This window comes from Eptesicus fuscus, chromosome 24 (genome assembly GCF_027574615.1).
Source record: "Eptesicus fuscus isolate TK198812 chromosome 24, DD_ASM_mEF_20220401, whole genome shotgun sequence".
NCBI lineage: Eukaryota > Metazoa > Chordata > Mammalia > Chiroptera > Vespertilionidae > Eptesicus > Eptesicus fuscus.
The window spans coordinates 12260993-12322883 of record NC_072496.1 but is presented as its reverse complement, the minus strand read 5'-3'; the positions used below and the strand labels follow the sequence as shown (position 1 = coordinate 12322883).

The window sequence follows — 61891 nt, the reverse complement described above, 5'->3', positions numbered from 1 at the left end:
CAACAACAAGCAGTTGTGGAGGCAGCCACAGTTCCAGGATCTGTCCTTGACCCCTTGATTAGAGTTAAGTGTCCACCTCCATCTGCCCATTGGGTGAGGAGCAGCTGAAGCAGCTGATTAATGATTCTCTCTCATCATTGATGTTTCTCTCTCTCCCTCGCCCTTCCTCTCTGAAACCAATACAAACATTTAAGAAAAAAAAAAAAAGGCATTGCTAAAACCCGTAAAATTGTTCCTGCTATGGCATCACACTCCCTCTACGCAGGCATTATACCATAAGAGGCAACGTGCAAATGAGCATAGGAGTGGAAACTCCACACGGCTTGTAGGAAGGTAGGCATTTCAACTAAGAGGTGTAACAAATGCGTCAGGACAAACCCTTTAACTTCCCACCCCTTCCACCCACCCAGGCTGCAACCCCTGAGCCCTTTCTATACAGAAACCGCGGAACCGCCCCGGTTCCTTCCAGAAACAGCCACCCTCCCAGCTCCCCACGATGATTGGAGGCAGCTATGGGCACTGAGCAGGTGCCTGGCATTTCATAACGTGAACCTCTCCCAGCAAACACCGCGTTCGGGAGGAAGGGAGGACAGCGGGCACAGGCCCGGAAGGCAGCCTTACCCTGCAGACCCTGTACTGAAGCTCTGATGCGCTAGTCCAGCCAGCCCCCAAATTCCAGCAGCTCCCAGATGCTCAGTTGTAATCAGGGCAGGTCATCTGGGTGCTGGTGGTCCTCAAGCCAACAGTTCCAGAGTCACCATGAATCTTCCTCTCCGATGAGGTCCTCACAAAGAGCTTCCTTGCAGCCGGAGGGAAGCTGGCACCGTAGACATTTCGTGAACCGTAGCTTCTTCTAAACTAAGTGAATACCCTCGAATGCAGATTTCCTCCTGAGCCCGGGGGCAGGGCCTGCGCGCCATAGGCCACCAGTCACCTCACGGGGACCCCCTGGGGCGCCCGGGGTAACAGCAGCACCAGCGCCTCTTGGCTCCTAGGTCGCCCAGAGGTGCTCGCCCATTCCAGAAGACACGTTTTCCTTGGCCTGAGAAAAGGAAAAAATGTACTTGTCAACATTTAACCAATGGACACAGACACCAGGGGGGTGAGGGCAAGAGTGGGGGGGTTCAGGGGGGCAATGGAGGAATAAGGACACATGTAATACCTTATCAATGGGAGATCTCATGCGAAAACGGGTCTGCGAGCTTTTGCAGAAAGACTGGGGGGACTGGGGTCCGACCACCGGTGCCGGGCCGCCAAGGGAATGGCCTGCAGGCCACGCGGACGGCCCCTCGGCTCACGAACTGCAGCCCCCGCCAAGCCAAGCACGTTCCCCCGGGACCCAACACCCTCTCGGGCCACGAACCGCATCAGACAGCGACCCCCCGCGCTCCCCGGGGCCTGGCTGCAGGGTCGGGGAACCACGCAGACCCCGAACCCCGAGCCCGGAACGTGGGGACGCGCAGCCCACCCCGCCGCGGGGACCAGCGGGAACCCACCCAAAGCCTCTGCACAAACCGCTCCGTTCACTTCTCGGGCGGCCGGGTAGGGGCCCCGGAAACCCGGCCCCGGCGCCGCTGACTCCCGTGGGTCCCGGCACTAGAGGGGGGGCGCCGCGGCACACACAGCGCCGGGACGCCGCCTCGCTGCACGGCCAAACCTTTCAATTTGCGCGGGATGGCCCGCGGCCCGCCCAGCGGAAGTGACGTCCCGCATCTCCGCGACGCCGGAAAGAGCGTCCTTCCCGGAAGCGACCTTGGTCCGCAGCCCCGCGACTCCGGGGGCCGCTGCCCGCCGGAAGCCCGTGAAGCCAGTTGAAGGGCGGGAAGAGCTGAGCTGATTGGCCAACATGGAATGGCGCCAGGGAGTTGAGAATTTTTTCTCTCTCTCTCTCTCGCGGGGGCTGCTGGGAGTTGTAGTTCTCTCCCGACTGCAGCCTAGTTCGGAGCTGCTGAAGTTCAAAGCGCCTCCGCGTGCGTGTCTTTGTGGTTTTTAAAACCTAAAAAAGGGCTCCAGGGAAACAGGAGGTGCAGCTTGAGTTCTAATAGACTTTAGGAACAATTGAACTAAGAAGGGACAAAGGTTCTCTCCTTACTAGCCAGGCTCCTCTGAGCCCTCTTCATTCTCAACTAGGCTGCAACCTTGGACTACATAGATCTGAAAACCCACAAACATAGTTTTGTTTCTTTAAATATATTTTTTTGTTGATTGCAGAAAGGAAGGGAAAGGGGGAAACATCAATGAGGAGAATCATTGATCAGCTGCCTCCTGCACGCTCCACAATGGGGATGGAGCTTTGGATACGAAGAAGTGAACAATTTCTTGTATGTTTTTGCCTTGTTTGCATTTATTTTGTACAGTCACTATGTCTTTTGCTCATTTTTTTCTCCTAAGTTGTAAAGTTTCCCTTCCTCTGTGTTTTTTTTTTTTTATGTTGGACATTAGCTGTAGAGCATTGAGTTAATGATACTCCTCATGGACGTGATCAGCATTGCTCCCTTTTATCCTGATTCGTAATCTCACTTTTTCTGACTCTCCCCCCCCCCCCACACACACACACACACACACGTAGGCAAGCTTCCTAGTGTGTTCTGTGAGTATCCTTTCATCTTTGTGAGTTGTTGTAAAACGAATATTATTGTAAGCATGTATTTTAAATTTACATAAATCAAATGGTATTACATATTACATTTAATGCTGCCTCTGAACATAACTTAAAAAATCTACCTCGCCCTAGCTGGTCTGTTCAGTGGATAGAGCGTCAGCCTGCGGATTGAAAGGTCCTGGGTTCGATTCTGATCAAGGGCACATGCCCAGGTTGCAGGCTTGATCCCCAGTAGGGGACCTGCAGGAGGCAGCCAATCAATGATTCTCTCTCATCATTGATGTTTCTAACTCTCTCTCCTTCTCCATTCCTCTCTGACATAAATAAAAATATATTTTTAAAAATCCACTTCTGTTGTTCTCTATGTACCTAGGACTTTACTTCTAACTGCTGCACCGTACTCCCTGAAGGGTGCTCCCACCACGTTTTCCCCAGGTGCTTCTCCAGTGAGGGTCCCCCTGATGCCTCCAGAGTTCCTCTCCCCTGTGCCACTGTAAACAACGCTACCCCATTCAAGCTGTGAAAAATTTTTTGGAACACACACACACACACACACACACACACACACGAGTGGAATTGCTGGGTCATACCTTAATTAAAAAAAAAACATTTTTTATTAATTTCAGAGATGAAGGGAGAGGGAGACATCAATGATGAGAGAGAATCACTGATTGGCTGCCTCCTGCACGCCCCCTACTGGGGATTGAGCCCGCAACCCTGAACCCTGACTGGGAATCTAACCGTGACCTCCTGGTTCATAGGTCAAAGATCAACCACTGAGCCACGCCAACCGGGCTGGGTCCTACCTAATTTGACTAACCTGCCAATTGCTCTTCAGATAGGAATTCCGGTATAAACTCCTACCGGCAGTGGAGAAGAGTTCCTACATTCCTACATGTTTTCCTACACGTCCCGGTCACTCTAACGTGTAACAGTGGTAAGTTAGTATTGTTTCCATTTGCTTTTCTCTGATTGCTAATGATTGCGAGTATTCTTTGTAAGTTTCCTCTTGTATATATAACTAATCATAACTTCCACCCATTTTTTGTTTCCTGTTTTTTTTTCTTGTAGCTTTTCAAATCTCTTGTACACTTTGCTCTATTTTTATGCCCTGTTTGTGAGAAGTGTTTTCTCTAGTTTATTTACTTTTACTTTTGCTTATGATGTTTTATACATTTTTAAGTTTTACATTTATTAGGTAGTCAATTATCCTAATATTATCTGATTTCATTGAAAACAATTATGATATTTGGCAAATAGTAATCTCTCTGCTTTCCCCAAATAGATTATTCCCAGAATGTCAGCCAGTTGTTCAAAAACTGTGTTGTCTCTTTTGAATCACTAGAGGGCAACACTTGCTTGAAAGAAACCCATGTCCCTTTCTATAACTCATGCCCTTTTCTCTCTGAAAGAGGAAACTGGCTGAAATGAGCCTTAACAAATTAAATAACTGGAAATTACATAGAGGAGTTTGGACAGAATGAAAAGCTACTTTGTAAATATAACAAGTTATATAATAAGGACTGGAGGTGTGTGTTGTTGTTTTTTAAGTGAAAAAAATGAAAGAAAAAGACAAACCAGGTAAATTTATTTTATTTGACTTAGTTTTAGTTTTACAATAAAAACCGTGATGGTCCCCCCAATCAATCGGTGGAGACCACAGCCCTGAAAGGACACACCTGGAAAGCTGCAGAATGTTCTATTGAGACCTCTCCCTGGGGCCCCCCTAAACTCTCCCCTTTAAAGCCCTTAGGAGGGAGGACCCAGTGCCTCTCCCTCCCAGGAGCCAGTTCCCTTCCCTTTCCCGTCCCCTCCCTGCCCTGGTCACTTTACCATTAGCTGCCTCTCTCCCAAGCTCCAAGGATCCTTCCTTTACCTCTATGACCTGTTTCCTAAGCCCATTTCTTCTAGGAATCTCGCTCTGTAATTTACCCAATAAATGTTCTCTTACAAAAAAAAATAGCTAGAAGGTTGACTGGAACATTTTTCCTTTTAATAACAATTATTTTGTATGCCACAGCATGACACAAAAGTAACTTATCTCTTTTTAGTTTTTATTTCTATTGTTGAGAGTATTACAGATGTCCCCCCCACTGCCCTCCTCCACCCGGATCCCACCCCGCCCTAGGCCTTCCCCGCCCCATTGTCTGCAATGCTGAGATGCAAATAAATTCTTCGTTAATCTTTCCAGCTTCCTCCTACCCCCTCCTCCTTGAGAGTCCTCAGTCTATTCTACGTTTCCATGCCCCTTGTTCTATGTTATTCATCAGTTTATTTTGTTCATTCCATTTGTTGTTCATTTATGTTGATGTTTAGATTTGATTGTTGATAGATATGTATTTATTGCCATTTTATTGTTTGTATTTCTGATCTTTTTTGTCTCTTAACGTGTACCGTTGGATAATGATTCTGGCTACGAGTTAGGTTGAACAATGGGGAAGGTGGAAAGCTAATAACTAGGGCCATATTATTTAACTTATGCTATTGATTTTGTTTCCTTTGTCATTTTGCCGACAGCACACAAGAAACACTGTCCGTTTCTTAAGGGCATTTCAATGGGTGAAAGAAGCTGGCCGCCTGGCTGCTGGCGGCTTGCTTGGCGTTCAGAGCTGAGGCCGCCTGCGCTCCACGAGTGAGCGAGTGAGCGAGCTTCACCAGGAGTCAGCTGGTCTGAGGACACCGAGAGGGTGAGAGTGTCTGCTGGGCCCTCGCTTCCATCCTGAAATAAAGCCCTGCCTCTCGCTCGGTTAGACCTCACCATTTCCGTGCAGCTCGGCCAGGGCAGCCAGCTCTCGTTCTTCTCTTATTTGGGGATGACTGGGAAGAAGAAAGGCGACAGGTTGATCTGTGGGACTAAATTCCTCTTCAGACTTCTCCTCCGCTGTGTCTGTGAGATAAAGGACAGGACAGTTAATAACTAGCCTTGCAAGACAAACATAATTTTCTAGAGTCAAGTTGCACCACTAATTTTTTTTTAAATCTATTTTTATTGATTTCAGAGGGGAAAGGAGAGTGAGAGAGAGAAACATCAATAATGAGAATCATTGATCGAATGCCTCCTGCACGCCCCCTACTGAGGGCAGCCATGTGCCCTGACCGGTAATTGAACTGTGACCTCCTGGTTCATAGGTCATTGCTCAACTATCGAGCTACGTGGCCTGGCTGCACCACTAATTTTTGCAGAAATTTTCATCCTAGAAAGAAAGTCTATTTATTTACTTAACTATCCTGGGTGCCTCCAGGTAAAATGTTTAAAAACAGAAGGGGTGCTATGGAAGGGTGAAGGGCATGGGTAGAAGAGCAGATGCTTTAGAAAGACTTGATTGAGCAATTATTCCTTCTGTCACTCAACTGCCCAAACTGTAAAGGATTGGTTCCAACGGAACAGAGCAAAGAAGCTTGCTAAGGTTGAGATACAGCATAGAGACACTGTTTAATAATCCAGTAACTTACAGGAAAATAAAATCAAGTGATGATCCCACAAATGAGAAAGGAAAGTTCGTTTTGGTTGGAATTGGATATGTTTGGAAGTTATACATACATATAAAATGTTGAACTCATTTGGTTTAAAAAAATCACATCAAGAAGTGTCTGATATTATCAATTATGTTCAGCCAATATTTAAAGCAAACATCAACTTGATTGTATGGTCTATGATGGGGAGGAAGAGAGAGAGAAGATAGAGGGAAGAGAAGATGTAGAGAGTTCCAAGGTAAAGAAAAAGACAGAGTCCCAAGGTCAAAATTTAACTACCTGCAGCCTGGGCTTGGATACTCATGGGTCACATGACTGCTCCTCCTTACCCCTAAGACTTTGTTCCCCAGATCAATCTGCTAAACATCTGAGGCAATTTCCTACACTTCACTGATCTTTCTTTCTTTAGTTTTCTACGTATTTAATACCAGGTGAGGCAAAGCAATGCAAATATGGGGCATAAAATATACCAATTATAAAACTCTAAACATTTTTGATTTATCTGTTAGTTTGGGGTTATTTATACCACTGTGTTTTATCCATTACTTAACAAATTAAAAGGAACTGATATAGCCCTAGCCAGTTTGGCTCAGTGGATAGAGCGTGGGCCTGCAGACAGAAGAGTCCCAGGTTGTATTCTGGTCAAGTGCACATGCCCAGGTTGCATGCTCGATCCCCAGTAGGGGGCATGAGGAAGGCAGCCAATCAATGATTCTCTCTCATCATTGATGCTTCTGTCTCTCTCTCCCTCTCCCTTCCTCTCTGAAATCAATAAAAATATATTTTAAAAATATATGTATTTTTTAACCTCTGTTAAAAAAAATAAAAGTAAATAATTTTTATAACAAAAACTCACCTATTGCCAAAAATTCTAACTCAAATAATTGGTAGAATTGTTGATAACAAGAATCATTCATATTTTCTTCATTAAGGGCACAAGCTAACAAAATTATGGTCAAGTTTTCTATGTTAAACTAGAGGCCCAGTGCACGGATTTGTGCACTGGTGGGGTCCCTCAGCCTGGCCTGCGACCTCTCACAATCTGGGACCCCTCGAGGGAGGATGTTGGACTGTCAGTTTCGGCCTGATCCCTGTAGTCCAGGCCAAGGGATCCCACCAGTGCATGAATCCATGCACAGGGCTTCTAATATGCATGTAAGATCTTTGGTTAATTTCTTCCCTCTGAGATTCATCAGTCTGTTCCATGTTTCCCTCCCTGTGGTTTCCACTCCTGCATTGAGTGTCTGCCCCCTGGTGGTCAGTGCTCATCATAGCTACCAGCCGGTTGGCCAGTAGCTTAGGCTTTTATATATATAGATAAAGCAGCTTTTTGTTGTTTAGTTGTGTTTGTTACCTGTTATTCATTTAGGTGCAGACGATACCAATCCAAGCAGAAATGGGATGAACCATGGAATTCCAAGTGCTAACTTACTTTTTCATGTTGAACATGACCTGCCTTCTTCTTTCCTGGAAAGCCGTCAGAAGACTCCTTTATGACCTCTGAGCCAATGAGTGGAAGGAATTTCAGACTAGTGGGGCTTGGTACCTGTGAGGCACAAATAAAGAGTAAGACATACTCAAGTGATTACTTCCGTAATGTGAATTCAGGGGTGGGGGATAGGGAGTGAGAAGTTCCAACTGCTTTAAAATATACTCCCTGGCACAGTTGCCCACTATTAATTCTTTTTTTTTTTTAATTAATCCTCACCCGAGGGTATTTTCCCATTAATTTTTAGAGAGTGGAAGGGAAGTGGGAGAGACAGAGAGAGAGACAGAGAGAGAGAGAGAGAGAGAGAGAGAGAGAGAGAGGCAGGAAGAGAGAGAGAAACATTGATATGAGAGAGACACATTGATTGGTTGCCTTCCACACGTCTCCTGACCAGGGTCAGGCATCAAGCCTGCAATGGAGGTACATGCTCTTGACTGAAATAAAACCCAGGACCCTTCAGTCCGAGGGCTGATGCTCTATCCACTGAGACAAACCGGCGAGGGCCCCACTATTAATTCTTAATAGTTCACCCTCAGCATCAACCTGCAGCTTAAGAGTTTGATACTCATCACCATGAAGGCGTTTTGGGCAAGGAGGGGTAACATTTTAAGAAATAATAAGTTAGAATTAAGTTGAAATATTTTATCTTCACGTTATTACTCTTGGCTAATCAGTTGGTTCTTTAATTTGACAGAGGTGATCTGGAATGGAGACCTGAAGGATGAGGGGGGATTTGGAGGGAAACAAGGGGCGGGTGAATTCTGGGCAGGGGGGCAGCTCAGGCAAAGTCACCGAGGAGGAAGGAATGCTGATGCCTAAGGAGCAGCAAGCAGTCTGGCTCAGCTGGAGGATAGGGGTCATGGGAGAAGGTGGTGGAAATGAGGGCACACACGTCAGGCAGGGGCCAGAGCGTGAAAGGTGGGTATGCCAGGCTGAAAGGTAATGAAGAGCTAGGATCAAGTTCAAAGCAGTTCCCTGTGGTGTTGTTCCACGGGGAAGGCAGAGGCAAGTGATCAAGGCCGCTGACGCACAGAGCGAAGGCCTCTCGGGGTCGGACCCAGCCTGGCTCGGGAGCCCAGGGTCGGGAATGAGATGTGAGATTCCCTATCGTCCCGTCACCACTCCAGTCCTGGGAACAGTCAACTCACCCTGTATATGGGCAGAGACCCAAAAACAATCCCCGCCTCCCTGTTTTCAGTAAAGAAGCCTTCCAAGGCATGTTTTCGAATCTGCAAAACAGAGGAGTGGATGTTTAATGAAAAGGGCACGTTCCGTAAGCGGCAACATTCCCGGGTTCAAGTTCTGACTCCGCCACTTCTTAGCTGCAGGACCTTAGGCAAGTTTTTGCCGTTTTCCTAAAAACTTACTTTTTATTGATTTCAGAGAGGAAGGGAGAGGGAGAGAGAGAGAGAAAACATCAGTGATGAGAGAATCATTGATTGGCTGCCTCCTGCACGCCCCCTACTGGGGATCAAGCCCGCAACTTGGGCATGTGCCCTAACGAATCACACCACGACCTCCTGGTTCACAGATTGATGCTCAACCACTGAGTCACACTGGCCGGGCGGGCCCAGGTCTGACTTCTGACTTACAGAACAGTCAAGTGATGAATGTGTGTTGTTTATTTATTTATTATCTATTTATTTATTATTATTTTAAAAATATATATTTTATTGATTTTTTTATAGAGAGGAAGGGAGAGGGGTAGAGAGTCAGAAACACTGATGAGAAAGAAACATCGATCAGCTGCCTCCTGCACACTCCCCACCGGGGATGTGTCCGCAACCAAGGTACATGCCCTTGACCGGAATCGAACCTGGGACCCACTGAGCCAAACCGGTCAGGGCAATGTGTATTGTTTAAACCAGGGGTCCTCAAACTTTTTAAACAGGGGGCCAGTTCACTGTCCCTCAGACCGTTGGAGGGCCGGACCATAGTTTAAAAAAAAACACTATGAACAAATTCCTATGCACACTGCTAAGTCGGCTGCTAAGCAGGACAGGCAGCGGCGGCAAAAACACCCGGCGGGCCGGATAAATGTCCTCGGCGGGCCGCCTGTGGCCCGAGGGCCGTAGTTTGAGGACCCCTGGTCACTTGAAACCATTTAGTTTGTAGTAATCTGTCATAGCAGCAATAGCAAATTGATACACTGTACCTATGTCAATTCAGGAAAACTACAGTATTCTTGTTGGATGTTTAAGAATTACCTTGGGAGAAGAAAGAGACTTGAAAAACTTAAAATCATGCTCCACTTTAAAGGGCTTGGAAGGTGTCCGTTTGAAAAGCAAAGCCATGGAGCTCAGTTTCTGCCATCTGCACATGAGGAAATAGGAAGAGCTGTTACCCACCTGCCCACACCTTTTCCCTCGGGGTCCCACACCTTCCGGCTCCCTGGCACCAGCTCCAACGATGCCACCTCTGTACTGAAGTCTCATTCCCTTTGGCTTCCCAGATTTCTCTCCAGGCAAACGGAAGAGATTTCTACTAGACCTGAGCATCCGTGCTGTTAAATTCATTACATAGCCATTGGGGAAAATACTGCATAGTAGGGATGAGGAAACCTTGGGTACCAAACCAATGCTTGATATCTGGGTGACTCAGGGAAGCTTCTATTTAGTTAAAACTTACTTTTGCATATGTTTAAAAAGCCATGACTAAGCATTGAAAACATCCTATATAATAAAAGGCTAATAGGCAAACAGACCGAACGGTGGAATGACTGGTCGCTATGATGCGCACTGACCACCAGGGGACAGACACTCAACACAGGAGCTGCCCCCTGGTGGTCAGTGAGCTCCCACAAGGGGAGCACTGCTCAGTCAGAAGCCGGGCTCATGGCTGGTGAGCGCAGTGGCGGTGGTGGGAGCCTCTCCAGCCTCTGCGGCAGCGCTGAGGACTCCTCAGCGGACATCCCCTGAGGGGTCCTGGACTGTGAGAGGGTCCTGGACTGTGGGAGGGCACAGGCTGGGCTGAGGGACCCTCCGCCAGTGCATGAATGTCGTGCACCGGGCCTCTAGTTTAAAAAATAACATCCCACAGGCATCTTAGACTTCTACCTGTCCAAAACCAAGCTCAGTATCTTTTTCCCCAGTTTTATTTTGTGTTGGTTTCAGACGTACAGCTTAGTGGTTAGACAATCATATATACTATCTTTTTCTCCAGACCTGCTTTTCCTCTTGTACATTCTGTCAAAGTGATGTCAGTAAAGTTGGAAATCTTTATGTTGGCCCATAACAAAAGCTCTTTTTGCTTTAGTCTTTATATATTCCATGTGGTTGAGCTTCGACCTATGAATCAGAAGGTCCTACGATTCCTGGTCAGGCCACATGCCTGGGTTGCGGGCTCGGTCCCCAGTGTGGGGCCTGCAGGAGGTGGCCGATCAACCCCCATCTTTGATGATTCTATCTCTCTCTCTCACTCTCCCTTCCTCTCTGAAATCTATAGACTTTTCTTGCTTTATCTTCTACCATGTCTTCTCTACTTGCTCCCTGCACTTGAATGACTAGATATAATAATGTGTCATCATTTTGTGCCTTTGCTTAGGCCATTGCCTCTTTGGTCTTTTTTATTTGGATAAATCCTCTTTGTCCCTCTGTGATTATCTTAGGAACTGATATTCTTAGCAGTTCTATTATACTGAATTATAAATCTTTGTGCACCCTCCCACTGGATTGCGAAATTATTGAAAAGTTTTGAGTTTTTCACCTTTGAATTTTTCATGTCCAGCACAGTGTTACGGTATCATAATAGTTTAATAATTATAATAATAATAGTAACTATTATTATTTTTAAATTATCAATAATCACGCCTTGGATAAACCTCATTGGCTATGATACTGCCACTGCACAAAGCTGATAACAGCTTAATTCCTGTCTGCTCTCTAAAGAAAACACATGGCCTTACCTTTGCCGGTCAAATACCAGAGGATAGTCATATTTTTGTTTATTTTCTGTGAACTTGCTCTCTTCCTTTATTTCTATGGGGTACTCACTAACATCACAAGGCAAAATGAAATCGGTTGTCTGTGCTAGGTCAAAGGGCCTTCGCTGTCCAAAATACCCACAGTAATGGCCATTGAGGGCATGCCAGAGCCTAAGGAAAGGCAAAAGATAGGGAGAAAAAAAGTCACTGGAATTCAGTGGAAGTTATTTTGTTAATGACAAGGTTTTCATTATGGATCTTATACTTGAGTCCAGAACCCTTCTCATTAAATATATGGATCTGATCATAACATAAACATTTTTGTTAGCTAGAGTTCTAATCTACAACAACTTCAGAAAATGTCAATTTGATTTTGTACTTATGATAACCATTCATGGAAGCCAGAAAATAAGGAACAGGTTTTTCTCCAAGTAACACTGCTCAATTAAGCTAATCAGAGCTCACACTGACTCTGTTCTTCTTTCTCAGGATTGTTTTGGCTAATTGGGGTCTTTTATGGTATCATACTACAAACTTAGGATGTTTTGTCCTATTTTGTTCTAAAAATGCCTTTGTATTTTGATAGGGATTGCCTCGAATCTGTAGATTGCTTTAGGCAATACGAACATTTTAATAATGTGAATTGTTCCAATCCATGAACACAAATGTCTTTCCATTTCTGTGTGTCTTCAATTTCAACAATGTCTTATAGTTTTCAGTGTATAGGCCTTTCCTCTCCTTTGTAAGTTTATTTCTAGGCATTTTATTCTTTTCATTGTGATCGTAAGTGGGATTGCCTTTAATTTTTTCTTTCAGACAGTGCATTGCTAGTATTTAGAAACACAACAATTTCTGTGTATTGATTTTGTATCCTATAACTTCATTATATTCATTTATCATTTATTATTTCTAACAGTTTTGTGATTTTTTCCCCCCGGAGTTTTAAGGTTCTTCTCTATATAACTAATATGTGATATGCAAACACTGATAGTGTTACTTCATTTAGTTAATGTGGGGTTTCACATGGATTAATTTCCTCATGTTGAACCATCCTTGCATCCCTGGGATGGGCCCTACTTGACTGTGGTGTAAGATCCTTACAATGTATTGCTGTATTTGATTTGCTCATTATTTTTTTGAGGATTTTTACATCTATGTTCATCAGCGATATCCGCCTGTCATTTTATTTGCTGATGTTATCCTTACCTGGTTTTGGTGCCAGGGTCATATTGGCCTTGCACAATGAGTTAAGAAGCCTACACCTTCTGGAAGAGTTTTAAAGGGGGTAGGTATTAAATCTACTTGGAATGTCTGGTAGAATTTACCAGGAAAGCCATCTGGTCCTAGTGTTTTGTTTTTTGGGAGGTTTTGATTACTGTTTTAATTTCTTCACTAACAGTCTATTCAGGTTTCCTAATTCTTCATGACTTAATCCAAGAAAGTTTTATTATTCTAAAATTTTGTCCACTTCTAGGTTGTCTGATTTGGTAGCATGTAGCCATTCGTAATGCTCTTTTATAATCCTTTGTATTTCTGTGGTAACGGTTGTAAATTCTTTTATTTATTTTAAACTCGCTAATATACTTTGGAGACTCTCTACCTCTTGATCTTACCTAAATTTATTCTCTTAATGGAGGACAATTCATCACCATAATTTTAAGACACTTTAATATGTGACAATTTGTCTCAATAAATGTCATGACATTGCTATTGATATATATATATATATTTGTGTTTTTAGCATTTTATGTATGCATATATAGCATTACCTAGGCAATTAAAAACAAGTAGGCCTTGTAATCATGGTGACTATAGTTAATAATACTATATTGTATATTTGAAAGTTGCTAAGAGAATAGATCTTCAAAATCTTCATCACAAGAAAAACATTTTAATAACTATTTGTGGTAATGAATGTTAGGGAGACTTGATGTTAACTAGGCTTATTGAGGTGATCATTTTACAATATATACAAATACTGAATCATTATATCATACATTATTTTACAATATATACAAATATTGAATCATTTACTAATGTTGTTTGTAAATTATACCATAATAAAAAAAGGCTCAACTGGCATGGCTCAGTGGTTGAGCATTGCCCTACGAACCAGGAGGTCACTGTTCGATTCCTGGTCAGGGCACATGCCCGGGTTGCAGGCTTGATCCCCAGTGTGGGGCGTGCAGGAGGCAGCCGATCAATGATTCTCTCTCATCATTGATGTTTCTCTCTATCTCTCTCCCTCTTCCTTCCTCTCTGAAATATATGTGTGTGTGTGTGTGTGTGTGTGTGTGTATATGTGTGTATATATATTCTATTTTTGGGAGGGGGGCCTTGCAAGATGAGTTAGGAAAGCTGACCCTGAAGGGAAGTTCTCTAAAGAATGTAACTGGCCACAGTCCTAGTGGAAGGCCCCTCCGTTTGCTCCCTTTGCAGCACTGCGCTAACCCTGCTGAAGCAGTGAGAGAGCCATGCAGGAAAACAAAGGCTGGGTTTGCAAAATCCATCACATTGCCACTGAAACAATTAGCTCCCTTTCACTCTTCTCAATATTACTTTTTCTATTCTATGACTTTTCCCCCATATATATATGTATTTTTCCCAAAAAATATATTTTTGATTTCAGAGAGGAAGGAGAGAGAGAGAGAAAGAGAGATAGAAACATCAATGATGATACCTAGCCAGTTTGGCTCAATGGATAGAGCACCAGCCTGCAGACTGAAGGGTCCCGGGTTCTATTTTGGTCAAGGGCACATGCCTGGGTTGTGAGCTCGGTCCCCAGTAGGGGGCGTGCAAGAGGCAGCTGATCAATGATTCTCATCATTGATGTTTCTATCTCCCTCTCCCTCTCTCTTGTTCTCTGAAGTCAATAAAAATATATTTAAAAAAATAAAAAGAAAAAAGAAACATCAATAATGAGAGAGAATCATTGTTTGGTTGCCTCCTGCATGCCCCCCACTGGGGATCGAGCCCACAACCCTGGCAATTGTCCTGACTGGGAATCAAACCATGGCCTCCTGGTTCATAGGTCGATGCTCAACCACTGAGCCACGCCGGCCGGGCTCTGTGACTTCCTACTGACTTCTGCTTCTGTGTCTCTTCCTGTGGTCTTCCCTGGGCTTGGGCTTACCTCTCTGAGCTCTCCATCTTGCTTAATTCTTTGAAATAAGTCTACAAAAAACCCACTTATTGAAAGTATTTATTATACATTCGAACACAGATGAGCAAGGCATCTCGTTTCTGTAGACATGGAAAAGAATTCCAAATCAATGGCCCTCTTCCCAAGGCCGTTTCTGCCACCTTTAGTTATTTTTTTATTTATTTCAGTCAGTTAAGCATGATTGCGTTTAGGGTATGTACTCTGACTGCAGCTTAATATCCTTTTCCTTTCATACTCAAAATCTTGAATTCACAGCACCAAAGTCCAGCCCTACCCGGTTTGGCTCAGTGGATAGAGCATTTGCCTGTGGACTGAAAGGTCCCGGGTTCGATTCCAGTCAAGGGCATGCACCTTAGTTGCAGGCTAGATCCCTGGCCCTGGTCAGGATGTGTGTGGGAGGCAACCCATCCATGTGTCTCTCTCACATGGATGTTTCTCTCTCTCTCTCTCTCTCTCTCTCCCTCCCTTCCACTCCCTAAAAATCAATGGAAAACTATACTTGGGTGAGGATTAAAAACAACAACAAACAGTATGGAAGTCCATACCTTACTGAGCCATCCACAGAGGCAGTCAGCACCACCTGCTTGTCTTCTACGTAGATCGCTTGAACGATTTCTAAAGAATGAGCACGCCAGGCAAGAAGCTGCTTGAATTTCTAGATGGCAACGATAAAGCATATGCCTTGGAATAAGTATGTGCTGATTAAAATTCAATCTTGAGCAAACTATTTAAAAAAAAAAATATATATTTTTTTTTTTTTATTGATTTTTTTACAGAGAGGAAGGGAGAGGGAGAGAGAGTTGGAAACATCGATGAGAAACATCAATCAGCTGCCTCCTGCACACCCCCTACTGGGGATGTGCCCGCAACCAAGGTACATGCCCCTGACCGGAATTGAACTCGGGACCCTTGAGTCTGCAGGCCGACCCTCTATCCACTGAGCCAAACCGGTTAGGGCATTGAGCAAACTATTAATCATTAAAGAGCCCGCTTAGGCGTGAATGGTGCGGGCATATGTGGAAGGGGATGGTGCTCCTGCCTCAATGAGCTCGTCTTTTGCTTGTTAAGGTCTCAAAAATTCCATTTTTAGCCTGGCTCAGTGGTTAAGAATCGACCTATGAACCAGGAGGTCACGGTTCGATTCCCGGTCAGGGCACATGCCCAGGTTGTGGGCTTGATCGCCACTGGGGGGCATGCAGGAGGCAGCCATTTGCTGTATCTCTCTCATTGATGTTTCTCTCTCTCTCTCTCTCTCTCTCTCTCTCTCTTCCTCTCAGAAATAAAAAAAATATAATATATATATTTAAAAAATTCAATTTTTAGATGTTTGCTAATCTATACAGATCCCTGGAATAGAAAGTACCTTACGTCTTTAGCAATTTATCATTTAATTGAGGATTAGCAATTCATTTAGTTGAAAGTTACTAAATGACTTGATGGAAGAACATAATAGCCTTAGAATAAAGGCTGTGGGGAACTCAGAGTGAATATGATCAGAAGCAGGAGCAAGCAGATTTGAAAAGTGGAGACTAAAGGAGAGAGTGACAAAAAGATTTTAAAATTTTACCCAGGTATATTTTGTTCTTTTTGTTGGTGGTGTGTGTGTGTGTGGGGGGGGGGGGTTGAGAGGGGGCTAAATACTGTGTAATAACACTATACCACAGGAATTAACAAAAGAAACGGGCCCAGCTCATTCTCTTTCAAAGACATCCTGATGCTTTACGGGTAAGTTCCTTTATGAGGTGGCTTATTCTCAACTCTAGGAGCTCCTACACAGGCCACAGAAGACAATGCTTAATCGTGTGAACTAGAGTGTCTACTGCAGAGACTGCTCTGCAGTCACATTCCCGTACAGTGTCTATGAAGATATAAAAACGGACTGTGGAGGGCTAAATGATGTATAAACTCTTTTAAGCTCTGGGTTTCTCCATAGATTCTCACAAATAAGTAAACAAAAGGAAGTAGAGCCCTAGCCTAGTTTGCCTCAGTGGATAGAGCGTCAGCCTGTGGACTGAAGGATCCCAGGTTCGACTCTGGTCAAGGGCACATGCCCGGGTTGACGGCTCGGACTGTGCAGGAGGCAGCTGATCCATGATTCTCTCTCATCATTGATGTTTCCATCTCTCTCCCCCTCTTCCTTCCTCTCTGAAATCAATACAAATATATATAAAAAAACAAAACAAAAAACAAAAACAAAACATGAAGTAGATGCAAAGTGACCAGTGGCTGGCTGGCTGGCTGGCTGGCTTACTCAACTCACTCACTCACTCACTCACTCACTCACCCACCCCCCCTTTTCCCCAACAGACCAGTGTTATTTGTCATGTGGCTTGTTTCCTAGTGAATATATGACGTGAGAGTAGGAAGTCTTGGCTTGTAGGTCTTTTGTGATGTCAACCACAGAGAGATGCTCAATCCATATGCGCCTATTCACAAGTTAGAAGTAGATTAAGTTCTTACCTTTTCATCATGAGGTGGATCCAGGAAGGAACTAATACTGCAAAGGATAACGTGTCCTTCTGTATGAAATGTAAACATCGCAATATGTCATTTAGTATTCTGTAGTCCAAGTCATTACTACCTAGACTGCCAAGGTATTTTGACTCAGGCATTTATAATCCTATATAATAAAAGGCTAATATGCAAATTGACCAAATGGCGGAATGACAGGTCACTATGATGCGCACTGACCACCAGGGGGCATACGCTCAATGTAGGAGCTGCCCCCTGGTGGTCAGTGCACTCCCACAGGGGGAGCGCTGCTCAGCCAGAAGCCAGGCTCATGGCTGGTGAGCCCAACGTGGTGGGTGGTGGTGGGAGCCTCTCTTGTCTCCATGGCAGTCGGACATCCCCTGAGGGCATCCTGGACTGTGAGAGGGCACAGGCCGGGCTAAGGGGGGACACCCCCCTCCCAGTGCACAAATTTTGTGCACTGGGCATCTAGTAGTAAATAAAGTAGAATCTGAGGAACCAGAAATGAAAGAAGAAATTTCATATCAATTTTTATATGTGGCAATTCTTTTCTGTTTCTGGCTTAATACGTCAAAATGAGGTTGCCTTATACACTCAAAGTCAAAGTACTTCCAGACATCAGGGTAGATGAAAGAGAGATGAGTACACAACGACCAAATGAAGCCCAAATTGTTATGAAGATTATCGTCCTCCAATCCAAATGATAGCTACAACAACTAGATTTTAAAAAGCAACAATGACTATACCCAGGCACATCATATTCAAACTGCAGAAACTCAAACATAAAGAAAAAAGCTTGAAAGAAGCCACAGGGGGAAAATTCACCTTGCTTCTAGAGAAGTAAAGATAAGAATTACATCTGACACCTGGAAATCATGTAAGCAAGAAGAGAATGGAGTGAAATATTTAAGTGTTGAGGAAAAAACCCCACCAACCTAGAATTCTGTGTCCTTAGAAATTATTCTTCAAAAGTGAAGGAGAGCCCGGTCAGTATGGCTCAGGGGTTGAGCATGGACGGACCTGGAGAGCATTATGCTAAGTGAAATAAGCCAGTTAGAGAAGGACAAGTACCATATGGTTTCATTCGTATGTGGACTCTAACTAATAAAATAAACAACTAAACAAAATAGAAATAGACACAGAGATAAAGAGCAGACTAACAACTATCAGAGGGGAGGGGGGTTGCAAGGCTGGGTGAAAAAGGTGAAGAGATTAAGCAAGCATGAAAGAAAAAACCTCATATACAGATAATAGTATAGTGGTTACCAGAGGGGAAGGGGGTGGGGGGAGATGGTAAAGAGGGTATGGGGGAGGTGGGGATAAATGGTGATGGAAGGAGACTTGGGGTGGTGAACACACAATACAATGTATGGTTGATGTATTATAGAATTGTACACATGAAACCTATATAATTTATTAACCAATGCCACCCTAATAAATTCAATAAAAAATAAAACAAACAGAAAAACACCAAAAGAGTATCATTACATTAAATAATTAAGATCAACTATATTATTTATTAACAGCAAGTATAAAATAAAGCCTCCTAGCCCTAACCGGTTTGGCTCAGTAGATAGAGTGTCAGCCTGTGGACTGAAGGGTCCCAGGTTCGATTCCCGTCAAGGGCATGTACCTTGGTTGCAGGCACATCCCCAGTAGAAAGTGTGCAGGAGGCAACTGATCAATGTTTCTCTCTCATCTATGTTTCCAACTCTCTATCCCTCTCCCTCTCCTTCTCCCTTCCTCTCTGTAAAAAAATCAATCAATAAAATATATTTTAAAAATAATAATAAAGCCTCCTATTGAGAACAAATACTTCCTTTCCTCTCTGTTTATGCCACTTCTCCCTTTAATAATGAAGACTAATGCAACACAACCATTTTAAGATTAAAAATGAAAACTTTATATTCTCCCCAAAATGTAAGGTAAGGGTAGTCCTATACCCAACTTAAAGATGGAAGAAATAGAATGTCTTGCTGTAAGGAAAAAGGAATGAAATAGGTGTTCACATCCATTGATTGTTCTGTTCATTCAGCAAGCTATCCTTAGCACTCTCAACACCTCCTCTCATTTTTGAGCATCGCTCCTATTTTTTTGTATGAACACATGCCACATGTTTTCCTTTTTTATATCTTGTAGGTTAAGATAGCTGTGGCCAACCACATGAAGACACTGACTTACCTACATTGCTGGTCAGTAGTATCCTGGAACAGGAATCAGTATGCAGCGATGTCAGAGAAATGGCAGAATGCTTTGTAAAAGGTAGCATATCTTTCAGCAGTCGTCCCTGTATAAAGTATAATCACAAATTCTACAAACATATTCATATGGGAGTTGAGTTTCTCTATACGTAATCTATCTAAAAAAACTACCTTTACTACTGAAACACGATTCTATGTGTAGTAAAAGTAATTTGAAACTATCCATAGGGAACTAATGCATTCTTTTCTTTTTTTTAATTTTAAAGAATTTTTTTCTTTATTGATTAAGGTATTACATATGTGTCCTTATCCCCACATTGCCCCCCAAGACCCCAGGAACTCATTTTCTTTTTCTTTTTTTTAAGATATATTTTATCAGAGAGGAAGGGAGAGGGATAGAGAGTTAGAAACATCGATGAGAGAAAAACATCGATCAGCTGCCTCCTGCACACCCCCTACTGGGGATGTGTCTGCAACCAAGGTACATGCCCTTGACCAGAATTAAACCTGGGACCCTTCAGTCCGCAGGCTGACGCTCTATCCATTGAGCCAAACTGGTTAGGGCAGGAACTCATTTTCTTGAAATTAAATATTCATAAAGGTGTAGACAACTATTCATGATTGGCATCTGGACTCTGATTATTATAGATCATTTATACCAGTGGTTGGCAAACTCATTAGTCAACAGAGCCAAATATCAACAGTACAACGATTGAAATTTCTTTTGAGAGCTACATTTTTTAAACTTAAACTTCTTCTAATGCCACTTCTTCAAAATAGACTCGCCCAGGCCGTGGTATTTTGTGGAAGAGCCACACTCAAGGGGCCAAAGAGCCCATGTGGCTCGCGAGCCGCAGTTTGCAGACCGCTGATTTATACATTTGGGGGTTGATTTCTGTACTTCTCCTGACCCTTTTCATGCAATTCCTCAGATCTCTTTTCTAGTTATATATTATTTTAAGTAGATACAGGTTTACTACGTGCATCTCACTTGTTTTATTTTGTTATGACTATTTTTTAATCCTCACCCGGTATTTTTCCATTGTTTTTTTTAGGGAGAGTGGAAGAGAGAGGGAAAGACAGAGAGAAACATCCATATGAGAGAAACACATCGATTGGTTGCCTCCTGCACGAGCCCTGACCAGGGCCTGGGCTGGGGAGGAGCCTGCAACCGAGGTACGTGCTCTTGACTGGACTGGAACATGGCACCCTTCAGTCCACAGGCCGACGCTGTATCCACTGAGCCACACCGGCCAGGGCCCTGTCTCATCCTTTTCTATGCCAGGTAAATAGTGGGCCTAATCACCTCTATACTCCATAAGCGCAGGTGGCCGTCCTCGTGAGCGGTGACCAGGACGGGAGGCTGAGTCTCGGCAACACCGGTGCCTCCAACGTGTTTTTTGTCCACTGGCTGTGGCTCTCCCTCAATGATGTCCGCTTGCTCACCTACTTGGAAAATTAATGAGCTGCATGGTGCTGGCAACACTTGGAGTTCAAAGTCGTCTAGAATGTGGGTAGAAAATACCCCAAACAACACATTCTTTTCCCTAGAGTTTTTTTTTTTTTTTTTTTTTTTTTTTTTTTAACCCAAGAGAGTTTCAATCAGGGCAGAGAACAACACTGTATTAGCAAATGGACTCCCAGGGAAAAACCGAAGAGCTTGCTTTTGGTCCTGTTGCAAAGCCTCTTCACTGTACATAACCGCTAAAACCACATAAACATCCAGCTCAAGCCTTACACATACACAATGGCTTATGCATCTAGTATCAGTTTTAGAGGATTAAGAGGCACAGTAATATTTTGGCTTAAAAAAATATATATATTTTTTATCGATTTCAGAAAGGAAGAGAAAGGGGGAGAGAGAGATAGAAACATCAATGATGAGAGAGAATCATTGATTGGCTGCCTCCTACATGCCCCCCACTGGGGATCGAACCCACAACCCCAGCATATGACCTTGACAGGAGTCGAACCCAGGACCCTTCAGTCCACAGGCCAACGCTCTATCCACTGAGCCAAACCAGCTAGGGCACAAAGCAATCATTTTAGAATAAGGGAGCGAGGTGACTTCATACTGACCTTTGCCCTCACCATCATGTATGCTCTGCTTGCTTCCCTGGATTAGGGGAGAAAAAGAAGATACTTCTAAATCATTGTAAGGAAATGAGATATACTGGATTAGTAGACTCTTCAGATAGCTAATACATTGCTATAAGTGGTAAAGTTATTTTTGGACTAATTCTTTGAAATACGTATTGCAGAGAATTTCATGTTCCTAAATTGGGTATCTGTGGCACAACTTTCCCCTAGTGGCTCAGAGATAGCATAATAGTGAGAGTAACTAAATGCCTAATGTGTGCCCCGTTCGTGGTGTACATTATTTTGAATTTTATTAACAACCATGCAGGTGGGAGTTATTATTCACTTTTCACGGATGAAGAAATGGAAACTCAGAGATTAAGGGCTGTTTCTGAAGCTAATCAGATAAATAGAACACTTGGATTCAAGTTCAAGTCTATCTGACTCCTAGTAATCTTACAAGTTTACTAGAGGCCCGATGCACGAAATTCGTGCAAGGGGCTTGGACCGCGCAGCCCCTTGCAGCCCTGGCTTCGTCCGGAAGGTTGTCTGGACGGTCGTTCTGCTGTTCAGTTTAATTAGCATATTAGCTCGCTATTATATAGGACTCTTTCCACCATGCTAGTGGTTTTTAATTATTTTTTTGCAGTGAAAACTCCCCTTTAAACAAAATCCTAATTAGAAGTGTTATGTGTAAACATATGTAAAATCGTAACTGAAAACACAACTTGGAAACCATACATTACATTGTGTTGTCTCTTCCACCTGTGAAATGTATGAATGTGTTTAGCAAAACAGTCTAAAATTATTTTTCAAATGTAAAAGTAGCATCTGTAATTTATTTTATTCATGATTATATATTGACTAGAGGCCTGATGCACGAAATTCGTGCAAGGGGCTTAGCCCTCGCAGCCCCAGCTTCGTCCGGAAGGTCGTTTGGCTGTCTGGTCTAATTAGCATATTATGCTTTTATTATTATAGATTATTTGAAGTAATGAAAGCCTTCAGAAATAGGGAAAAATGAATGAAATCAGTTTAGACACTGCTTTTAAGAAAAACAAAAAAAAGTTTTACATACAGCCGAAACCAGTTTGGCTCAGTGGATAGAGTGTTGGCCTGCAGACTCAAGGGTCCCAGGTTCGATTCCAGTCAAGGGCATGTACCTTAGTTGCGGCACATCCCCAGTAGGGGGTGTGCAAGAGGCAACTGATTGATGTTTCTCTCTCATCAATGTTTCTAACTCTCTCTCCCTCTCTCTTCCTCTCTGTAAAAAATCAATAAAATATATTTTTTAAAAAACCCAAAAGTTTTACATACAGATACACAGAACATTCTTTCCTCTTCTTTTCTTAAGATTATATATATATGTGTGTGTGTGTGTGTGTGTGTGTGTGTGTGTGTGTATATATATATATATATATATATATATATATATATTTTTTTTTTTTTTTTTTTAGAGAGAGAGAGGAGGGGAGAGGGAGAGAGAGAAACACAGAGCGCAACATTCATTGACTGCCTCCTGATCCTGAGCCTGCATGTGCCCTAACTGGGAATCAAACTGGCAACCTCTGGTACACAGGACGACACCCAACCAACTGAGCCACCCCGGCCAGGGCCCTTTTACCTTCTATCGAAGGAAGGGCGCAAATGCAACAACCCTGATTTTTGAACCAATATTGGATGTAAAAGTAAGACACACTCTCCCTATTTCTTGCTTACCTTGCTGCTCTGAGGACCCTTACTAGAGTCACATTGGGACGAAGAGCACACGGAATCCTGACTTGACATCCTGTAAGAACAGGGAGGAAGCGCCAAAGAGGAAACGTTAAGATTCTTTCATACTCACAGGGTGCTCTTCTCTGCTTTGATTTCAGTTCATTCCTTCTTCCATTCTCTGAAGATACTGAGCCGCTTACGTATAAAACAAAGCACACCCCATATCTTGTGTCACAAATGCTCATCTGCCTGGTGTTGGTGGAGACTGCTGGGGAGCCTCAGGAATTAAGGTTCATTGCTACCTGGTCTGGGAACGAAACATCTGCCCTGTCCCACGCCTAAGGCTAGATGCAGTCCCAGAGGTTCTGACACTGCCTCTAGTGGTGGGGGTAGGGGTGGGGCCCTGAGTAGCCTGGCTAACTTCTGCTCTACAGTGTCCGGTTCTGGTCTGGTCTACTCTGCGACACTGCTAGAATGAGCTGAACAGTGCCTTGGGGTCTGGTGCAAGCATATCCACAACAAGTCCTCAAAATATTCTCAGAATAAGGAATTTCAAGCCTACAGGATATATTCTGGCTCACCTTTGGGTGATTCAAAACTAACATAGAAACATTTTTAAAATATATATATATCTTTATTGATTTCAGAGAGGAAGGGAGAGATAGAAACATCAATGATGAGAACCATTGATTGGCTGCTTCCTGCACGCCCCCTACTGGGAATCAAGTCCAAAACCTGAGCACTGATATGGAATCGAACCCTGACCTCCTGGTTCATAGGTCAATGCTCAACCACTGAGCCACACTGGTCAGGCTAGCATAGAAACTTTTGACTTCTCTCCAGAGATGTGTTTACCATGGCCTATGGATGGGAAACCAGACCTCACAAGCAAATATAAAGAGAAAAATACCTTCTCTTCAATATTTAAATAATGATCTCCTGCTCTCCCAGAAATGGATGACGATTGCTCAGTTTTGGTGGAGGTCATATGAGACCTGTTGCCATATGATCTGTTCTATTGGCCCTGCAAGTCCCGTCTGCGTCACATCGGTGCTCACAGAGTTTGATTTTGGCTACAAGTGTGGTCAAGTGAGCATTTCCCCGCTTTGCTACTGTTGTAAAGGGTGCTGTGGGTCTGACCGAGTGAAGGAAATTACATTCCCACACAGCAAATCGGATCCCCGGGGACCATCCACTACAAAAGACAGTGACGGGGAAGAAAGCTGAAACCAGGTAGTCTACCCAATTTGCCTTCCCTCAAGTGTACCTTCCTAAAGGCTTAGGATGGGGAGAACTCTTTTTATGTCACCCACGTAAGACTCAGACAGCAATTCTCTATCAGTCAGTACCAAGTTACCTTGCACATTCAAGGGTACGAAAGAGGAACATGATGTCATTAATTCTATAGCGTTTGGGATCCAAGTCAGGATTCACAATGAAGCAATCTTCAGGTTTGTATCTGGAAAGAAACATACGTGTACATGATAAACATTTAAGAATTAGGTAACTTACATGACTTACATTACAAATTCCACACAGAGCTAATCAACTCCTAAAATGTTGATATCGAACATGAAGAGAAAATGCAGAGGTATAGAGTTTGAACATATCTTTTTTAATAAGGCTCTGTGTAGCCACACGAACATTTAGTGTGTAAAAGTCCTTTCATTCAAGTGGCTGGTCTATTCTTCCTACTTGTAGGTCAGAGAGTGGGCTTCTGTAACATCCTGGAAGTTTCATAGAATTTAAAGGTTAGAGTTCTAGCCCTAGCCGGTTTTGCTCAGTGGATAGAGCATCAGCTTGCAGACTGAAGGGTCCCCAGTTCATATCCGGTCAAGGGCAAGTACCTTGGTTGCTGGCTCCTCCCTGGCCTGGGCCCTGGTCAGGGCACGTGCAGGAGGAAACCAATCAATGTGTTTTTCTCACATCAATATTTCTCTCTGTCTCTCCCTCTCTCTTCCACTCTCTCTAAAAAAAAAAAAATCAATGGAAAAATACCCTCAGGTGAGGATAAAAAAAGAAAAGGTTAGACTTCTACTCTTTGAACAAGTAGAGTGATAAATTTGAATGAAATATAGTTATTGCCATGAAGGAACTTAGAACAGAGTGGAGAAGACAAGCAGGTAATTCAGTGATTATGCTACTCTTGTTACTGGAGTCTCCCATTGACCCAGATTCCAAAGAATTGAACACCTTCCCAGGCGGTTTCCTGGGAGCACAGCGATAATCCCTACCCACCTGCCCTGGCACTTCATGTTCAGCTCTTTAAAAAAGAAAAAAAAGAAAAAAATATATAAAATATATATTGATATATATATTGATTTCAGAAAGGAAGGAGAGGGAGAGAGAGAAACATCAATGATGAGAGAGAATCACTGGTTGGCTACCTCCTGCATGCCACTCCCCCGACCCTGGGGATCAAGCCTGAAACCCAGGCATGTGCCCTGACCGGAATTGAACCATGATCTCCTGGTTCATAGGTTGATGCTCAACCCCTGAGCCACACTGGCCGGGCCATGCTCGCTCTTAAAGCCACACTTAACATTTCTTATAGCAAATGGACCCCACAGCAAAACGTTCCTTTTCCTTTAATGGAATTGCCTCTGCTAATTGGATCTGCTAAGTGATGAAGGAAGCTCTTGAGGGGGCGGGGGAGGGTGAACCAAGCTCAAAAGAGGAGCTTGTGGGCTTGACGACTTGTTAAGCTCCAACTTTTTACGTATTTCTGCTCTGCTGACTAGCTGAATGGTGGAACGGATTATTAATTAGCAAGGACAATTTCTAGTTTGGTCCCCAAAGAGCTTTGAACAGAAAGAGAAGAGCTGTTTCTCCTGACTGGTGAAGGGATCTTAGGCAAAGTTTGAGGTAGAGGCAGAGATGGCCTCCGCCATGAATATGGGTACCATATCTCATGTCAGAGCCTTTAAAGCTGGGCCTAAATTACATTAGACACTGCTGTGCTAAATTACATGTTTTGCAAAAATACTCCATTGATTCTAAACCAACTGTTTTTACATCATCATCTTTTCCTAAGGAGACACTACAATTCTCTGATTAGGTGTTGTGTTTGTGAGCATCCCTTGGCACGATGCCTAGCACTGCAACGAGGAGGAGTTCCTCCTCGAAGCGGGACATGTTCTCAGGGCAGCTTCCCCTCCTTAGGCTGTGGCATCAGGACTCCGTGCCTTTTGTGTCTGGCTGATTCCCCTTGGTGGTGAGTCACGCACAATCCCACACTCAGTGTGAGAACGGCATTAACAAAAGGGTGAGAAATTGTACAGCGCATATTCAAGTGACAAGTATACAGTCTGCGAGAAAAGCCTAAGGGTGAGGGTTGAAGAGAAGGAACACAAGGATGACAGAAATGTTAGGGGCCGGGACCAAGAGAACACAAGCTGGGGTACAGGGGGAGCGTTCTGCAGAAACATCTACTTCAACGAAAGGTTCAAAAGGCTAAACAAGAAAGATGCATGTCCACTAACCAGTTTGGCTCAGTGGATAGAGTGCTGGCCTGCGGACTGAAGGGTGCCAGGTTCCATTCCAGTCAAGGGCACATGCCCAGGATGCAGGCTCAATCCCCAGTAGGGGGTGAGCAAGAGGCAGCCGATCAACGATTCTCTCTCATTGTTGATGTTTCTATCTCTCTCTTCCTCTCTGAAATCAGTTTTTTAAAAAGTTGGTTAAAAGTGAAGACTCAGACTTAGACTGGGAAGGGGCATGGAGTCCAGGTAGACCAGTAGCATGTAATGCACTATAAATAGAGAGGCAGAGATTTCTTTTGCATTTTCTTCTTCTTTTTCCTTGTTCTCTCCCACTCTCTTCTCCCCTCCTTTATACCTCTTCCCTCCCTCCAAATGCTTAGATAAACTTGACTTTCCCGTTATTCATTCATCAAGGTTCTTGACCACCTTGTACCTCAAAGAACAGTATTTCAGACTCCTTTGACCTAGTGTGTTCACACGTGGCCCTTGCTCTCTAGCCCAATTGCACAACTGTGGGTTGCTTATTACTTGTAATCCATCCAGAGCAAATAACATGACTGTTATATTATATCCTTTACAGCCAATGGCAAGGACATTTAGAAATGGCTGGCAGGGAGAAGGTAAAGTTTTTGACCATAGCATGAAGAAAATCTAATTGGTTGAGATTTAGAATTGCAAATGCCATGGCCTGGTTAGCACTGACCTGTAATGAATTAGATGTGTTGGGGGTGGTGAATGAGAGGGAAAATCCATCCAGAATGCCTCTCACCATTTGATTTTGGTCACTTAGTAGATGGTGTCACTGGGTATACAGGAAGAGGAGTTGTTTGGGGGAGGGGGAGGTTGGGCCAAAGTTTGGGGCATGTGGGGCTTTCAGGTAATTGGGGCTTGGTAATTGCCAGATATGTATGTTTGAAGCTCTGGGGAGATTAGAGTTTAAATTTAGTGTGTATTTTAAGTATTTGTTGAGGTTATGAATTTGGACGAGATAACACACGCAAGCATGTACTAGAGTGAGAAGAGTAAAAGGCAAAGCACTTGAGAACACAAATACTTAAGGCTCATCTTATTTATATTACGAGGGGCATGGTGCATGAGATTCGTGCACTGAGGTGGGGGGGGGGTCCCCTCAGCCTGCCTGCACACTCTCGCAGTCTGGGGGAGCCCTCAGGATTTCCGACTGACTACAGTCAGACATCCTTAGTGCTGCCGCCACTGCTGCTGCACTTGCCAGCCGTGAGCCCGGCTTCTGGCTGAGCAGAGCTCCCCCTGTGGGAGTGCACTGACCACCAGGGGGCAGCTCCTGCATTGAGTGTCTGCCCCCTGGTGGTCAGTGCACATCATAGTGACTAGTCGTTCGGTCAATTTGCATATTAGCCTTTTATTATATACTAGAGGCCTGGTGCATGAAAATTCATGCACACGTGGGGTCCATCAGCCCCACCTGCGTCCTCTCGCAATCTGGGACCCTTGGGGGATACCCGCCTGCTGGCTTAGGCCTGCTACCCGAGAAGAGATGATCTAAAATAAATAATCATATCCTTGGGTAAGGATTTTTTAAAAGTTAACGGTCCCATGAAAATTCACTGCCGGTGGGGCTGAGAGGACTGGGGGACTCCAGCGCCTGCGCTGCCATATTGTGGCTGTGAGCGCCGCCATAGTGTGAGGGTGTGATGGTCAATTAGCATATTACTTCTTTATTATATAGGAGGATTCTGGGATTTAGACACTTAGAACACAGTTTCCTCATAATCATGACTCCAGGAATGCCTCCCTTGATAGTAACTACTACTTTTATTTATTGCTTTTGTTGATTTATTTGTTTTAGCATTGAATGTTACTTTGGCTCTTCTGTAGTACAACTTACATTGTTTAAGAAAAAGATACAACTTACATTTCTTTGACAGTGGCTGTTACAAAATTCCACAAGATGATCATACCATTTAAGGTCCCAGCGGCTATCAAATTAAATCCTTCTACTTGCAATATATCAATGCAGTTCACTTCTGTACTGACCGCAGGATTCTAAAGAAGGGAGGAAACCAACGCATTGACTGTCATGAACACAGTATCGAACCACAATCCACATGCTGTATGTACACTCTGTTATCTCATCACTAACTTAAAGTGTCTTACGATTTTTCAAAAAATTTACTGGAGTAGAATTGGTATACAATATTATATTTGTTTCAGGTGTGAAACAGTGATTCGACATGTATATGCCTTACAATGTGATCACTATTAAGTCTGAAAACCATCTGTCATGCAAAGTTCTTATGATATAATTGATTATATTCTCTTGACTCATGGGAATATAGGTGACACATTACATCTCCATGACTCATGTTATAGCTGACATTAAATGATAGTGCCTTGAAGTTCATGGCATTATTTTCTCTACTTTTGTGTGTGTTTGTAATGTTCCGTAATAAAAGGGAAGAAAACCAAGAAATGAAACTTACATGAACATGTTGAGACTGGGTTTTCTCAGCTATCAACGCGACATGTGGGAAAGGAAGAGGCGCGCTCCTGTCTTTAGTGAACGTTTTCAGGCGCACACTATGATTACCATCGTGTAGGACAGGTATAACGTCAGGCAGCTCCCATATCACAACGAGACAAATGTCGTTTTCTTTACCCTTTAATAGAAATCCAGTGAGGACATGAGGAACTCAATTAACTATTTTATTTGGAGCTGTTGTAAGGAGATAGAGAAAAACAGAACAAACCCGGATGTCTCTGACACCCAGTCTTGTCAAGTCTTAAGTTCTATCTACCCCTCCCTAATGTAATTCCTCTTTTTTCTTCCCTTTCCAGAAGTAACTAGTAACCGGAATATGGTGTTAGTTATGAACGTTTTTATATTTATACGTAAATATATACATATATAAATATAACCCATTACATGGCTCCAAGACCACACCCAGACAATCTAGCACAGTGATGGTTTGTGAAAAGAGCGGGCGGTTGCACAAGCACTTTTCTGAGGTAGAGAAGATAAAATCAAGAATATGAGTGCCAAAGAGACATTACAGTTCAAGCCCTTAAGGACTGGTTCGAAGACATTCAAACTCATGGGGAGTCTGCCTCAGCACATAATGCATTAGCAATGGCCCGAGTGGCCGGCTGTGACGATGGAAGCAGCGTTTGCTGTTTGTGTAATGCAGTTTGTTTAATGCAGCTGAGAGTCTGGGAGGATAGAGGTTTGGTGCATCTTTCCTTCACTCCACTCCCAGCTCCAACTCCAGGAATGAACTACATTCCTATCCCATTCATGTACTGTTGTACACCTTACAGAAGATGTCTTATATTTCTTTATGGAAAGAGTATACTGAATCACTGTTTTTCCAGCAGCAGGCCATCAATCATCTTAATCAGTGCTGGATTTCTTTTTAAGTTGTGTTTTGGGGGGTGTGTATGTGTGTGTGTGTGTGTATTTTGAAGCATTTTTATTGATTTCAGAGAGTAAGGGAGATGGAGAAAGATATAAACATCAATAATGAGAGAGAATCATTGATTGGCTGCCTCCTGCATACCCCCCACTGGGGAACTAGCCCACAACCCAGGCATGTGCCCTGTCCGGGAATCGAACCAGTGACCTCCTGGTTCGTAGGTTGACAACCATTGAGCCACACTGGCTGGACTGAGCAGCTCTTCTTTTTGGCTCTTTGTTGTTGTTTTTCTAATATGTTTTTATTGATTTCAGAGAGGAAGGGAGAGGGAGAGATAGAAACATCAGTGATGTGAGAGGAACATCATTGACAGCTGCCTCCTGTATGGCCCCTACTGGGGATGGAGCCTGCAACTGAGGTATGTGCCCTTGACCAGGAATCGAACCCGGGACCCTTGTTTCTGCAGGCCGATGCTCTATCCACTGAGCCAATCCAGCCAGGGCCTTTCTGGCTCTTTGCTCGGACCTGGGCAAGCTTACTCAGCAGCCTCCTAGGAAGGTGGTGGGGAAATGCCACCCTCAGCTGGCTGCCAAGAGAGGAGTTCGGTGGGGATGGTCCCCAGACTCAGTTGCTTTTCCCCAGAGGAGCAGAGAGAGCACAGGTGTCAGTGGGGGACGGGCCGGCGAACCTGCATCATTTTGATCTTCCCACTGTGCTCCAAGGCGAGCAGCAGGTGCTGGTGCTTCTCCTGCACCTTCAGGAACGCCAGGCGCTTCACCCAGTGCTCCTCCTCCTTCCAGTCCTTCCCTTCCGGCAGCACCTTCATCTCCTGCCCGCTGCCGAAGTCCCAGATCTTCACGGTTCCTGGGTGGAGGGAGACGTGGTGGGTGAAAAGGAACCGATAGAAAGAAAGCATGGCTCTTATCGCGAGAACATGGATCTCCTGGAAAGCTTTCTGCCCACGATTTCTTCTGTCTATTTCCTACTGAACATGAGTCTCCCCGGCCTTGCTGTGCACAAAATACGTTTCTGTGGGTCGTGACTGGTCACAGGCTGACAAACCCGAAACAGGACCAGGCAATGTCTTGAAATTGCGACCGTTTTCTTTGAACTCTCCTAGCTGAGCTTTCTGTCTTAAGTGGATTTTTTCTGCCTTTATTCTCCCAAGGCTTTCCAGTTTGCTAAATACCCCCGATATCTGTCCATTTGTACATCTAATATCATGCCACAGTTATTATTATTATCATTATTTAAAAATATTTTTATTGATTTCAGAGAGGAAGGGAGAGGGAGGAGAGAGAAACATCAATGATGAGAGAGAATCATTGATTGGCTACCTCCTGCACGCCCCCTACTGGGGATGGAGCCTGCAAACCCAGCATGTGTCCCGACAGGGAATCGAACCGTGGCCTCCTAGTTCATAGGTCCACGCTCAACCACTGAGCCACGCCTCCTAGGCAGGCCACAGTTGTTATTAATAGAAAAATCATCATTGTAAATATGATGCAATAGTAAAGATCGCAGGGTCACCTCAGGGTTAGATATAGTGGGCTGCCCCTCACAGCACTTTGCCTTCCCTCCCTTAACTGTCCATACTTTAAAAAAACACCTCCAGACAGTATGACTAATGAAATAAAATATTATGCATGCATGAAAATAGTGCCATCTCAGTCACATTGAATTGCTTAATGCTTATGTCTGATAATGGCTGTGTCCATTGCTCAGAATTTCTATTATGACTAATTTTCACATTGTGCAGGGTTGCTAAGAGCAGGGGACTGTTTTCTTAGGAACTGTCCCACGAGAGAGGAGCTGCATTCATTCAATCACACCGCATCCACTCAGCAGGGGCGATTTTATTTCATGGGCATTGCTATCCGCTCACACTTTTAAAAAGCAGACTCTTAGCCCAGCTGGCATGGCTCGGGATTGAGCGTTGACCTATGAACCAGGAGGTCACAGTTTGATTCCCAGTCAGGGTACATGCCTGGGTTTCAGGCTCGATCCCCAGTAAGGGGCATGCAGGAGGCAGCTGATTGATGATTCTCTCTCATTATTGATGTTTCTATCTCTCTCTCCCTCTCCCTTCCTCTCTGAAATCAATAAAAAATATTTTTAAAAAATAAAATAAAAAGCAGACTTTTACATCAGGATGTCCACCCAATCCATCAATGGGCTTTCATGCCAGTACATATGTCCCTAGAATAAATGTACTGTGTACAGTGCATGCGGTTGGTCTAAATCAGTGGTCGGCAAACTCATTAGTCAACAGAGCCAGATATCAACAGTACAGCGATTGAAATTTCTTTTGAGAGCCAAATTTTTTAAACTTAAACTTCTTCTAACGCCACTTCTTCAAAATAGACTCACCCAGGCCGTGGTATTTTGTGGAAGAGCCACACTCAAGGGGCCAAAGAGCCGCATGTGGCTCGCGAGCCACGGTTTGCCGACCATTGGTCTAAATGAAGCAGTTCTTTCCTGGGAGTTTACAACACAATGAGGTGAGAGGGAAGCAGGCTGTAGCTCCAGTTCCTGGAAGTTCCATGTCCTGCTCCCCTACATGAGGGACATCAAACAAAACAGCACAGGCCAGCCAGCATGGCTCAGTGGTTGAGCGTTGACCTATGAACCAGGAATTCACAGTTCGATTCCTGGTCAGGGCACAGGCCTGGTTGTGTAATCCATCCCCGGCAGGGGGCGTATGGGAGGCAGCTGATCAATGATTCTCCCTCATCATTAATGTTTCTCTCTCTTCCTCTCCAATCCTCTCTGGAATCAATAAAAAAACCAAAAAACAAAAAACAAAAAAACCACAAAAAACAAAAAACAACCAACACAGCAGAGCTTGAACCTCCAATGTGTACTCAGCACCTACCCCCAAGGAGCTCACACGGACAGGGAAGTCCAAAGGAGAATTCTAGGTGTTCTATGACAAAGCTGGCTGGATATTTTGACTGGCCCCCAAATCTACCATCAATAAAAATATTTTCAACAACCACTGAACCTAATATGTATATCATAGTAGGTGGTCCCCCAAAGTAGGACCGATGAGTCAGTGCAACACAGATACACTGATGTATCTTCGACCAAAGATGGAGGAAGAGTGTATGTGGGGGAGACTTTTGCAGACTGTAAAGCAGCTGTCTGAATGTAATGGAAAGTACTGATCACGGTGACCATCAGTCTCAGGACAAGAATGCCCATCAAAGAAGCGTTATCGCTCTCCAGTCAGACGCTGTGATCTCGCTGTCATGGTTACATGGTCCAGCCTGGTTCATGCCCTCCCTGTAACCCAAACTACTCATGAGTTTCTAGAGCAAACTCTCAGAGCACTAACGCAGGGAGGCCGTGTTCTGATCTTAGTCTGACCGTTATACGCTCCTGTGGCAAAAAGAAATCCACTGTCATCGATAGCCGCAGAAGTCAGTTCAATATTGAAGCCATGAGGGTCTAGAATCTGGTATATTTGGAGGCCAGTCTCAAGTTCCCACACCTGTAGGTAAGAACAAGAAAATCAAATGCCTTTCAGCTCTTATCAAAAAATTTACAATATTCAAGACAGCCTCAAAATTGGGGCTATGGCCCTGGCCGGTTTGGGTCAGTGGTTAGTGCGTTGGCCCCTTGGACCTAAGGGTCTCAGGTTTCAATCCCTGTCCCGGTTGAGGTGCATGTGGGAGGCAACCAATGAATGTGTTTCTCAAATCCCTCTCTCTCTCCCCCACTCTCTCTCTCCTCCCTGCCTTTTTTCCACTCGCTCTAAAAACCAATGGAAAAAATATCCTAGGGTGAGCATTAAAAAAAAAAAAAATGGTGCCATGTCCACCTAACACCTTTCCCAGCGTTCTGCCATGAATGTTGTTTTGCTCAAAGGAAGTTCTAAAAGATGCAAGGCCACCTCGTCGTGACTGCGCTGCCCTGGGGGTGTCTGTGGCTGAGACGGGCAGGGACTGTCCAGGAAGCCCCTGGCTGTGCAGGAAGTAGTCCTTGGCTATTGTAAGTGTGGAGCAAGATGGACATGTAACAGTGACGAGTCCAGCAGAAAAGATCACCCTGGATGTCTTTCCCTCTGTTGGCACTCATCCAAATTAGCTAGGGGTTACCTGTAATCTGAGAGAACCCTGAGGAGGGAGCTTTCCAAGAAGTGATTAGGGAGAGGGGTTCAGAGAGAGAGCGAGAGAGAGCGAGAGAGAGAGAGAGAGAGAGAGAGATGGGGGAAAGGCTAAGACTTCAGAAAAGGCTGCCTCTGTAACCAGGGTGGGTGTAATCAGGAAATGCAGGAACATGTCAAGACTCATCATTGTCCGGCCTGTGTGGCTCAGTGGTTGAGCATTGACCCATGCACCAAGAGGTCATGGAATCGATTCCCAGTCAGGGCACATGCCCAGGTTGCTGGCCTGATTCCCAGCAGGGGGCATGCAGGAGGCAGCTGATTGATGTTGAAGCATCGATGTTTCTATCTCCCTCTCCCTTTCTCTCTAAAATCAATAATAATAATAATAAAAACTACTATTGAAAAAGAAAAAGAAAGAACACAAGACTCATCATTATCTCTCTTTGGAAACACAATAGGCACTTTAGTCCCGTAGCCCTTGGGTCTGAATCTCCCCTCGTCATGGATCTGCTATGTTCACATGTAATAAAAGCGAGTGGCAAGCCCGGCCGGTGTGGCTCAGTGGTTGAGCGTTGACCTATGAACCAGGAGGTCATGGTTCAATTCCCAGTCAGGGTACATGCCCGGGTTGTGGGCTCCATCCCCAGTGTGGGGTGTGCAGGAGACAGCCGATCAATGATTCTCTCTCATCACTGACATTTCTCTCTCTCTCTCCCTCTCCCTTCCTCTCTGAAGTAAATAAAAATATATATTAAAAAAATAAAAGTGAAGTGGCAACACAAGATGAATTTGGTTGCACTCAAGTTATCTGGCGGGTGCGGGGCAGGGGGGTAGCATAGGCAAAGGGCCAGAGCTGGGAAGGTGCATGGGTCCTCCAGGGACCTGAAAGGAAGCTGCAGCAGTTGGGGTGATGGGGGTGATAGGGGTGATGGGGGTGATGGGGGTGGGGTGATGGGGGTGATGGGGGTGGGGTGATGGGGGTGGTGGGGGTGGGGTGATGGGGTGATGGGGTGATGGGGGTGATGGGGATGGGGTGATGGGGGTGATGGGGGTGGGGTGATGGGGTGATGGGGGTGGGGTGATGGGGGTGGGGTGATGGGGGTGATGGGGGTAGGGTGATGGGGGTGGGGTGGGGATAGGAGGAGCTGATGGAACAGTCTCTGAACGGAGCCAGTCTGCCCCTGAGGCCATGCTCTTCACCTCTGTGCCCCGGGGTCTAGAGGAGTCCTTCATGGAGAAAGCGGTCACTGCATGAATGGGTTTCAGAGGCCACCCATTTCCTGGCCTGAAGCACATCCCTCTCCAACCAGCAGGCATGGAAGCTGGCCTTGATGTCTGCATCCCCAGGGAGACACTTTCCCCCGGAGCGTCTTACTGCATGGAAGCAGCGCAGGTTTTAGTTTTCATTTCCCTCCACTTACTCTGTACGCATTAGCAGACCTTATTTATTTTTTGAATGCTCACCCGAGGCTATTTTTCCATTGCTTTTTAGAGAGAGTGGAATGGAGGGAGAGAGACACAGAGAGAGAAACATCGATGTGAGAGAGACACATCTATGGCTGCCTCCCACACTCACCCTGACCAGGGCCCCGGCTGCAACTGGGACCCTTCAGTCTGCAGGCTGACGCTCTACCCACTGAGCCAAACTAGTGCGGCATTACCAGAATTAAGTGATCACTGACTAACCTCATGAGATGTGGACCTGAGAAAATCTCCAGCAGGTGTGCGGAGAAGGTCAAAGGTTGAGAGGGGCTGGGAAGGGGTGGCGGGGAAGGCGCGCCCTGGTCTTGTCTGTCTCCCTTTGCAGGGCAGGCACGGAATGAACGGAGAAACGCTTGAAGCAAACACCTCAGCCACCACTGCTACGTGGCTGCAGTGGCTGCAGGCACAGACACGCCGGCGTGGCCACGCACCCCGGCCTCCAGGGAGCACAGCAAGGGCAGGGCCAGGGGAATGCAGAGGCAAGGACGTGGGCATGCACATCAGACGAACCTGGTTCAAATCCCAGTCCTGCTGCCTGATCTCTCTGAGCGCTCCTTTGCTCACCAATCAAATGGGACTCTATCTGTCCGCAGGGAACTACGGGAGCATTCACTAAGGGCATGGATGTAAGCCCTTGGCCATAGCCCACACCTGGAGGGGTGAGAGGAAACATCTACCCAGTCCTTTCCCTTTCTTCTTAACATACCCTCCTTCCAGAGTTCAATGTAAAAAAATTACATATACACAGGGTGTTCCCAAAAATATACACACATATTGAAGAATTATAAAGGCAGTGCTTATTGAAACACGCTTCCTTTTCAAAATTTAATAGAACCTACAGACATTGTGTGTATACATTTTGGGGGTACACCCTAGATAGATAGGTAGATAGATAGATAAACAGATTTTCTTTAAAATTACTATTTTTAAAAAATATATATTTATTGATTTCAGAGAGGAAGGGAGAGGGAGAGAGAGATAGAAATATCAACGATGAGAGAGAATCATTGATTGGCTGCCTCTTGCATGACCCCGACTGGGGATCCAGCCCGCAACCTGGGCATGTGCCCTCTCTGGGAATGGAGCCATGACCTCCTGGTTCATAGGTCAATGCTCAACCACTGAGCCACGCAGGCCAGCGGGCAAAATTCCGATTCTGATAGTAACAACTAGCTTATTTATTTATTTATTTATTTTAAAATATATTTTATTGATTTTTTACAGAGAGGAAGGGAGAGGGATAGAGAGCTAGAAACATCGATGAGAGAGAAACATCGACCAGCTGCGTCCTGCACACCCCCCACCAGGGATGTGCCCGCAACCAATGTATATGCCCTTGACCGGAATCGAACCTGGGACCCCTCAGTCCGCAGACCGACGCGCTATCCACTGAGCCAAACCGGTTTCGGCTAGCTTTATTTATTTAATTGAGCATGTCACTTAATACCAAGCAGTCTGAGCTGACTTAAAATACTTGTTTTTCATGGGTTTGTAAAAGCTTAAAAATAAATCGAATGTAGGGCATCATCACAAGTGCCACTGCATGTACTTAATCAGCCAAAGACTTACCAGGAAGAAGAAAAATTCGACCTGCTTTGCCTTTTTCTTTCTGCAGAGGCAACACGCACTCACCTTAATGATGGACTCGGAGCAGATGGTAAGCACTTGGTGGAAGTGTTTGTTGTGAAGCATGACATTGATTTCTCGCTCATGCGTGTGAGGAACCTGTTTTGTATCTTGTATCATCCTAGTCAAAGGGTACATGTCAATAACAGTAGATCCTGGGGAAAAAGTAAGAGTCTCATAAATACTCAATAATAGAAGGTTATTTTTGAACCACTATTAGAAGTTTTTTTGTTATTATTAATCCTTACCCGAGGATATTTTTCCATTGATTTTTAGAGAGAGTGGGAGAGAGGGGGAAAGACAGAGAGAATCATCGATGTGAGAGAAACATATTGATTGGATGCCTCCTGCACAAGCCCTTACCAGGGCCTGGGCCGGGGTGGAGCCTGCAACCAAGGAATCGAACCTGGGATCCTTTGGTCTGCAGGCCAATGCTCTATCCACTGAGCCAAACCGGCTAGGGCAATATTAGAAGTTTTGAATCACAAAGGATTTGATCCAACCAGTTGTGTTTGGAAACAGCCAATCAGTGAGACTAGTAATATCAATGCCTACGAACTCTAATGAGGGGAAAATGCATTCATTTACTCTAAAACAAAGTTGACAAATAAAGCAAATGTTATTGAGCCAGAGAGGAACATCCATTTTGGGCCGCACTGATTTTCAAGTGCAGGCCATTGGGTCTCCTGATACCCTCTTTTCAGTGGTTTCTGTTTTCCTCCTTAGAGTGCCCCTCCGCCTGGTGTGGAGGGAGAATGGAGACGGGAATGGCAGGTGAGCTGCCATTTAGTGACTGGAATTGATTGTTAGAGAGCCCTTTTCAACCAACGGATGATAAAAAACAAAAAAAGAAAAGGAAAAAAACCCACCCACTCTAATCATGGACTTATTAAATGGAACCAATGAGAATGATCGCAAGCTAGCGCTTGCAACATTACTATTAAATAAGATTATTTCCCAAATCCCCACAGTGCGGTACATGGAGAGCAGGTACTTCTTACTTTCCTTCTCCTAAGGGAGTTTGGGTTGGTTTTACTGTAATAGGCTGCTCTGCAAGTATTGATTCAACTCTCAAAATCAATGACCCATGCATCCTGGTTGAGTATAATGTCTGGGAATATAAATAGGAACCCCAAAGTATCCCATAGCTCAAACAAAGATAAATCCTCTTTCCCGATTTTTTTTTTTAATGTGGATTTTCCCCTTTGCTTTGAGTTTCTGAAGTCTCTCCCAAGAAATCTCAACTTTACGAAACGTTCCAGCAGGAGTTTCGAGTTACTAAACCCTTTCCTCAGGTGTTCCAATTTTAAGATAAAACCTACTCATGGGTGAAGGACTGTGATGAATATTTTTCAATCCAAATACCTCCAGATGGAACTAGGAGGAATATGGTAACCAGCCAGTCAAACAACACTCGAAGCTTCCGTCCTAATTAATCCCAGGGGAAGACAGAGCAGGTGGTCACTGGGAAATTGCTTAGAAATGCACTCTGGGCTGGTGTTCCAGAAGAAAGCTGTGTTGTTAATGTGGTTCATGTTTCTCCCACAGCCTGAGGGTATGCACGTGAACAGTGCTCAGCTGTGAGTGCCTCTTTAGTAAGCATGTACTTCGAAGAGGCAACAAGAAAAGAAGGCACCGAATCTGTTGGCATCAGCTCTGGGCCTGTCACTTGGGCCTCTTCTCTCTCTCCACTGTTCTTTGTCTAGAAGCAAAGGCAGGTAGGAAGGAGGGACAGCACCCTTATTACCGTGTAACTGCTGTCTCATTATCAGAATGCCCAGGGCTGCCGGAACCGGTTTGGCTCAGTGGATAGAGCGTCGGCCTGCGGACTCAAAGGTCCCGGGTTCGATTCCGGTCAAGGGCATGTACCTTGGTTGCGGGCACATCCCCAGTAGGGGGTGTGCAAGAGGCAGCTGATCGATGTTTCTCTCTCATCGATGTTTCTAACTCTCTATCCCTCTCTCTTCCTCTCTGTAAAAAATCAATAAAATATATTAAAAAAAAAAAAAAAAAGAATGCCCAGGGCCAAAATGCCGGAAGAAAGTGGTGCATCTGCTCTAAAACGGACCATATTCCTGCCCTAGCTGGTTTGGCTAAGTGGATAGAGCACTGGCCCTCAGACTGAAGGGTCCCAGGTTCAATTCAGATCAAGGGCATGTGCCTCGGTTGCTGGCTTGATCTGGGAGGCAGCCAATCGATCTGTCTCTCTCACATCGATGTTTCTCTCTCTGTCTCTCCTTCTCCCTTCCACACTCTCTAAAAATAAAAATTAAAAAAAAAATTCTCGGGTTGAGGATTTAAAAAAAGAATAATAAAAATAAAAATGCTTCCTTTAACTATAAATCCATAAATAAATAAAATGGACCATATTCCTGTTCCCAAGAGTCAAAGCAGAGCTGAACTGACCTTGTCTTAGCAACAGGTTATACATCCCACGTTGCTGCTTAACCCATGCTGTCACATCTTTCTAGGTATTTTCAGAGGACAGTTACACATTTTTTAAAATATATTTTACAGAGAGGGAGGGAGAGGAATAGAGAGTTAGAAACATCGATGAGAGAGAAATATCGATCAGCTGCCTCCTGCACACCTACTGGGAATGTGCCTGCAACCAAGGTACATGCCCTTGACTTGAATCGAACCTGGGACCCTTCAGTCCGTAGGCCACTGCTCTATCTACGGAGCCAAACCGGCTAGGATCAGTTACACATTTTTTAAAAATATTTTTTTTATTGAGTTTTAGAGAGAGGAAGAGAAAGGGGTAGATATAAACATCCATGAGAAAGAAACATCAATTGGCTGCCTCCTGCACGCCCCCTACTGGGGACTGAGCTCACAACCTGGGCATGTGCCCTGGCTGGGAATCGAACCGGTGACCTCTTGGTTCATGGGTCAATGCTCAACCACTGAGCCACACCAGCCATGCAGGACAGTTACACATTTTATCCACCCAGCCATGGAAATGCAGGAAGGAATAAAATTGAATTAAATACCCACTGTGATGAATAAAGGTTTATAAATTCCCCTTCTAGTTTTGTTTTTCTTCTAGTTTGTACCCATGTCCTAGTTAAAGAAGGTTAGACGTCAGAAATACGAGCTCTGTTTGCCATTAACCGGGACACTTACCCGCGATGAGCATGCCGTGGTTGGCGTCATAGATCATGGAATAGATCTGCATGTCTCCGGGTCCTCCCTGGCTGTCGTGGAAGACTTGCAACAGTGACAGAGTCTGTATGTCCCACACCCTGAACACCTGGGGGAGGAGAACCACAGCTCACCACTGTGACCCTTGGCCTTCCCCCCTCACAGCTGTTCCACGTGAAGCATTTTCAGAGTCTGTAAGATGCTCCTAAGAACTAGCTGCACAGTCTGACTTACTGGCTGAGTACATATTTGCTCAACTCTAATCTGTCTGTTGGTTCAATTAGTGTTCATTCATATCAGGGGGAAATAGTTTGCTTAAAGGAACTGGATTTTTCCATCATTACAGAAGAGGAGGGAAAACATAGTATCTATTATTCTGTGAGAATTTGGAGAAATAATAAAATACCGAGTATGACTTACAGTGCAATAGAAGCCACGTTTTTCTTTATAGAATGGATTAAAGAATAGAGGGAAGACATATTTTAGGTGGAGTGTTTCAAATTTCTCTTTCATGACTTAAGAAGATGGGAACATCGTACTAAATGAGGGTTTTAAGACCCTCCCCTTTCTCCTGCCCAGGCATGTAAGAATTACAGAAAGCAGTCCTCTTTTTTTTTTTTTTTCCAATCATCACCAAAAGATATTTTTTCCATTGAGTTTTAGAGAGAGTGGAAGGGAAAGGGAGAGGCAGAGAGAAACACCGATGTGAGAGAGACACATGGATTGATTGCCTTCTGCATGCCCCCAACCAGGGTTGGGAGCCTGCAACCGAGGTATGTGCTCTTGACCGGAATCGAATCCAGGACCTTCAGTCCACAGGCCAACACTCTATTCATTGAGCCAAACCAGTAAGGTGAAAGCAGTTTTTAGGGATGGTGCAAATATAGTAAAAACATGGGGAAATAGGTCATTGGAGCTCTCCTTTGAGGAAGGAAAGAGAACTAACTTCTCAAATACATCTTGGATCGACAAAAGAGACTAGGAAGAATTAAGTCAGCAAAACTAGGTCAAGTTTACCCTTTGTCACTTGAAATAACGGTTTTTGTCTTCTCCATCTTCTATTTCTCTTTTAGCAATTTACAGTGTGGTTGAATTTCAGAAATAAGTGTGATTTCATCAAGGATTATATCTCCTAGCATGCATCAGCCTTAAATATTTTTAAATTATGATAGTTATTATTAAACTATTAAATTCAGAATCTTTGTTGAGTAAATAAGTGATCAATTTATAAAACTACTTATAAATCTTTCATAAGCACTTCTGTTCACAAAGGTACTAACTTCTTATTTGAGACACATAATGTAGTTAATTGAGTTAAAAGCTTCACTATTATGCATATAAGCTGGTCCTTCTGTGTAAACACATAAGGATATCTGAGTCATGTGACTGAGTCATGTGACTTGGGAAGGAGCTTGGACTATACTCCCTGTAGGCCAGTATTACTCAGAGCTTGTACTTCCTTTGTTCTAGTAAACACTTTAAGAGAATAGCTAGAACATCGAATCTTATCAGCTGTTTGTATTATTGAGTAAACAGGTATCATGGACTATGTATGAATTTAGGTTCAGAATGAGAGGCAAGTAGGGGAAGAATCTAAGAGTGGAATCAAGGAGTGTGAAGAAATTGGTCTCTATTCAAATTATTTCTAATCCTATTGCTTGGCTGAGACACATTCACGGTTGGCAGTGTTTTGACTTTAGGTGTACACTTTCTGAACTGTGGTTGGTGGAAACAGCAAAGGTTGAGGCAAAAGAAGATTAGGATTTCAGTTCTAGCCTCAGTTTCCTTGTTTCTGAACTTCCCTGAGCCTCAGTTTCCTTGTCTCTGAAATGGATTCAATAACACCAACATTCTCCACCTTACTGAGTTGATGTCAATATGCTTTGAAACCTGTGATTTTTCTATAGCGTAATTATATTTAAAATATATATTTTTTTCATTGATTTCAGAGAGGAAGGAAGAGGGAGGGAAGGAGAGAGAGAGAGAGAGAGAGAGAGAAGTCTATGATGAGAGAGAATCATTGACTGGCTGCCTCCTACATGCCCTACACTGGGGATTAAGCCCACAACCTGGGCATGTGCCCTTACTGGGAATCAAACCTCAACCTACTGGTTCATAGGTCGATGCTCAAGCACTGAGCCACACCAGCTGGGCCACCTATATTTTCTTATGGAAAATTTTAGAATTTCTATGGTTTTGTAGTCCACATTTAAAATCTTTAATCCACATGGAATGTATTTTTCTGTTTAGTATGAAGTGATGATCTAATTCCATATTTTCCTTATATGACTAATCTGTTTTCCCAAAATTTAATGAACTTTCAAAACCACGCTTTGCTCATAGATGTGAAATGCTACTTTTATCATTAATTTTATCAAAATTCCCATACATACATGAACTAATTCTTGCATTTTCTATCTGTCTCATAGGTGTGTCTAACAGTTCCTGTATTGACTACTGCTCTGTGTGATTGATTGTGGCTTTACAATATGTTTTAATGAGCACCTGACAGGGAAAGTGTCATCTTATAAGGATATTCTTCAAAGTTTTGGGATTTTTACTTATTATTTTTGCATTAACTTTAAACTTGGGAAACTGATACTTAAATAATCCTGATTGGCATTAAATATGTAGTTTAATTTGCCGGACACTATCTTAGAGTATAATATTCTTTTTAAAAATACATATATTTTATTGATTTTTTACAGAGAGGAATAGAGAGTTAGAAACATCAATGAGAGAGAAACATTGATGAGAGAGAAACATCGATCAGCTGCCTCCTGCACACCCCCCACTGGGGATGTGCCCGCAACTAAGGTACATGCCCTTGACCGGAATCGAACCTGGGACCTTTCAGTTTGCAGGCCGACGCTCTATCCACTAAGCCAGACCGGTTAGGGCAGAGTATAATATTCTTATGCAGTAACGTAGAACATCTCTCTATTGATTTGCTTAAATAAAAGTACCTCAGAAAAACTTCACAGTTATCTTCTACTCATGGTGAATATTGCTTGTTAAGGTTATTTTTAGGTATTTCATAATATTTTCGCTCTTGTAAATGCTATCCGTTTGAACATTTTTTCCAAATGTTTACTGATCTTACATAGAAATTTATTTTTAGAAATTGCTATTACAACCAGTCACCTTATTAAACTTATTTTTAAAAATTTAAGCTGATTTTATTAAGGTTTTCAAGCAATCCCTTTACTTGCAAATTTAGTCTCCTCATTTAGAATATTTATAGCGGGTTTTTCTTATTTTACCACATTGGTTAGAACAGTGGTCAGCAAACTGCGGCTCTGTTGACTAATGAGTTTGCCAACCACTGGGATAGGGGCTTTATCACAAGGAACAACAATAGCCTGTAATTATTGGAATCGAGAGTCTAAAACACGTTTTGAGCGCTAGCTGGTTTGGGTCAGTGGGTAGAGCGTCAGCCTGCGGACCAAAGGGTCCTGGGTTTGATTCCAGTCAAGGGCACGTACCTTGGTTGCAGGCTCCTCTCTGGCCGGGGCCTTGGTCCAGGCTTGTGCAGAAGGCAACCAATCGATGTGTTTCTCTCACATCGATGTTTCTCTCTCTCTTCTACTCTCCCTAAAAATCAGTGGAAAAATGTCCTTGGGTGATGGTTAATAAAACAAAAACAAAACAAAACACTGTTTGAGAACAGCAGCAACAACAGAAATCCTAGCTTTTCCTGCACCTAATGAAAATGATGTCTGTAACGGAGGATGTTACAGATGTCTCTTGTGCTTGCTATGGAGGACAACACTGGCTCTCTCCCCACAGCCGTATCCTTTTACTCTGTAAACACGCCCTTCCTGGTGCTGTAATCAGCCCAGACAGAACAGCGAGCGGCTCATCAGTCCCTTCTCCACACTGATAATATTTTTCTCAGTGACTGTCAGCTATTTTAGGCCAAAACTGTCTGGATTCTAGATTGCCCAATAGTTGATTTTAAAGAAAAAAAAAAAAAGCTTCTTTCGTTTCGGTGTTTTCCGTTTGTTACCTTGGCCGAGGAAAGGCTGATGACGAGCTGGTCCTTCTCGTTGGTGACGATCTCGGTGATACTGAACATGTGCCCCACGAGCTTCCCCACGGGCTTGGTGCTGATGTTGGGGTGCCACAGCCGGAGCACCTTGTCATCTCCTGGAAACACGGGGAATGGTTGCTTATGTTCTCAGGGGCACAGGGGGTCACAGTGTAAAGTCTGTGTCTCCCCATTTTCTCCACCCCCAGCCCCTGGTAACCACCTTTCTACTCTCTGTTTCTATGAGTTCAGTTTAAAATAAATAAATAAATTAATAAAAAAAAATATATATATAAATATATATATTTATATTTTTTTTTTTTTGCCCTAGCCAGTTTGGATCAGTGGATAGAGCGTCGGCCTGTGGACCAAAGGGTCCTGGGTTCAATTCCAGTCAAGGGTATGTACCTTGGTTGCAGGCTCCTCCCTGGATGGAGCCCTGGTCGGGGCATGTGCAGGAGGCAACCAATCAATGTGTTTCTCTCACATCGAATGATATTTCTCTCTGTCTTTCCCTCTCTCTTCTACTCTCCCTAAAAATCAATGGGAAAAAAATCCTCAGTTGAGGATTAACAAAAAATAAAAATAAAAAATGTATCGATTTCAGAGAGGAAGGGAGAGGAAGAGAGACAGAAACATCAATGATGAGAGAGAATCATTGATCAGCTGCCTCCTGCACGCCCCACACTGGGGATCAAGTCTGCAACCCAGGCATGTACCCTACCCTGACCAGGAATCGAAGAACCATGACCTCCTGGTTCATAGGTCAATGTTCAACCACTGAGCCACACCTTATGAGTAGGTACTGTTATCAACTTCACCTTACAGATGAGATTGAAACTTAAAGAAGTTAAATAACCTGACTAAGGCCATGCAACTTGCTAGTAAGGGAGCCGGGATTTATTCTTAAACAATTGGACTCCAGAGCCCAGGCTTAAAGCCATTGTACTACATTAGGACCCCAGCATCACAGATGAGCAATCTGAGGCCCAAAGAATATTCCTGTCCGTCCTCCACCTTTCCCAGCTTCATATAGCATCCTCCTGGCCCTTACTCTCAGCAGATAACATGGTTTCCCATCTTCTACCCTACTTAGCCCTTAGATGTTGGCATTTTTAAAGGCTATAACCATGGCCTTCTTCTCTGTTAACTCTGAACCACCACTCTTGACTTTTTGGTCATGGACCCCTTTTGATGATTTGATAAAATTCTGAACTTTCTCTCCGGAAAAATGTACCTAGACACACAAGTGTACTCAGCTTCAGGGGCTACAGGACTCCTGAAAACCCACACCTGGGTCCCAGGCTAAGAACACATGCTCTCACACATTGAAATAAGTTCTAGATACATTAAAAGAACTAAAGTTAAAATGTAAAACGAAACAATAAAAAATAATATTGAAATACAGAGGAATTTGTTTCACATATTGTTGGGCTACGGAAGGTCTTCTAAGAACCCAGAAGCCACAAAAAAAAAAAAAAACACAAAAAAAAAAGCCCTGGCCAGTATGGCTCAGTGGCTAGAGTGTCGGCCCATGGATTGAAGGGTCCTGGGTTTGATTCCAGTCAAGGGCCTATATCTCGGTTGGAGGCTCGATCCCTGGCCCTGGTCAGGATGAGTATGGGAGGCAACCAGTCGATGTGTATCTCTTTCTCTGTCTCTCCCCCTCCTTTCCATTCTCTCCTCGGGTGAAGATTAACAAAAACAAACCAACAAAAGGGAGACAGTTTTGACTTTATATACATGTTTAAATGCTCTAAAGGTTTTTCCAGCAGTCACATGATACAGCTTTATGAAAATTCTATGACTGTTCATGAAGGAGAGCACAGTTTGCAACATAGAAAATCTCTGTGCAACCCGGACTGTTCTCTCACCTCCGGTGACGATGACATTGGCTTTTATACAGTAGCAGAAAGTGTTCGCTCCTCTTGGCATGGAAAACTCTCTGACAGGCCTGGGAAACACAAATCTGATGTCAAACTTGGGTTTTCCTGAATGAAGCTAATTCTAATTTAAGTAGATTATGTTCAGTAGGGCTCATTTCTCAGTTGGTTATAGATCCATTTACCCATAGAAAATACTGTAATTATTAAATCCTCACTGACACAGAGATTTATTTACTCCATAATTCGGTGATATTAGCACAACACTTTGTATTGTTTCTACTGAAAAAAAAAATTTCCATCCCAGCGGGCATGGCTCAGTGGTTGAGTATCAACCTATGAACCAGGAGGTCACGGTTTGATTACCAGTCAGGGCACATGCCTGGGTTTTGGGTTCAATCCCCAGTGTGGGGCATGTCCATTGTGCCAGACGTTAAGTTGGGCACTCTATGTGAGTTAACTTAGGCAACACACACACACACACACAACACACACACACACATTAATTTACTTCAGAGAGAAATAGAGAGAGATAGAAACATCAATGATGAGAAAGAATCATTGACCAGCTGCCTCCTGCACGCCCCACATTGGAGATTGCGATCAAAACTTGGCATATGCCCTGACCAGGAATCCAACCGTGATCTCCTGGTTCATAAGTCGATGCTCAATCACTGAGCCACTGCAGCCGGGTAACTTAGGTAACTTTTATTAGATTGTAAGGTAGGTATTCCACTTAAAGATGGAAAGATTGAAGAGAAGAGCTAATAGTAAAGGTCACACAGCTAGTGAGCACTAGGACTGAAGCCAGCTCTGTCTGGCTTCACAGCAACCCTACCGAAGGGCATTGCATACTTTCCAATTAATAATCTGCCTCTGAATTGGGTAATTGATAAAAAAAAAATAACCACCTGGCCCTAGCCAGTTTGGCTCAGTGGATGGAGCGTCGGCCTGCAGAATGCAGGGTCCTGGGTTCAAATCCAGCCAAGGGCACATGCCCAGGTTGCAGGCTCGATATCCAGTGGAGGGCGTGCAGGAGGCAGCTGTTTAATGATTCTCTCTCATAATTGATATTTCTATCTCTCTCTCTCCCTCTCCCTTCCTCTCTGAAATCAATAAAAATATATTTTAAAAAAATAACTGCCTGGTAGTTATTTGCACAATTTTGGGAAGTTGTCAAGCTATGGAAGGGTGAAAGTTTCAGCATATGTCTTACAACAGGCCAACATGCTTTTCATGACATAATTAATAGTAACTGCTCATTTTGCTGATACAAAACTTTGTGAAATCATCACACAAAATGATAAACAGAATCAATACTCATTTTTGAAATGGAAATTTTTTTGAGAGGAATTTGTTTTCAGCTTTTCTGGGAGCCGTGCTAACTCCCATTTAACAGCTGGCCCCTTACGGACTGGGATAAACGTGGTTTCATCTGGCTCAGCTCAAGACTCATTACAGGAAGTTACAGGAGCGGGAATATGTTGCACCAGGGGATGGAGTGGACCCCACTCTCCTCCTATTGGGGTGCCGGACACTCCAGTGGCAGTGAGCTTCTGGGAAGCATGAGGACACTATAGCACTTGAGAACGCTCCTTTGCTTCCAGATTTAGAAGGAGAGGGGCCCAGGGAAGCCATTGAAAAGCCCAGCCAGTTGACTGACGCCCTGACCATTGCAAAATGGGTGCTTTTCAGAGCAAAACCGAAAGTGCTGGCTAATTGGGGAAAACAACAACGCACCTTCTAGAAAATCTCAGTGTTTACAACCACCAAGCACCAAATCTATGGAAAACTATGGACAGTAGGCATTTAAATTCTCCTCAGTACTATGACATAAATTAAAAATATATATAACATCAGAATGTGTGTGTCCATGAATTTCCAAGAACTGCATGGAAAGTGAGAATTAACATTGGCTACGTACAGAACTTTAAGAGCAAATATTAAAAAAAGGAATCACAAGGAAAATACAGTTCTGGATATACCTGTCTTGATTTATTCCAATCGATTATAGCAACAAACAACAAATGAGCCAAACTGTTGCCAGGAGGAGCCATCATTGGCACAAATAATTTCAATTTCCTCCTGAAAATTGAATCTTGTCAAACAAATGGAATAATTAATGTTGATTTTTCTAACAACCAATTTGATAGCTCCAAGGCTGCCATGGGCTTATCTGTATATATAAAAGCCTAAGTGACCTTTTGATCATTCAACTGTTCGACCAGTAGCTATGATGTGCATTGACCAACTGGGGGCAGACACTCAATGCAGGAGCTGCCCCCTGGTGGTCAGTGAGCTTCCACAGTGGGGCACCACTCAGCTGACCAACAGGTGCCAGACGCCAGGCTCAAGGTTGGCAAGTGCAGCTGCGGGGGCACAAGCCTCTCCCGTGGACACTCTCCTTGCGCGCCCTTCTCCCATCCAGGATTGGGAGCAGCATCGGGATGAGCCTGCAGCCACTTCTCAGTCATGGGTGCGAGGGTATTGCCCTACGTCAGGTGCATGGAGACCACAGTGGAGTGACAGTGAGCCTACCGAGTAGCGGCAGTGGCAGGCGCAGCAGGGCCGGGATGAGCAAGAGCGGCGTGGCGCCTGGCCCTGGCTTGGCCTCCTCTCCGGCCACCTGCTGCTTTGCGCACTACTACATCCCCCTGGTTTCAGCCGATCCCCGCAGGTCGGCCAAGGGACCCCACTGGTGCATGAATCTTCATGCATTGGGCCTCTAGTCAATTATAAAAAGCCTGAGGTGAGCACACCCAAGCCTTTCCCTTTCTCCTCTTTTGCCTTCCTCCCTCCTAAGCTCCAGGGCCCTTCTTCTGCCTCTGTCACTTGTTTCCTGAGCCCACGCAGCCCAACTGGCTCACTTCTTTCTATCTCTGTAAGTCTCTAAATAAACTTCCTCTTATCATTTGAGAAAAAAAAAAAGCCTGAAAGTTACAGAATATTCATGTACATAAACTATTATACTTACGCATTATCCTCAAGTCGCTTCAAGGATTCCAAAACTAACGAATGAACACTGTCTAAGGAGCAGGATCCAAAGCAATTTAGGGTTGTAATAAATCTAATTTTCATAACCCAGTCATTATGTAGCTTCCTTTTAACACTGGGAATTAAAAGGAGAAAAAAAAAGGGAGGGATTATGTTAGACACACAAACACATCATGTTGAGTGTCTATTTGTCATTTCAACTTGACTTTAATCAAATTGCAATTCTGAACTGGAGTAAAGCCTGCATATATAATACGGCCCTATGCATTATACCACTTTTAATTATTTAATTAAAATTTCATAACCTAAATCATTTACAATGGGAAAATAAAAGATTATCATCACATTTTGAGCTATAAATTCAGAATTTAAAAAATAATATAGAAGAATTTCAGTCCAATATTGATACTATATTCTTTACTGAAAAACTTCTGGTCATCTAAATGAAGAGCTGTGTTTCATATTGTTTTATATCTTATATGAGTCTATTCATTTTCATATTTTCCAATGGCTATTGATGTTTAAATCAATATTACCCCTATTGTTAGATACTGGATATTTTACTATTAGAAATGACACTGTGGTGATTGCTTCAGCAGCACATATACTAAAACTGGAACGATAAAGAGAAGATTAGCATGGTCCCTGCGCAAGGATGACATGCAAATTTGTGAAGCGTTCCATATTAAAAAAAAAAACCACACAAAAAAACGAAAGAACATTGTGCCCAGCCAGCACGGCTCAGCAGTGAACCAGGAGGTCACGGTTAAATTCCAGGTCAGGGGACATGCCCAGGTTGTGGGTTGATCCCCAGTAGAAGGCATGCAGGAGGCAGCTGATTGATGATTCTCTCTCATCACTGATGTTTTCTCTCTCTCTCCCTCTCCCTTTCTCTCTTTGAAATCAATAACAACATAAATATATTTAAAAGAAGTAACACTGTGATAGGTATATATTTTAACACATGGGGACCTCAGGTCCCAATGCTTACATGTTTACGAAAGAAGGCACCTGATGCCTCTGCCCAAGGGTTTTCCACAAAGGGACCCAGCTCAGAGCCACTGGCACCAGTAGTGGGGGAGTGTGCCCACCTCACAGAATCTTCCTCATGTTTAACCTTTTCCAATTTTATAAGAGAGAAATTATATCTAATTTGAAGTGGGATTTCGTTGATGAAGAGAGAGGACATATTTAGTACAAAATGTGTTTTTCTGCTAATAAGAGAAATATATGCCTTATTGTGAAATCTTCAGAGACACTACAGTTCTGAAGAAGACAATTGAAGTCACTCAGGACCGCATCAGTTGGAGATAATTTGTCGGTAGCATTTTTGTCTGCTGAGCACTGGGAAATGTGTCTTGACTATTTGTACCGTGTGTGCATGTGTGTGAATTACCTGTTCATGACCTTTGCCCATTTTTTCTCTGGGAGAATTATTTTTTAAATTGAATTCTAAGACCTAAGAAAGAGTATTAACCTATTGTCTGTCATATTTGTTAAACATATTTATTCCAGTTTACTTACTTGACATAGGTTATCTCTTGAGGCAATCAGCTGCCTCCTGCATGCCTCCTTTATTTTGTGTAGAGTCAAATCTATCAAACTTTTTCTTTGAATTTTATAACCATTGCTCTTGTTTAGGGTCTTCTTCCATATTTAAATGCTAGTAGTTACACAGGTCTTTTATAGCTTTCCATAATTTAATTTTTTTATTTAACTCTCTAATTTATTTAGATGCCTATAGATTTTAATTGTCAATAACTCTTAGAATAGGAATTTCAGTGGCTACTTTTCTGTCTGTTTTCCCTTAGTCTTGGAAGTCCCTCGAGGTACGAGGCATTCCTTGTTCAGTTTGATGTTTCAGATCTTTACCCTGTGGTCTGACACATCCTTTTGACTACATAAATACTTTTGTTCTTATTGTTTTTGTTTGTTAACTCTCATCTGAGGATATTTTTCCATTTATTTATTTATTTTTTTAGGGAGAGTAGAAGAGAGAGGGAAAGACAGAGGAGAAACGTCAATGTGAGATAAACACATCGATTGGTTGCCTCCTGCACAAGCCCCGACCAGGGCCAGGGCCAGGGAGGAGCCTGCAACCAAGGTACGTGCCCTTGGCCAGAATTGAACCAAGGACCCTTTGGTCCGAAGGCCAATGCTCTATCCATTGAGCCAAGCGAGTTAGGGCTTAACTACACAAATACTTGAACAATGTCTACATTAAAACAATTGGACCACCCGTGTGATACACTGACCTTTTGAAGTCCTTGGAGTCTAAGACCTGATTTTGTAATTTTTTTTTGGTCTTTGTCTGCTTTAACCCAAAGTCTTCCGTATTCACAGTGAATTTGTTCACAAACCCGCCATCGTCCCCCAGCAGGATGTCATCTCGGCAGAGCTGGTCGGACAGGGGCACCACACACACGCACAGGAGGCAGTGGTCCATCGGCTTTATGACAAAGTAGTTTTCCTGGGAACACAAGAGCACTTTTCATAAGTTATTACATCGCTCCAAATATCTAAATATTGAATTTAAATACTGTCCCTATTGTTTTAAATATTTTTTTAATTGATTTCAGAGAGGGAGAGGGTGAGAGAAACATCAATGATGAGAGTCATTGATCAGCTGCGTCCTGCACGCCCCCTACTGGGAATCAAGCCCACAGCCCAGGCATGTGCCCTGACCAGGAATCGAACCGTGAACTCCTGGTTCATAGGTCAATGCTCAACCACTGAACCACACCAGCTGGGCTGTCTGTATTGTTTTTAAAAATATATAGTTTATTGATTTTTTTACAGAGAGGAAGGGAGGGATAGAGAGTTAGAAACATCGATGAGAGAGAAACATCAATCAGCTGTCTCCCACACATCCCCCACTGGTGATGTGCCTGAAACCAAGGTACATGCCCTTGACCGGAATCGAACCTGGGACACTCCAGTCTGCAGGCTGACACTCTATCCACTGAGCCAAACCAGTTAGGGCTGTTTGTATTGTTTGATAAAAGTTTTACTTCTGGCCTTAGCCAGTTTGGCTCAGTGGATAGAGCCTCAGTCTGTGGACTCAAGGATCCCAGATTCGATTCTGGTCAAGGGCACATGCCTGGGTTGCGGGCTCCATCCCCAATCGGGGGATGTGCAGGAGGCAGCCGATCAATGCTTCTCTCTCATCATTGATGTTGCTATCTCTCCCTCTCCCTTCCTCCCTCTAAAATCTATAAAAAATATATTTTAAAAACAACAAACATAACTAATAACAAAACTCAATACCCCCAACATTAAATACACACTAAGTGGAAACTATTAATAGTAATGTTAATGCTGAAATCGATTATTGAGTTAAATCCCCTCATTTTTCATAAGGAAACTGATCTTCCATATCCTCCCAGCATGAAAAAGACAATCTCAGTTCTTTGAGTATTTCTCTTGATTCGGTACCTGGCTGCTCCCTTGAGCTTTATAATCCCAGACAATGATGGTCCTTTCCGTGGTGGCAACAATTCGCTTCAGCTGAGAGAGGTAGTCACAGCCTGTGATCCAGGAGGTATCCTGATAGGAAAGCACGGCATTGGAGGGGGTGTATGCTGTGTTTCGTCCTGTCAATGTGATGGTTACTGACAAATAGGTTAGTTACATGAAAAGCCCTGTTTTGCCCCCTTATTTGCAGAGGAGCCTCCCAATGTCTCCTCTGGGATGTCGTGAGGAGGGGTGTCATCTCCTCCTCTCTCACCTTCCGGAGTTTCTGAGCAGCAGCCGTGGGGAACAGTGGAGCTAGGGCCCGCACAGCTCTGGAAGCATATAGCGGCTGGCAGAGCAGTCATCTGTGTGCCCTGGCCATGCAGACAAGAACAAGGACACTCATCGAGACCCGCTTAATCCAGGCCTCTGGCCCTGCAGCCATGCTTAAAATTTTTTTAAAAATATGCTTATTGCCCGATCAGTGTGGCTCAGTGGTTGAGCATCAACTATGAACTAGGAGGTCACTGTGAGGCATGCAGGAGGCAGCCGATCAATGATTCTCTCTCATCATTGATGTTTCTATCTCTCTCTCCCTCTCCTTCTCCCTTCCTCTCTGAATTCAATCCTATCTAATAAAGAGGGAATATGCTAATTGACCATCACTCTCTCACAAAGATGGCTGCACCCACATCTGAGGCCAAGTTCCCATAAGGAGCCTTAACAAGCAATCAGCAGGGACCTGAGGCTACACCCTCCCCTGCCCCCGTGGGGCTTGACAGGGGACCTCAGGCCACACCCCCCGCCCCAGCACCGGGCCAGGGGACCTGAGGCTGCGCCCCGCTGCCTGGCTGGGCTTGACAGGGGAACTTAGGCCACGCCCCCACCTAGGGGGGCTTGACAGGGGACCTGAGGCCACGCCCCCACCTAGGGGGCTTGACAGGGGAACTTAGGCTGTGCCCCCTGCCTGGTGGGGCTTGATGAGGGACCTGAGGCTGCGCCCCCCCCCCGGGGCTGGGCCAGGGGACCTGAGGCTGTGTCCCCCACCTGGCTGGGCTTGATGGAGGACCTCAGGCCATGCCCCCCGCCCCGGTCTGGGCTGGGGGACCTCAGGCCACGCCCCCCATCCTGGCGCCAGGCCAGGGGACCTGAGGCTACACAGGGCTTGACAAGGGTGGGACTGGCCGGGTCTAGATCTAGCCCAATCGGGTGTGGGGGGGCAGCCAGGTCTGGGTCTCACGCGATTTTGAGGTGCATGTGGGTGGGCGGGGACTTGACTCTCTTGGTCCCATGGTGAGACCCAGACTCTGACAGGAGGAAGGTTTTCATATACATTTTACTAATTTTCTTTCATCTCTGACACTTGTATTACTGAGAAAGGGCAAATAGCAACATTAAATTATTTACTCTAATTAATCCCCTTTTAATGTGCACGGATTTCATGCACCGGGTCACTAGTAAAAATATATTTTAAAAAGAGAGAGAGAGAGAAACAAAGGCATAGAGATCTGGAGAGAAACTGGACTCTCCCCCCTCTCCCATGGCCTGGCACCTCCTTTGTAGTTCAGTGCACTGGGTGCCAGCAAGCAGGGGGTGAGCCAAGCATCCCCCGTCTCCCATAAGACATGCTGGGATGCCGGGAGCAAACTGCTCTAGCTTTACACCTGCCACTGGGTTGCTTTCCAATTAGCAATACGGATTAAAGAAATTCCAACACTGCACTCGAATGTTTATGCTGTTTTCAAGTTTTAAAGACCATGTTTTAACATGACTTCTATTGGCTGTTTCTCACAGTGTGGGTTGTGTCCATTGTTTACATTCCGGAGTAGTGGGTGAAGCTTTAAATGGAAGCTTCCGGGAGTGATCAGTTTCCAATCAATTCTCTGCGATCCATTTAACTCCACAGAGCGGGACCTGGGTGCCCTTTGCTGTTGCTCAAGGTTCAGCTGTCGTCCATACACCTGAACGCACAGTCTATGAAAACATCTTTTTCTCCGAGCATGTTACTCAGCTCATGATTAGTGATGGAGGCACCATCCTCCTAGGCCTACACGTGACTTATCAGCAATTTGTAAAATGCACTTACTGTAACCGTGGTGCTGTTCTGCACTCGCATCTGTAAACAAAGGGAGAGAACATGGAAGCCCAGTTGGTGCTACAGTTACAGGCGAGAATGCTGACTGAAACAGCCCGCTCTCCCCTCGGTTCAATCTGCTTGCCATTTCCTCCCCCACCACTGTCCTCCCTGCCTCTCCTCCCTCCGAAGGGTCCAGCTCTGTGGAATCGCTCTGTTCTGTGTGTTGTCTTTAAGCCCGGGGACTGCTCTCAGGGTCTTACACGTTCCTAGGGTCGGGGGAGTCCAAGATTGAAATTACCTGGTTGTTAAAGACTGTTATCAATCCTCTCTGAGAAGCTGCTATTAGTAAATCCAACTGGGGGATCTTGACCATGCACTTAATCACATCCCGTCTCCGACTCCCTGTCAACAGCACAATATTCAGTTCAACTCCCAGCAGTCAAGACCCTAAAAGTCACTTGTTAGGTTTGTTAAAAAAGAGAAGGAAGCAACCAACTCATTCTCAACAGAGGAACTACTGCCCCCAAGAAGGTGAACACGGGTGCTCGGGTATGTGAATGAGTCTCCCTCTTTCTGTGTCTAACACACACATGTACGTGCGGCACAAGAACAGCTGCACACACAGTGCTGTGGGGTGCGGGAAGGATGCTGGGAGGGGTTTAGGGTGAGAGGGCCCACCACTGGGTCCTTTAGAGCAATGACAAAATTTCAAACTCAACTGCAGGTACAGTTTCTTCTGATATTGCACGTGGAACTGTCACTTATAAAGAAAATAAAATGAAAAGGGGTTCTATGGAAATGTTATATTCCAATGTTTGTTTTTGAGGAAGTAGTAACACCCATATTCATTTGGAAGGGAAAGTCATACTATCACCTGTAATTACGACTCGCTGTTTTCTAGACACAAGGAAAACCAAATTTTCTTCATCCATGTGGGAAGTAAGAGGATCTTCTTCAGAGGAGTAATATCCAAAGATCTAAAATCCCAAACGACACATGTCAACATGAACACTATTTCAGAACTCACGGCGAATAACAGCTTGGACGCTGGTCGGATTTAAGGTCTTGGTTTAATGCTCAACAGCTTGCCCAGCCGCTGTGGCTCAGTGGTTGAGAATCGACCAAGGAACCAGGAGGTCACAGTTCGATTCCTGGTCAGGGCACATGCCCGTGTTGTGGGCTCGATCCCCAGTGTAGGGCGTGCAGGAGGCAGCTGATCAATGATTCTGTCTCATCATTGATGTTTCTCTCTCTCCCTTCCTCTCTGAAATCAATAAAAATATATTTTCTAAAAAAGGTCAACACCTTGCTTTGTCAATTGTCAGAAAGTCCCAAAGGAAGAGAAGGCAGTTTAATACGTTCTACACACCGTGTGGTGATGGTGCATGATCCTTGAGCAATCCCTGATTTTCCTTACTGATTACTGATGGATGGACCAGGCTGGTGTCCCTGCTTAGGCTGGTAGTTCTACTGGGAGCTGGCACTTGGATTTAATTATTTCTTGTAAAGAAGAAAGAAAAATACTACATGCATTTCATACTGGAAACAGGAAGAGTGGCTACCTCACACCAGTCCGTGGGCGCATCGGGGTTGTTGCAGAGTTTCCTGTAGAAGCATTTCACGTCTTGATTCTTCACCTCCAGACCGAAGAGGTCCTGGACCGCCGAATAGAACTTCTCATAGTTAATCACCTCTGCGTGGGAACAAGGGGCAAACACATGGCATCAGATTCCAAGAGCTGCACTGCCTGTGGCGGCAGCCTCTTCCACGTGCTAATCTGCTCCGTTATTTCACCCTACAAAAGCTCGATTCTTTTGCACTTTTATGTATTTTTTAAAATTAATTTTCTTTTATTGATTTCAGAGAAGAAGGGAAAGGGAGAGAGTGAGATAGAAATATCAATGATGAGAGAGTATCATTGATCAAGCCCGCAACCCGGACATGTGCCCTTGACCAGAATCGAACCCGGGACTTCTCAGGCCAACGCTCTGTTTACTGAGCCAAACCAGCTAGGGCTCTTCTGCATTTTAAAGGTTTTCTTTCCAATGGAAATAGAACTAGGGATGTGGCAAAAGATGACGTAGTCAGAAGAAAGTATTACTTTGGTGTCTAGTACCTCCTCCGTAGCTTATGTTGCAACTATTTTAGGAGTTTGGTTCAGGAATACAAAGATCAGAAATGAGTCACAGTTTTCTTATTGTCACAGTTCATTCCTGGTCAGGGCACATGCCTGGGTTGTGGGCTTGATCTCCAGTATGGGGCCTGCAGGAGGCAGCCGATCCATGATTCTCTCCCATCACTGATGCTTCTATCTCTCTTTCCCTCTCCTTTCCTCTCTGAAATCAATAAAAATGTATTTAAACAAAGAAATAATAAAAAATGTGGCCCAAGTTGGTTTGGCTCAGTGGACAGAGCATTGGCCCATGGACTGAAGGGTCCTGGGTTCAATTCCAGTCAAGGGTCAAAGGCATGTACCTCGGTTGCAGGCTCAATCCCCGGCCCTGGTCGAGGTGCATGCAGAAGGCAACCAATTGATGTGTCTCTCTCACATCGATGTTTCTCTCGTTCTCTCTCCCTCCCTTCTACTCTCTCTAAAAAAAAATCAATGGAAAAAATCCTTGGGCGAGGATTAACAAACAAACAAACAAAAAGTGAATGTATGGCAGAATTAGCAGTGTGATAAAAGTCAAGATTACATTTCTCCCTTCTCAATCTGTCAGTCAGTCGTGCTGTCATAGAAGGTAGTTTGTCTAGTATTAGTTTGTCTAGTAGTACTTAGTCTTTATCAAATTTATACTTTATAAAATATATACTATCTACTATAATATCTGTATAAAACATATATATAATATTCTCTCTCTTATGTATATATATATATATATATGTATATATATGTATATATATATGTGTGTGTGTATATATATATATATATATATATATATATATATATATATATACACACACACATACTATGTATACATAAACTATAAAGGAATATATGGGTACACACACACACACACACACACACACACACACACCCCGATACTAGAAAGGAAAGAGATTTTTCAATACGGCTTTGTGATTACAAGCTTTTACATGAAAACAAGGTTAGCTTGCTTTGGGCTAGCCCTGGGTTACAAAGTCTTCAATGCACTCCAGGTTCAATGATGAGGGGGACGGGGCGGGACCCACACACAGAGGGCAACCTCAGTAGTTCAAGTGCATCAGGCAGATTCCTCTAGATGGCAATCCAGTGCACTGAGCGCTAAAGATGGCTTTGCTTGGGGAACGTTTGGGAGTTTTAAAAGGAGAGGACATTTGATTTAGGTCTTGAAAGAGGAGTAAGGGTTTATTGGTACGAAAAGGGGAAGAATGACATCGGGGGCAATGACAGACGCCAAGTCAGAGTCGGTGAGAGAAGAACATGCTTGGAGATGCTGAGAAGTTTATGTTAGGACAGAAGGTGCATGAAGGGAAGTTCCGGGAACTGAGGCTGGAAAGGTAGGTTGAGGCATCACTGAGTAACCCTGGATGCCAAGTTAATGTATATGGATTCTAGAGGTGAGCTAATAAGCCAAAATTGTGGCCATTCTATTTTTTTTCTCAACAGAAATATAGAGGAAGGTGCCCAGATGGCGTGACTCAGTGGTTGAGCATTGACCTATGAATCAGGAGGTCATGGTTTGATTCCTGGTCTGGACACATGCCTAGGTTGCAGGCTTGATCCCCAGTGTGGGTTGTGCAGGAGGCAGCCAATCCATGATTCTCTCTCATCATTGATGTTTCTCTCTCTCTCTCCTCTCCATTCCTCTCTTAAATCAATAAAAATATATTTAAAAAAAAAGAAATATAGAGAAAGGAAATAACTCTTGGCAAGGAGACTATTATATTAAGAGGCTGTTGTAATAACCCCAAGTGAGGTACCATGAAATAGTCCAAGATTTTACCAAGATATGGCTTAGGAGACTAGGTGGATGGTGTCTGTGCTTAAGACCAAGAGAGAAGACAGGCAAAGTTCAAGAAAAGAGAAGCAAAGGAGGAACGAGGGAGAGGAAAAATAAGAGAGTGGTATGACGAGAGACACAGGAGAACGTTTCTGGGAACAACTGTTAATGCAGTGAAATGGCCAGGAAGCTGGAAAATGAAAACAGTGTCTTGAACTTGGCAGCCACAGCAGGTGATCAAGCACATCGGTAAGAGCATTTTCAATTTCAGCCAACTCTGGAGGAAAGCCGGACTTGGGTAGATTGAAAATTAGGTGGCGATGCTGTGGAGAAGTATGGTGGAGAAGCAAAGACATACAGTGGTAGTTTACAGGGAAGAGAAAGTCAAGGTCGGGCTGGCTGGGTATATGCTTAGTCTGAGAGGACAAAGCCCGTGAAAAGGGAGATTTTGATGTTGCAGCAAAGTGATAGATAGCGTTGGAGGGGAGCGGGGGTGGCAGAAAGGACGGGGGGGTGCTTTGGGAGGAAAGAGTATTGGTGAGAATTCTTGTCTTTTGGTCTTGTTTTCTCTTATGATGCTGGAACCTTGGCTGAGAGGAACTGATATCCCATAGAGGATTCTGGAAAAGTGGTAAGGGTTTGAAAAATCAATTCCAGAGAGAGGTAAAACACACTGACCAGGAAAAGGAGAGCTTTGTTTAGAAAGCCTAGCCAAGTTCACCATCATCTAACTCTGAGTCTCAGCTCTATCACTTGGAAGTTGTGTGACTTGGGCAGATGAATTTCTGTACCTCTCATTTTCAAATCAATAACACTGGGATGATAGCACTGATAGTAAGATTTGCCTATTAGAATTTTCACCAGAATCAATTAAATTATATTTATTAAAGTGACATACATTTTTGAAAACTATTCAAATAATATCAATTTGGATTTGAACACCTGAAGTCACCATCTTGACTCATTTATATTTTAATATGTTTTTTAAAAATACATTTTTATTGATTTCAGAGGAAGGGAGAGAGAGAGAGAGAGAGGAGAGAGAGATGGAAACATCAATGATGAGAGAGAATCATTGATCGGCTGCCTCCTGCACGCCCCACACTGGGGATCGAGCCCGCAACCCAGGCATGTGCCCTTGACCGGGAATCGAACCATGACCTCCTGATGCATAGGTTGATGCTCAACCACTGAGCCAGGCTGGCCGGGCTCTTCACTCATGTGTGACTGAACAGCCTGGCGCATTAAGAGGCTGGCCATGCTGATCCCTCAGCCATTATGTGGACCCTGCCCCTCTGCTTGCAGTAGATGGATTTCTCCTGCTGCTCTTGTACTCTGCCGCCAAGCCTTACGCTCCTCTGGTTCCTCCGTGCCTGAGGCTGCACACCACACCACTGCCCTGGACCCCTGCCCATGAGGGCACACTTTCAGTTCTTTTATTTCTGCTGCCAATAGTCCTGGCAGATGGCTGCCCACCATAGTCCCTGACTTGGCATGCTCAAAATCATTCCAGCCTAGAGACCCAGGGAGAGGCCCAGACAGAAACTCTGTATGGTCTCATGACTCCCGTAAGTAAAGAGATGGCAGGGCGGGCCCTGGCCAGGTCGCTCAGTTGGTTAGAATGTTGTCCCACTATGCCAAGAATCTCTGGTCAGGGCACATATAAGAAGCAACCAATGAATGCACCAATCAGTGGAACAACAAATGGATCTCTCTCTCTCTCTCTCTCTTTTTCAGTAAATAAAATTAAAAACTTTAAAAAGAGACAGCAGGATAGCTCACATGTACTACTGAGTCCCAGATCAACCAGTGAGCCATCCATGGTAGATCCGGTAGAAGAACCCTTAGATGTCATTTAATCCACCCCCCTAATTTTATTCTTGAGAAAATTCAGGTTCAGACAAGTGAAAAAACAAAACAAAACACAAAACAAAACTTCCCCAAGATCACTTAGCTCTCAGGACTGAGACAGAACGAGGAGTCAGGCCCCCAGTTTGGTGTCTTTGCTATTAAGCTGTGTTGCTTCTCTCTGGTGGCTTAAAACATTTCCCAGTTCCAATCAACAGGCTCAACTGGACCGCCCTGGAATCACCGATCTTACCTTCTTTTTGGGTAAACATGCCCGCTCTTTCATCTTTTTTCTGGGCCGCTGTACGTTCAACCAGGTTTTCGAACCCCCGTAGGGCTACCTTGAAACTGACCACCTGAAGTGCAGTGCTGAGACGCTTTTCCTTCCCAGGTTCCATTGGGACACAGGGAAGCTTTTATTTCTGTACAGAAAAAAAAGAATGCAAATTTGCCAAGTTGGATAACCTCCCCGTTGTTACGTTGCCTTCCTGCTGTCTCAGTTGCTCTAGGACTCATTCCTTTGATCTTACAATCCCATTCTGTGGGTAGGAGGAGTCTGAGCCTTCACCAGGGTGTTGGCAGGGAGGAACCTGACTGAGGCCTAATGCACGGCACGTGGGCCAACATTTCAGGGAGATCTGACCTCACAATGTGACCAGGGTCCTTCCTAGGGCACCCACTGCATCATAATCTCTCTGTATAAGGAGGAGGCGGAGATTTATTTTCCCACAAATTGACTGTGTGCGCGCGCGCGTGTGTGTCTACAGTTCCAGAGAGGGAAGAATAGGTCAAGACCAAGAAAGGAAACTGGCATGACTTTCTCCCTCCTGTATCCACTCCCAATCCTTTGCCTTCTTCCTCAGGGCACCTTGGGAGAGTAACATTCACTTTCATTCCTGCGGTTGCCCTGGATAGGAAAGCATGAACTTCTAAAAATGAAAATGTATTTCAGCACCTGCCATTTCTATCACAAATGGAGATATGTTTAGCGATCAGAAAGAAGAAAAATACCTCCTTTAGGCATTGTCCTTTAGTGAAAATAGCAAAGTGAGCCAGGAATGGGGAAGGGTGAGCTTCTGAATGAGAAGTAAGTTCTTCAAGGGGTTATTCATTGAATGAGAAGAGGACTTTCTTCATATCTTCTTTCCCCTCTTCACAATCTCCAATACTCCGATATCGTTTACTCCAGTTGCTGTTGAATCAAATTTTTCAATCTTCAACCCTTTATGGGAAGGAGAAGTTATCTAATATTTTATCAACAATTAGTTAAAATCCTATGGTCTAGGTGACATAGATGGAGTCCATCT

At 44.1% G+C, this 61891-nt stretch overlaps 1 protein-coding gene, 1 non-coding gene and 1 pseudogene across 4 annotated transcripts; 1 reads left to right on the top strand and 2 right to left on the bottom strand.

Moving 5' to 3' along the window:
• Positions 1 to 5186: 5186 nt before the first annotated feature.
• On the bottom strand, positions 5187 to 61069 carry WDR64 (WD repeat domain 64). Of its 3 annotated transcripts, none has more exons than XM_054712991.1 (29): positions 60838 to 61069; positions 56355 to 56485; positions 55667 to 55769; positions 55091 to 55194; positions 54802 to 54831; positions 52698 to 52808; positions 51518 to 51732; positions 49243 to 49377; positions 46260 to 46339; positions 44365 to 44504; positions 40338 to 40464; positions 37218 to 37366; positions 33362 to 33485; positions 30681 to 30856; positions 29063 to 29239; positions 28495 to 28625; positions 24476 to 24577; positions 23122 to 23191; positions 21403 to 21439; positions 20630 to 20772; positions 19304 to 19409; positions 17111 to 17169; positions 15196 to 15305; positions 11470 to 11658; positions 9773 to 9878; positions 8714 to 8794; positions 7509 to 7622; positions 5361 to 5489; positions 5187 to 5272 (listed from the first exon to the last, which is right to left on the bottom strand). In XM_054712991.1, exons 1-28 carry the CDS (start codon positions 60980 to 60982, stop codon positions 5406 to 5408), a joined length of 3279 nt encoding a protein of 1092 aa, XP_054568966.1. In that variant the 5' UTR covers positions 60983 to 61069; the 3' UTR covers positions 5187 to 5272; positions 5361 to 5405. The 3 variants fall into 3 exon arrangements, with proteins under 3 accessions (XP_054568966.1, XP_028013882.1, XP_054568967.1); XM_028158081.2 differs by having other exon boundaries at positions 20630 to 20769; XM_054712992.1 differs by lacking the exon at positions 49243 to 49377.
• Positions 11292 to 11419, bottom strand: LOC114234539 (U4 spliceosomal RNA; annotated as a pseudogene).
• LOC114234530 (U6 spliceosomal RNA) lies at positions 49846 to 49952 on the top strand. The gene has a single exon (XR_003620751.2). It is a non-coding gene; the product is annotated as a U6 spliceosomal RNA (small nuclear RNA).
• Positions 61070 to 61891: the final 822 nt, after the last annotated feature.

What these genes read in the sequence shown, in the direction of transcription:
- WDR64 (XM_054712991.1), bottom strand. Translation starts at nt 60,982, where the DNA reads ATGGAACCTGGGAAGGAAAAGCGTCTCAGCACTGCACTTCAGGTGGTC. An exon ending in AAGCGACTTGAGGATAATGC is followed by an intron (nt 46,340 to 49,242) that starts GTAAGTATAATA and finishes TGTGTTTCCCAG; the next exon opens with GCCTGTCAGAGAGTTTTCCA. An exon ending in GGAAGATCAAAATGATGCAG is followed by an intron (nt 29,240 to 30,680) that starts GTTCGCCGGCCC and finishes TTTCTATTAAAG; the next exon opens with GGTAAAGAAAACGACATTTG.